The 72,089-nt window shown below is 45.0% G+C and overlaps 1 protein-coding gene across 3 annotated transcripts; it reads left to right on the plus strand.

Annotated features, from left to right (window-relative positions):
• Positions 1 to 9,788: 9,788 nt before the first annotated feature.
• On the plus strand, positions 9,789 to 38,430 carry LOC101168166 (rab11 family-interacting protein 5). 3 transcript variants are annotated; one of them, XM_023951555.1, is made up of 6 exons: positions 9,789 to 10,543; positions 20,256 to 20,767; positions 27,386 to 27,935; positions 30,162 to 31,925; positions 35,932 to 36,073; positions 36,189 to 38,430. In XM_023951555.1, the coding sequence occupies exons 1-6, from the start codon at positions 10,197 to 10,199 to the stop codon at positions 36,444 to 36,446; spliced, it is 3,573 nt and encodes a 1,190-aa protein (XP_023807323.1). In that variant the 5' UTR covers positions 9,789 to 10,196; the 3' UTR covers positions 36,447 to 38,430. The 3 variants fall into 3 exon arrangements, with proteins under 3 accessions (XP_023807323.1, XP_023807324.1, XP_023807325.1); XM_023951556.1 differs by having other exon boundaries at positions 30,420 to 31,925; XM_023951557.1 differs by lacking the exon at positions 30,162 to 31,925.
• The last annotated feature ends 33,659 nt before the right edge of the window (positions 38,431 to 72,089 follow it).

The raw sequence follows: 72,089 nt of genomic DNA on the forward strand, positions 1-72,089 counted from the left end.
TGTCGGTACGTTTTATAAAACAAACCAATGTCGGATAAAAAATAATATAAGTACGCGTTCTTTGAAGATGCTTCAGGCAGACGGTAACTGCATTCAGGCAGGCCTGTCTCTATGGTGATGGATACTCCAAGGGATGTAGATCACCAAATCTTTACGATCTATCAACTTTTGCCAAATGAGATTCTGGAGAGTATTCTGCACAAAGTTCAAATCATCAAAAATGATCCTCAGATTGATTTGTGGATTTTTCTCTGCTCCCATAAAGATGTACAAATTCCATCAGGAGGAAAACATGCCTATGTTTACATTCCAAGGGTGGAACCAGCTCAGACCTTATCCAAAATTTCTTCTTGAAACTCAGGTTATCAAACTATGTCAGAGTAAGTCCATAGACACCAGCACCACAGAAAGACCAGTAAAACATTTGATCGACACCTCCCTAGACTTGGCCCGGTGGAATCTTTTGTCTCTTTTTGTTGGTCCTTGATACACCAGGATCACATCGGACTGGATTGTGGACACACCAGGATAACAGTAAGACTGGGACCATGTTAGACCAGGATTTCACCCAGTGGGACCATGTGAAATCCAGACCACATCATACAAGCCACGGAACCATAGAAAGACCAGGACTATGTACGACCAGGCCCATAAAAAAACTCACCAAAGACGCATCAGGTCCACAGAAAGTTTGGGATTCTAGGCAGACCAGGATCAAATCAGACAGCAATACAGACCAGGACAACAGAAAGACTAAATCAGCAAAATTACAATAGAGAAAGACTCTGGTTGGACTCAGAACATGGGAAGACCAAAATTATGTCAGATTTTGACCAGACCCACATAAGAGCACAATCATGTCCGACCAAGAGTGCACCAGACTAGGATAATGTCAGATCAGGACCGTGGCAAGACCAGCACCACAGAAAGACTGGGACCACATCTTACATGGGCGTCAGTTCATCTCAGGCAATAGAGCAGGTCGTCCAACAACCGAAGGGTTGGCGGATCGATCCCCGCTCTTCCCAGCCAGCTGTCACCCCCCGAGCGCGGCTAATCTGCAGCTCACCACTCCCCCCAGGGGATGGTACAAAATGCGGAGAACAATTTCCCCATTGTGGGATAAATAAAGTATAAATTATTATTATTATTATCGCCAGGACCATGTTAGAGATGGACAACATATGGACTGGGATCAAAGAAAAAACAAAAACAAAAATATGGACAAATTTCCAATATGTCAGACTTGGACCATTGATGGACCGGAACCACAGAAAGACTTCAATAATGTCAGACCAGGATTGCACAAGACTGAGATCACATCAGACCAGGACTTTGGCAGAACCAGTACCACAGAAAGACTGGGCCACATCACACCAGGCCCTGGAAAACAGATGGACCAGGACCACAAGAAAGACTCAACTGTAGCATCAAGTCAGACCAGGATTGCACCAGATTGAAATCGTGTCAGGCAATGACCAGTGGTCAGATCTTTGCCAAGGATGGACAAGGACCAACACAACAGACAGCTCATGCAGCTGTTGTGAGCCCCCGTCCATGTCTTCCAGAGGGGGGAGGTCAATTACAGGACAGGAGCCTCTCCTCCAGAGTGAGAAAGTGAGCTCTGATTAAGTTTCTAATTGCTTCGTTTAAACTCTAATAGGCCATTTGCAGTCTGGAGCTTGAACAGGATCTATGTCAGTGCTGGTTTGTCAGTGTGTGTGTATGTGTGTGTGTAGCAGCTGCCCCCCTCCGCCTCCCCATGTGTGTCTACATTCAGCCCGCAGTTGGATTATCTGCTGGTCTGTCCCAGCTGTCGTGTCCGAAACAAGGATGAATGTGGGAGCTTGTTGATTATATGATTGACAGCTCAACCCCCAGAATAGATTAAGCAGTTCTCTTTGAAGGGGGGGCCTGGGCTCAAGGCTCGTCTGTCTGTGGAAATCTCTCTGCCGTCTTCATGATCGCAGAGATAACATCCTAACTAGACAGATTAGTTTGTCATAAATGTCACTAAACATGTCAGAGCCTGGTCAAAAAGCCTGTTGGACCTTCAGGACCCCCATTAACTGTCAGTGGGAGACTGTGAAACTGGAATGAATCCTCATAGAGCACAACTGAGGATTTGATGCTGCTCTTCCAGGAAAGTGGACAAAGTTCACATACTTTACTTGTCTTTTCTCTGAGAAAATACACCCCCAGGTACACATTTTTTAGGATTACTTTAGTGTTGAGAATTAAAGCTAAAACATGAACAGTTTTGCTCCAAAAGCCTCTTCATGAATAACAACAATGTAACACCTACAGACTGTAAGCAAGAACTGGACTGTATGATGTCACCCATAGAAAATGACTTGTTTCCAGTTCCAACCAAATTAAGAAGAAAATGAAGTTGTGTCCCATGCACACCGCCTCCCCAAACACACACACACATCCACAGTGCACAGACCCCTTAAACACTACATTACACGAAGGATGGCGGATGGGTCACATCAGAGCCTGCGCACAATCCCCACAGCTCCAGTGCATGCTTCCAGACTCTGCAACAAGTCCCGACGCCAGCTGGCTACACCCACGGTGCTCACCGGTGATAGCTAACGCGTGTCCATCATGGGAAAACTTCGGACTCTGGTGGGATCTGGTGAGTCAGAGAGACGAGTGAAGAGGCACGATTGGGTGGCTCCAAAGTCCTAATGGTTGCAAAAACATCAATAAAGAGTATTTCTCCAAATGGTGAAAGGGGACTTTGTGCCTCTCACTAGGTTTTGGTCAGGAACAAACTGAACCAAATGGCTCTTTTAGCTTTAAAAGTTGGAGATCCTTGAGTGAGACGTTTGCTGATAAACTAGTGAATAAGGGCTGGTAGAAATCTGTCTGAAATACAGTCAGGGGAAGTGTAGATGAAGTGCAGGTGTGTCAGGAGTCCCTGCCAGCAAACCATCACTCCTGTGGAGACAAAACAGGAAACAGCAAAAATAAAAATTGTAAGACTTAAGGGGTGCAAAAAGTGGGTGTGCAGTATATGCTATATAGGTTGGGAATATTGTTTATAGTTTTCATATTTTTTAATTTCACAGCTGTATGTGCACATTTATTTACATGATATGATCAGTAACAGAAGCACATCATAAATGATTGGACACCCCCGCCGCAGCCGCTCCTCCTTCACTCGGGTCTTGTACAGAGAGTGTAATCCAGCACGTGTCCGCGAGAACCTGCTGGAGCGGAGTCGCACGCGGAGGCGCACAGTTTGTTGTTTTTATTTGAATTGTGTAATCATCTGATGACAGCGCGCTAAAGATGGGAAGGCAACTAAAAAACAATCTGGGGCTGTGAACAGAAAATGCAAGAGGGACAAAGATGTGGTGTGAATGAAGAAAGGTTTCCCTAAATGGTTGAGAGACAGCAGCTACCTTATAGCCGTGTTAAAAACAGGCTTGTAAACATTCAGGCTAAAGCAACTAGTAAAATGGTCACAAGTGTCTTGCAACTTTACTGAGAGGAATTTACAGTATCACTAATCATGAAGAGAAAAAAGGAGCTTGTCTGTGCGGATTCTGTTTCAGACAGACACTGAAAAGGTTTGATCCTATGACTGTAACAGCACTAAATAATGATTAAAGCTGCTCTTATGGTCAGAAGCAGGGATAAGTATGTGTGATGGTGGGTTAGACTGAAAACATGGCGTAAAAGTGTAAAGTGTCTCAGCAGTCTCTTTAGCAGACAGAAACCCTGGCACAGAGATGAAATGAACCATTTTGGAGAACCTATCAACCGTGGTGAGTATAGTGTCATTACTCACTGAACATGGAAGCCCTGTTACAAAATCTATGGTGACGTGAGACCTGGGTCGCCAAGTTACAGGAAGTGGATGAAGAAGTCCAGCAGGCCGTCGATGTGAGCTACTAGCACAGTCAAGATAAGCAGCGACATAATTTTGTACGTCAGAGAGTAGCGATGGTTACCAGAAGCTCTGTTTGATAACAGCAAGAGTCCCTTTAGGTTCCTGGATGGCACTGAAGTGGGGAAGAGTGGCACCACTGGATGACGCTGGACCACAGAGTTTCTGGAACAAATACCATACTAGCTGGACAGTCACTGGGAACATTAACCTGAGCTTGAGCTTGTCTTAATTAGGCCTCAATGTTACTGGTAAGAATAGCTAAGGGGACAGAAGGTGACAGGATAGTCTCAGGACTGCAATCTGGTGGTGTGGACACCTGTAGTTAGGATAGGGCATCTGGAACCCAGTCTGTAGGACAGTGAAAAACAAAATGAGCAAAAAAACAGTGACCATCTGGCTTGGCGAGAATTAAGTCTCTTAGCTGTCCACAGCTATTCTAAGTTCTTTTGATCAGTAAAGACAATGAATGAGTGTTTAGACCCCTTCAGGCAGTGGCACCACTCCTCCAAGGCGAGCTTGAGGGATGAACCTTGTTGTCTTCACCTCGCAGAGATAGCACTGCCCCCACCTCATAACAGGCATCTACCTCCACGGTGAGTTGCCACTCCTCATCAGGCATCTTGAGGATGGGAGCAAGCGTAAAATATCTCTCCAGATATGAGAAGGCCTCCTCCGCCCATGGGATCAATTCAAAATGTACACTATATAACCAAAAGTGTTCACTCATCCAGCCAAATGATCAGTGATTAGTGTCCTAATCACTTGGCCTGGCCACAGGTGTATAAGATCAAGCTCTCTGGCATGCAGACTATTTTTCTAAACATTTGTGAGAGAATGGGACGATCTCAGGAGCCCAGTGAATTTCAGTGTGGAGGAAGCCACCTGTGCAACAAATCCTTGCTCCTAAATATTTCACTCAGCATTGACACTTCACTTCACTTCATTTTGGTGAAGATGATAGGACCTTGAAGTAATTCAAAAGCTTGGTTAATGAGGGGAAGACAATAATGATTCTTGAAAGTTTTTCACTAGAAGTCAATACATGGTCTTAACCAACAGTAGTCTTGACCGTATTTAACACCTTTTTCAGGTAAAGGTATTCAGAGGCAACCTTTGACAAGTCAGGATACACCTCCTCTATGTAGAACAGGAATGTGGTCGTGTTGCATGGAGCTGAGACAGTTAGCAGGACACCCGGGACCCCAGGCCTTAATCCTGCCGGTACACCAATAAATCTGGGGATTGTGCTTTCTAAACCAAAGCAATCCAAAATTGACAGAGTGCCGGAATATCAATTACATGGAAACATATTTCTTTACAATGGTTCTCTATTTGTATCTTGACAGGTTTAGTGACACGTGAGCTACTTTTAATTCGATGATTGTCAATTGCATGCATGCAAAGAGCAGAGTGAATGAGTCTTGAAGGGTGAAGTTGAAAGCACAGAGCTGATCATGACAATTTTGACCAAAGTAGATAGTCTGTCAGCCGGTTTTCTTGTTTCAATAATTTTTGAAAATGTTTTAATTTATATTAAATGCTTGATGTTGATATTGATTGATTAAAAACCTGTCTTTTATATTTTCTTTATTGTCTGAACATTTTCCACATGTACAGAAGGGCAAGAAATAGTTTTAGTCAAATTCCACAAGTTCTCACAGTTAAAAAGAAGAGTTTGGTCTGTAATGTTTATCATAGAAACACTTTAACTGAGAGATACAGAATGTAAAGATAAAATTATCAAGGAAATCCCATTGTTGAATTTTCTTTCAACTTTTTCTTCAACCAATAAGTTTTCCATTTTCTATTGATTGCTCCAACTGTTGATTAAAGTCCAATTAGCTGCCATGCACCTAAGTCTTTGAAATTTGTTCTTCGCATTTGACCCATCCCCTGAGGGAGCAGTAAGCTGCAGACACAGCTGCGCTTGGGAACCATTTTGTGGTTTAACCCCCCAATCTAACCCCTTAAAGACCCACTCCAATGAAAAATGTGTTTTTAACATGATGTTGTAGAATTTTTCTCATGATGGTGGATATGTATAAAAGAATTTAATATTAAACTGCATTTCTGAGTATTTCTTTATTCAAAAAGTAATGGATCAGGAGCAAATGAAAATCCAGTTTGAAAAAGCTCGGGTTTGTGCCGCAGAAACTGCAATGGACGGACCAAAGTCTTCCTGTTTTGCTTCAGTTTTAATAGATCCACTTGTAAACAAAAAGATGCATTAACGTCTTTGTGTTCCTGTTCGAATGGTTAGTATCAATATTGCTTGCTGTTTACTTTTGCTACGTTAATATTAGCTTGAGGTTGTGAGGGGCTGTCAGCTAGCAGAAGAGAGTGTAAACTAAGGAGTGCTGGGATATAAACGTAATAATAATAATAATGGATTAGATTTATCTGCACTTTTTCTTGTTGCTCAAAGCGCTTACAATGTTAAAGTCCTGTTATCTGTGACACACCTAGGTGTGTGACATTTGTTCTCTGCATTTGACCCCTCCCCTGGGGAAGCAGTGAGCTGCAGACACAGCCGCGCTCGGGAACCATTTGGGGGTTTAACCTCCCAATCCAACCCCTTAATGCTGAGTGCCAGAAGGGAGGCATTAGGACCCATTTTTAGAGTTTTTGGTATTACTTGACCTGGATTTGAACTCACGGCCTTCCAGTCATAGGGTGGACACTCTACCACAAGGCGACAGCAGCGCTGCAGAAACTAGGTCTTAAAAAGGACAGTCTTTCTGATTTTGGCTAAAAACTGCAAAATCATAACTAAAAGACCACTGGGAACGATTTTTAAAAAAGATAAAAAATATAGTTGGAGTGGGACTTTAATGATGAGTGTCAAGCAGGGAGGCATAGGGTCCAATTTTTAGTCTTTGGCATGACTTGGTCAAGGATTTGACCTTACGGCCTTCGAGTCTACCAAAAGTCTACTGAATTGGCACAATTTATTCTCATCGAGCTGTTGTTTATTTTAGATTGGTTCATTCCAGTCTATTTCAGGTCAGCAATCTTGTCCTTGGTGTTAATATAATAAGATAAAATACCTATGCTAAACACACACACAGGCAAGAAGATGTTAACTATAATCACACCACCACCATCGAGTTTTCCATCTCAGAGTAAACAAAATGTTTTTTCTTTTTTCAAAACTTGCAAAAAAATGACCCTAATAAATACAACAAACTGATTTGATTTATCAGAGCCAAACATGATCAATATCTTTTCAGCATAGCAGAAAAATTCATTTCCAGTTGGCTCATCTGTGCTCCTGTCGTTGGCCGTGGACCTCATCTCCCGTCCCCAGCAGATAATATGACAGATATAGATATGACATATGCAGATAATAACGTTGCAGACACGGTGGATTCATGTTTATTATTATATTTAGAGAAAAACAGTTTTTTGATGGTCTTGTCATTTTATTTTACTTTATTTATCCACCACACCTTAACAGTCTGATGTGGCTGAAGTTGGCATTAGGTTATTAGCATCCACTTTAAAGTCTTCATCTTCATCACCAAGTCTTGATGTTTTAGTATAGATTTAAATAGACTTCTTTCTACTAAAGGTCTAAAAAAAACACAAGACTAAAACACCTATTAGAAACCCTGTAGATGGATGGAGGAGAACGGTATCTGCATTCGTGTCCTTTTGGCGTGATGGAGAAATCCAGAGCCACTTTATCTTTTGTGCATAACGGGCACGTTTATTCACAACAGAACGATCCTCAGATCAAGGAGTCAGCCATACATGTTAAACATTGCCCATGCGCAGCTCAGCTGCAGAACCAAAGACATCCCTGTCAACAGCTTACCGTAAAACAGCGTGTCTGAACACATCCTAAAACATACGCTTTAACCTTGCCATAACACATTGAGTAGGGGCGCACTTCAATTTTTACATCTTAATACCCCCACTCAAACTTAGCTCACTGTGTTACATAATACTTTACTTATCAGTTTCACAATAACACATTAAACACCAAACAAATTCTGGGAAAACCTTTATAATTTCAGTTTAGTCATCACATCAGCAGTCATTTTTAGCAGTTGTCACGATCTCTCTGATGAAATGGTATTTGATGTCAATGTGTTTGCAGTGAGCTTTTCTTACTCAGACTCACACAGCACCCTGAAACATTGCACCTATCCCTTTCCTTGGATGCCCAGTCAGTAACACAATAAACCTTGAGGCCTAGCATACCTGAAGGGTTTTTGTTAAAACATAACTCCTTTTCCTGAGTACCTTTAAGGTACCTGAGAACATGTGCAACACTGTTCAAGTGTTCTTCTGTAGGATGTCCAAAGAGCTGAGAGAGTTTGCTCACGATAAACTCAGGTCCAGCCTAGTATGAGTTAACAAATAGATTAGACTTCCTACTGCTACTCTGTACTTTCTTACGTTTGCCATCTTCTTTCCGTTGTCAGAATAGACCAGTTTCTGTTCACAAGGGGTCTCTCTTGGTTTGCAGTCTTCCAATCCAAACCTTTCTAAGATCTTATTCACATATCATTTTGACTTGGTTTTTGCTTTGATGGAAAACAATACCCCAAAAATGCTTCAGTCCTCCCAAGTCCTTGGGAGTCCATTTGTTTTACATCACTTAGAGCCTGTTCGCTGCTTCCAGCTAGAATAAGGTCATCAACCCAAATCACAATGATCAGTTTCTCCTCCTGCCTTTCCCCAGAACACAGAAAGTGATCAGCGGGATTCTGTTCAAAACCATTTTCAGTCAAATGCTTGTGTAGCAAGAAGTTCAAGTTTCAACCTTCTTTTAGCCCATAAAGTGACATTTGTACCTTACACACTAGTTTTTGACCTGATTTTATCTTTTTGTTCGAAACCTTGTGGTTGTTTCACAAATATTTCACAGACCATTGGAGCATGCAAACAGTTCTGTCTTGACATCCATTTGGTGTAGGATGAAACCTTCCTGTCCTGCTTTTTGCATCACTACTCTCACAGTTGCCATGTCTGCAGTGGGTGAAAAAGTCTCACTGAAATCTGTCCCTTCTTTCTGGTTATAGCCTTCAGCTACAAACCTTGGTTTATATTTATCAGCTCGGTCAGTTTTAACAGTATGGACCCACCTTCCCTCTACTGTTTTCCTGCCTGTAGACCTCCAGATTTGGAGGTCGTCATTACATTCAGTGTCACAGTCTTGGAGATAAGCCGGTTTCTTTTTGGTTCAAGTTGGACACTTTCTTTGAGCTGTCTCCCGGGGTTTCCCAGCACAGGATTGCTCTGTCACTTCCGGGAGAGTTTCAGGAACCTCACAGTCAGAGTCAACGTATTTACTTGTTTCTTTTTCCATCTCTGCTGGATCATCATTTTTTGTTTCTCTAGGAAACATTCCATCAACACATTCCAAATATGGCTCTGGTGTTTTGTTTTTTTTCCACATGTAGCCCTATTAATGAACTTTACCAGCTGTTGTTTCTGGACTTTACTCTCATTCGGGTAGTAGACTAGGTAAGCTGGGCCATCCTCCATGCAAAAACTCCTTCATTACATCTTGACTAAAACCTTCCTTTCTGTTGTTTGTAAGCCAAACATGTGGAGCCAAATGTATGCATGTTTGCGATATTTGGTTGCTTTCCTGTTAGCATCTTATACCTGTTTTCTTTGCTCTAACTAACACCTGTTCCTGATATAAGCAGCTGTCTTCATCAGGTAGTTATTATTTTACATCTATTATTTTTACATCTCAACAAAACTTATAATGAAAGGGTTTGGGTCAACAAATAATAGCAGGAAATTTAGAAGTTTTTTTAAGTAAAATTTTGCAATTGAATTTTATAAGAAGTTTGAAAATCATACATAAAAAAAGATCTACTTTAAAGTAAAATCGAATGATTCAACTACTAAATTTTTTGTTTTTCAAGTACAAGTTGATTTTTTATTGATGAACTGATACATTTTCTCTAAATTAAGGTCTCTTTTGGCTGTAACTTGCGTTTGTAGGCGTTTTCCTTTCACAAACCTGATTTTTTCAGGAGGGGAGGAGCTCGTGCTTAATGAGCGGGAACAGCTGCGTGCGCGCGCATCCATTTGTTCAGGCGGTACCACTTCCTCGTTCTGCGGCGGGCGGGGGTGGAGGGGGGGTTCCCGTGACGTCCTACCTCGAGCCGGGCCCAGACGCTGCCGCAGAGCCGTCCCTGCTGACAGGAAGCGAGCGCCGGACACATCCGGGCCCGGCCGTTATGCGGCAGCGCTCGGAGCTGATGTGAGCTGCAGGCAGCGGCGCCATCACCATCCCGACGTCTGGAGGTGGGGCGCGGGGGGGGACATGTCCTCGCTAATGGTGGAGGGGGAGCAGCAGTGGGTACCGACACACGTCCTGGTGACGGTGCTGAGGGGCAGAGGCTTGCAGGGCAAGAGCAAGCACGGCACCAGCGACGCCTACGCCATCATCCAGCTGGGGAAGGAGAAGTACTCCACCGGCGTGGCGGAGAAGACCACCGAGCCGGAGTGGGGAGAGGAGTGCACCTTCGAGCTGCAGCCCGACGCGCTGGAGAGCGGGCGGCTGGTGCTGACTGTGATGCACCGGGGGCTGGTGGTCCAGGACGTGTTCCTCGGGCAGGCGGTGATCCAGCTGGGCGAGGTGTTCCACCAGAGCAGATGCCTGAAAAACCAGTAAGTTCTAAAACCTGCGTCCTCTCCCTCCCTCTGATGCTCGTCACCCTACCTCTTCTCCAGGGTTAGGGTTCTGGAGCTGCACCTTTCTTTCTGGGTCTGTGCTGCTGCATCAGGCCCTCCTCAGTCACTCAGCCAGGATCAAAACCCCTGAACTTCTAGAAAGTTCATGTCCTCTTCTGGGCTGCTTCAGTCGGAGGGACGTACAGATGTCACATGTGATAAGATGAAGCATCAGTTGATCTACAGGAAGGTCTGTTTAACAGGACGTGACATCGGGAGAAGATTTTAGCATCCTTCTGGGTTTTTATGGGCTTTTTTAAAAATAGGAACCTCGATTGATCTGAAGTAGATCCTTAAAAGTAGGTGTGATGGTTTGTTCCGGCCCGCTGCTGCTTGAAAAGAACATCTGCCTGAACGGGATTCCTCAAAGACAGATGTTTGGCTTCACCCGACACGTTTGTCCCGTGGAGTACTTGCTGCTGCGCACATGGTGGGGTGGAAAAGGATGACAGAGGTAAAACCTTTGTCACAGATGCCCTTACGGGTAGATATGGGCAAACCTGTATGACATTTCAAGATCGTAGACTACTCTGCGAGCCCATTGGGCGAAAATGTTGATGCACATTTTTTCTAGGAGAATGCTGCCAGCAACAGGTCGTAGCGAACACTTAAGCAACAGGTAAGGGTTAATTAGGAGAGACGCTGGCACATCGTACAGTTTTTTATTATTTTTTTAAACCTAAGCCAGGTAGCCTGCAAGTGAAAGGTGTGCATCCTGGGTCAACCCCCATAGGGTTGCTTGTGACGAAGGCATGAGCACTATCCTAACCCAACTGGACTGGACCAGGCTGGACTGGACCGGGCTTTCACTGAGGAGTGTCAAGTTGTCAGCTGCTCAATTGCCTGTTATAGGACGGTCCCATGATTCCTGGTGGACCCGAGACGGTCTTCCTCCTAAAACGCCAACAGATGCAGGTGCTGGTGTGAGGTGTGAGTTGTAGCAGTTTTAGCCATTAAAAGAACACACCCAGGTGGAATGGAGGTCCTCTTCTCTTGGGAACAGAGGCATTCTGGGATCTGTTAAAAAGTTGGTCACCTGAGCCGGGCAGTGATGTGCGGGGCTGGTGCTTGAAGTTCCATTCTGGATCATGTTCATAAAACCCAACGGAGTTGATGGCAAACGGTGCTCCTGTCAGTTTGCTTGGAATGAGCCGTCACATGACCATCTGTCGTCAAAGATGTCTGCTTCTAACTTTGAAGTGTTGACTCATCAGCCCCTCCTTGAGGTCCGGTTGACCTGACTGGTCTCTGCAGTGGTTTGTTTTTAGGAAAATGAGTCTTACCAAAGCTTCAGTGGATCAGCAGAGGCAGACCAGGATCTGCTCACCTTGGCTGTGGGCTTGAGTTTCATTCAGTGAAGTTTAGATCTGGACTGTGAGATTTCATGTTTCCCAGCAGAAATTTGGTCTATTTTCTTTAAATCTGCAGTTTTATACAAAATACAAACAAAAAACTTAAACTGTATTTGGATAGAAATGACTAAGCACTGCTATTGGCACATGATGAATAAGCACCAGTCAAAGGCTGTATTTGGTATTATGTTCAATGATCTGTAGGTTTAGTCTTGATCGATTAAAAACTTGACAAAAGATGTATGGAAAAGTAATAATCCAGCTTCTCACGACAGTCAGTTCAATGTCATGAGAAGCACTGTGGATTAGAGATGCAACCATTAGGTTTAAACGTCGATTTTTGGGTAATGGTTCTGTTTGGGTTTGATTTCAGATCTATAGACGGTACTTTATTGTCACTGTTACAAAAAAATGGAAAAGTGCTCTTTGGTCATTGCATCACTCAATCATGAAAATAATAATCCACTGTGATACAATTTACGACCTATTGTGGAGGCCATTTACAAAATAACAAGTGCATTAGTAAAAACAGGAAGATACAGCCAATTAATTTTCAACTAGAAAAAGTGCATTTGTTGTGCTAGTTGCTAAAACAAGGATAAAATTAATAAAAATGTTAAAAGGATCTGATTTCATTTGTTTTATTGCAAAACAACAATAAAATACAAAAAATTCTGGAAAATTGCTATTTGTTAATAAGCTACTACCGTTGAATAAAAACCTTTCAGTTTGCTTATGCTAAACCTGGTTCGATCCAAATCCAATAAATTATTCTTAAGTTTAGCACAATGTGTGTTTGAACCATAAGACTTTTACGTTAACCTCATGGTAAACAGTAGTTATGCAACGAGACACGTTCGATTCGACCACAATTCATTTCAATGGTGTAACGTACGATTTAGTTTTAAAGCGAGAATCCCTGTAGAGTCTTCAGCCATGTGACCTGCTGTGTCTGCGAGGCTAAATAATGAACTTTAGGACATAAATGCACAATCCCCTCTGTTTGAGATCATTTTTGTTTCCATCAGCTCTTAAAAAAGACAAAAATCAGAGGTATTAGGAAAAAAAATGTCAGTTCGTTGACCACTTTCTAGAAGCTGTAGAACTTTTCCAGAGCAGGAGATTTTAGTGGGATTTAAATCTAGCTGGTAGTACGGTGGCCCTAGAGTCCAAAACACAAAAGCATTTGTCTAGAAGTGACTTCCTAGGTTCTTCTATTATCGGACATAGTTGTGTTTTTTCACATACCTGATGTGTTTTGACGTCAAAACACATCAGGTATGTGAAAAAACACAACCATGTTTGATAATAGAAGAACCTAAGAAGTTAGTTAACACATACAGACCCTATGAACTGTATTGAACTAACAATCTAGAAGAAGCAATTTAGTCATATTTTAGAAAGCAAAACAAAAATTCCATAAACCAAAAAGTAATTCCTTAAAAAAAAAAACACAATTCCAAAAAAAAATGAAACAAAATAAAAAGGGAACATTTCAGGAATCCAAAGTATTTTCCAAGTGTAATGTGGTTTTTTGGTTTTGGATTTTGGGTGTTGTTGTGATCTTTAATGTTTTTGCTTTGACTGATTCGTTGATGTGATTTTCACTTCACCGTCTAGAAGCTGCAGAACTTTTTCCAGAGCAGCACATTTAGTCATCTAGCTGGTGGAGAAGCCCTCACACCACCAAGAAACTGAAAGTACAAAAGTTCAGACAGTTACTTTTGCCTCTGACTCCAGCGTAGAACAGGACAGAAAATGCTCGCCTGCATGAAATCGTTCCGATTTCTAAAAGCCTGCAGCGCTTGCTTTCCTGTACACTGTGTGAACGTTTGTTGTCCTCCTTCCACCCCTCAGTCCTATTTATCAATAGAAGATCCATATATAAGGGAAATTGAACGTTTCTGAGTAGCTGTGGTCAGCCAAGCAGGAAACGGATCAAGAAGACGTCCGTGAGAAACAGTTTGAGTTTGAGGCGCTGCTGATGGTTGTGGAGTCTCAGTTACTGCAGGTCAGCGTTCCTGTGAAGCGTCGGAACTAACAAGTTCAGATCCACAGCAGGAACATCTGCAGGAGCATTCAGGCTCAGAAGAAGTGGTTTCTGTGCAACGTGTTGACGAAAATGAAGGATGTCGTCATTCATTGGTTGCTGCTCTTTTCTGGGCATCTTCTGGATCAACAGTTCCTTGTAATGAGATTCACAATGAGCTTATTGTTGGAAGGTAACTGTAACCCATTATTCTGAGTGTCAGTGATCACTCTGGTTTTTGTGATGTTTAGTTATGTACCATAGATATAGTTAAATTCATTGGGGGGGTTGGCAGTACGTCAGATGGAGTGAAACAGGAGCAGGTGGAGGTATTGAAGTGTTGGAGACTTCGGCATGGTCATGGAGGAGGAAGATCTGCATCTGTCTTTAGCATTTTAACTGTAACGCCTGTCTTCATGTGGAGTCATGGCAACTGGACCTTATTGAAATGTTTCCTCACTTGTGCGAGTGGTTTCATCAGTCGGAGGGGTGCAGGATTCAGTCCACACTTGTATCCTCCAGGTGGGCCGCTCATGTCTGTGACTGCAGATGTTTTATTTCTGACTGTAAAGGTTTAGGGCTTTATACCAACAGCTTTGTGCCTTCTTCTGCTTTATCAAAGGAGCAGGGTTACTCTGATTGACTAATAGCAGGTAATGCAGGATGCTGCAAGGAGCTGAAGTTGTCAAATATTTCATTCCAGGCTGCTTGTAAGCAGAAGAGGGTTTAAGAGGGGTGAGGTTTAACTTCAACACCAGAGCTTTAACTCCAGTGTTGACAGTTTTTGTGTTACTATGGCTACGATATGAGGAAAACTCAAATGCGACACTAGTGATCTATGTTGCGATGACGATATTGCTTGCGATATATGAACAAATAGCAAAACGACCAAAAACACAATTTCCATTTCACTGCAGTTTAATTCAGAGAGAGTCAACATGCCTTAAATAATACTCCAAATGAAACTAGTCTACATGGGAGGCGAGCATCTAACATAAGAAGGCTTCTTCCAGTTGGACAATGGCATAAATGGGTTTATTTGATTTTTTGCGATAGACATACCGCATAGCTTGATATTGCGCTAAGTCTGGTTGTTACTAACGTTAAGTGTGCAAAGCCGATAAGCAAATCTGCTTTTCTCCTCATCAGAATCCGCTGATTTACGGTGATCGGGTTAACAGTTGAAGAGTAACCCTACGTCGTAGGGCATGTGCTACAGTCTCTGCTTCTAAAGGGTTATGTGCTCTGTGATTGGCTGGTGGCACATGTCAAATAGACTGAGCAGAAATTATTGGTAGATGGGGTGTACTTGTGTAGCGCTTTTCTACCTTGCTTCAAGACCCAAAGCAGATTTTTAATCTTAATTTTCCTCACATATGTCTCCCATCATCAGAAGAAATGCTACAAGAACATGTTAAAAACACCAGGAGGGGCCTTTTATTGGATGTTTGCATCAGTGCTTGAATACGTCATTACAGGGGAAACCGTTCATTGCAGCATTTTCCACATTTTTAACCCACGTGGCTGTTGGATGCTTTGCACCAGGAGAGGTGGATGGACTGATTTTTGGGCCCTGTTGTCCAAAACAAAGCGGACTAAGCGTCTGCGGATCCTCATTGCACCACATTTACCCAGCAGACATTTCCAAATTGTTTGCTTGCTTCTCTAGTTTCAGGCTGTAGCTACCCCCCACCCCTAACAAATGGAGCTTACAGCTATTCCTCCCTCTCGTTCCCCTGCTTTTAAATGCAAAGGAACTTTTTCTGTTGTTCCTTTTCTCAGATTTCTCCAAGTTCTTCTGCTGGTTCCTGCTCATCGTTTTTCCTTAACGTCCTCCTTGACTTCTCGCTCTGGGCTTATCTCTGGTTCTTCTTCAGGTTTCTGCTCGGCTTCTTGATCTTCCCTGTAAGCTCCTGACTTCATTGTTTGGAAAAATATAGATTCAAGCCCTAAATACCATCATGTTAGAGGTTTTCTAAGCTGATAGGTCCTCTGCTCGACCAATGCCTTGTCCAGACTAGTCGTCCGTGTCCTGAGGTAAATGGGCTTTTCTTGTGCATGTCAGAAGCAGGGGAAGTAATGCTGGGACAGGGTGGAGGTCAATGGTTTCCTGTTTTGTGCAGATGTGGAATGGTTGTTTATGAAAATTGGAATCTCTGAATTCCTCAGAAGCAGGAAGACATCACAATCAACCGAGCTCAGGGGAGGAGTTTGCATATCTGTGCCCCTGCAGGGGGTTGTTGGTGTTAGTTCTCTGCTGCATTTCTGTAATGTCGTCCCTGGCCTTTGGGCACTTTGGTTTTTGGGTTTTCTCAGCTCTCATGAAGCAGCTTTTGCCTCAGTCTTTCAAACCGACCTCAGCACTGAGGCGTGGAGCTTCAGCCTTCCTGAGAGTCCTGTGTGAAAGCGGAGACCCGCCCTGGCTAACAGGACCTGTGTGGGAGTATTGGCGCTTGCGTTTTGGGGTGTGTTCCTCACATTAACGGGTCCTTCTACGGTAGTTTAGCAATTGATCAGTTGAACAGCAAGCTCCGGCTCCCTCTGTACTCACAGTTGGATGTTTTGCTATGAGAAGTTGCTGTCCCTCCCTGTTACGTCTGTGGGACACCACGCTTGTGTTTTCTCTGGGATTCTTCTGGGTGTTGGTCCACAGTCATGGGCTCACAGACATGTTTGGGCTCAGCCTGAGGTCTGCAGAGGGAGGATCCGATTTGAGGCTGTGCAGTGGGACGTGTTTTCAGCTTCAACAGGAACTCCCCTTTGTGGGGAGGGGCAGGAAGGGTGCGGGTGGATGACTTAATTTGCCCCTTATTATTGCTGCTCTTTAGGTATCAGAAGGAGACTTTAAGTCTTAGACAAAAGATTCAGATTTGTTGTAAAGAAATTCCTCACCATTGAACCGCCTGAGAGAAAGATTAAGAAATTATTTCTTTTTTTATTCTTGAGATTCCAGTGTTTAGTCGGCCACCAATTGTGCAAGTGGACCAATTTAAAAAGATGAGAGAGGCCTCATCATAGGTACCATATTTATCGGAGTCTAAGTTTTGCATAGCTTTGCATGGGGTGCCATTAATACTCAAATGTTACTTTTGTGTGTTATTTTTTTAAATATAAATAGCAACAACTGGTAGGGGGCGCTGCAGGTGTATGCATCAATATCTGCTACACTACAGAAGAAGAAGCACCACTCAATCTTACGCCGGGCTTTGCAAAACTGTTCAAAGCAACATCGAAGATGAAAAATTCAACGCATTTGGTGATTTGAAGTAATAAAGAGTTCTTAATGCTGTGGTTATCTGAACAGTTATTCATTTTTACACTAATATACCAGAGTGCTGCTATGTTTTATGAAGCCAAATAAGCATCAATCTGTTACAGGAGTGAAGCATAGTATAGTATAGTACAGTATAAAGACAACTGTCCACAACCTCAGTCACACTCCAAACTTCACAGCTGTCAAAGGTCACCAGAAACAAGATCCAGGCTGGGAAGACTGAATCTGGAATCGGTTAGCAGCTTGGTGGGAATTTATCAACTGTTGGAGCAATTAGAAGAAAATTGAAGACATACAAGACCACTGATGATCTCCCTCCATCCAGGATTCCTTGCAAGAACGGTGAGCAAAATTCCCAGAACCACACAGGGGACCTAGTGAACGACCTGCAGGGAGGTGGGATTAAAGTAACCAAGGTTACCAACAGTAACATTTCACTACCAGCACAATACTATCAGCCAGTCAAATTCCTGAAGTGCCAGACAGATTTTGAATGGAAACCTCCTTCCAACAGCAAATGAAATTTGGTCGAGGTTTTCAGGTTGGCAATAATCAGTACCAGGCAACAAAGGAGTGGCTTTGTAAGAAGAATGCCAAGGTCCTGGAGTAGCCTAGCCAGTCTCCAGATCCAAATCTTTGGGGGGAGGTGAAGGTCTGTTTTCTAGCAACGACCCCAAAAAAATTACAGTTCTTGAGAAGATCTGCATGGAGGAATGGACCAAAATAGCAGATACAGTGTGTGGATATAGGAAGACCTACAGAAAACGTTTGACCTGTGACACTGTCAATGAAGGGTACATAAAAAAAGCACAGAGATTAACTGTTGTTTCTGACCAAATACCTGTTTTTCTCCGTGAATTGCAAATAAAATCAGACAATTTGCTTTTCTGGATGTGTTTTTTTCTCATGTTGCCATCAAGTCAGTTGAAGTTTATCTATAATGAACATTACAGGCTTCTCCTATCTTATTAAGTTTTGGATTTGGATTTAGTTGATGTCACGCAATCAAAGCAACAACAAAAAAACACAACACAAACCACAGAAGTTTATTTCAAAAAAAAAAAAAAAAAATATATATATATATATATATATATATATATATATATATATATTCTTTTTTACATGTTTTTTACAGTTGATCACATGTTTTGCAGACCACATGTTTCTTACACTTTCACAGCTGTATTTATTTAATATTTATTTATTTATTTAATAAGAATCTAATTTTTGATAATATTTTCATAATAATTTTAATAATAATTTTATTAAATACTTTTTTGCTCAACGGTGTGTATGATATTTTGCAGATTTCACAACTTTTATCATCAATAGGGCCCTCAAAAATATTTGCCAGGAGAAATTGTTGGCTTGAAAGGTTTCAGTAAACCTTTCAGATCACATGATTGTTTGACTGGTTTTTACTTGATGTGAAATAAATGTGAGACAAATGCGACACGTCAGTGACAAAAAAGTTCAGTGTAATGTAAATATTTCCACATGACTGAACTTTCTAAACAAGATAAAAAAGAAAAAGTGTCAGATATTGTTCTGCAGGTTCACTAACTTGCTCAAAAGTGTCATTCTGGTTCATCTCACGGCTTTTCTTTCCTGCTCTAGCGTTTGGGCGCCTTTGTGGTTTTAGATTGTGATGCGCTGACATTTGTGCTGACTCATGTTTGTGAAGGAAGATTTAAGCCAAACATCATAGTGTCTGCCTTTGATGTTAGTCAGGTGGAGGTTCTAAGACCTGGTTTGGGTTGAGTGCTTTTGGGTAACACTCTATGCATCGTTGCATCGTCGTTCCACCATGACCCCACTGAGTTGGACTGTTCCGCGTGTGGCATGCTGTGAAAGCAGCACAGGAAGTGACATGTTCAAAACAAATTCTGCTTTCTCCTGGGGCTCAGGACTTCCTGCTGCTTCATGGGGGGTTGACGGTTATTTCGTGTCTTCGTTTCCAAGCTGTGGTCTCACAAATAGTCTGAGGCTGCAACTGATGACTATTTTGACTGTTTATAGTTTTGCTGATGAGCATCTATTTCTGCTTTCATAGGTTTGAACATAGGGTGGGGGACTTTGTCACATTAAACTTTTTGAAAATGTAAATTCTAGTTAGTGTTTACGTTATTGCCTAGAGGCTAATGTGAAGTTATTGGAATCTGAGAAACATAAGCAAAACCAAGTTTGTAGAACACCCTTCCTGACTGTCTGAGGAGACGGGTTGCTCCAAAACTCCCCTTTGTGTGGGCCGGCCTCGCGTCCTTCAATGAGACGTTTAAATGACATTCAGAGCCAGATGAGAGCATCCCATGTCTTTCTGTATTTTCTTTTTAACTCCTTAAAACCGAAGCTGTAGCTCCAGTGTTGGCGTTCTTTCTACTACTGTAACTCTTCAATAGTTAACACAATTAGCGTAATTCCAGAACATTCTGCAGCGGAGAAAAGCGCCGAAAAGCAGCTTTGCGTTGTTACGCAACTTTACAGTAGTTATGTCTTGCATATCAGTGCAAAGGCGATATGAAAAGTTGCTTTTCCCTGCATCATAATTGGCTGATTCATGTTGATGGCCTAAACAGTTACATCATGTGAGGGTGGGTGGGTGGAGTCTCATGACTGGCCCTGCACTCTTAAAGCGCTGGTGCTGTGAACTGAGGTAGTTGGACATGAAATTTTTCTGCTATTAACCCTTTAACACCGCAGCGGTAACCTGCGACTCCTAACTAACTCGCTCTCTTTGACCATTTATGTGATCAACGTCAATCAGCTGATTCTGACGCAGAGAGAAGCATCTTTTCCGGAAAGCCATATTGCAACACTTTACAAACATAAAGCTGCATTTCTCCACTTTAGAATCTGCTTGATCTCCGATAATTACGTAAACGGTTGAAAAGTTACAACAGTCAAAGGAATGTAAACACTGGAGCTAAAGGATTTCCAGTAGGAGCTTCTGGACTCTATTCGAAGGCCTTTCTGATCCGAGTCTTTCTTTTCCAGCTGGTACAGGCTCCAGTCCAAATCAGGGAAGAAGGAGAAGGAGCGGGGGGACATCCAGGTCACCATCCAGTTCACCCGCAACAACCTGACCGCCAGCATGTACGACCTGCTCATGAAGGAGAAAGGAGCGTCCCCCTTCACTAAGCTGAAGGAGCGCATCAAGGGAAAGAGGAGGTCCAGCCAGGATGACGCATCATCTGCCGTCCTACCTGGGGGGTATGCCTCTCTGTACCGCCTGCGCCAAAGAATGCCAAGCGACGGAGGTGGGGAGGAGGACTATGAAGATGATGAGGGGGGTGAGGTCCGGAGAAGCAAGATGAGAACATTCTTCTTCAGGGGGAAGCTGCGGAAAACGTCAGACACTCGCTCCAGCACGTCTGTGGGCTCTGAGAGCAGTGAGTCTTCGTCACGAGGGGGGAGCCTCAGTCCTACGGCCGGCATCAGCGTGGTGGTGTCGGACCTCTCCAACTCACCCAGCAACAGCAGCAACCTGACTGCAGACAACAGTCCAGGTGAGTCCTCCCCTCTCCCTACAGAGGAATGCACAGATCTGAACACACAGGTCTGTCCCTGGTGGATCAAATGTCTCTGTGGAGGACACCTGGACGTTCACTTCTCTATTTCAGGACCACCGACTCACAAACACGCCTAAGGGACAATTTGAAGTCACCCTATGAAGCAGGTTTTTGGACTCCGTGAGGAAATGCGTGAATTAAAATGTAAGCTCTCACAGGGAGAACATGCTAATGCAGAAGAAACCCAGCTGGGATTTGAACCAGAACCTGTGCCGCTAGTGCTAAACACCTCCCATTAGCTCCCATCTCTCCCCAGAAATTTCACCCATATTTTAGAGTTATAATAATAATGGTACTTACATTTATGACAGTGGCACCTTTGTTTAAAGCCTTCTTCACATGCTACCTGGTTTTTGGATGGTCCAGGCCTGTGGAGGGTCACAGAGAGGAGCACAGTTGTTGGTTTGTTGGGGGTTTGCTGTTAACCGCGACACGGCGACTCTTGCTGCTTGATCAACAATCCCACACAGTCACAGCTCAACGATGTGCTTGCGTCTCACCTGCTTACCCCCCTTACTTGCCTTCCAGGTGTTCACTACAACCTGTTGTCCGGAGAATACCCACCTAAAAAAAATATGCATGAACATTTTCGCTTTACGGGTTCACCAAGCGGTGTACAACCTTGATATTTCCTGCGGGCCACCTATGTGCCTCATACAGGTATGCCCATTTATCACCCATAAGGGCATTCGTGACTAAGGTTTAAGGTGAAATCGGCACTTATGTGAAAACAAGTTTTTGAACCAAACAAAGATTAAAATCTGAAATTTGTAGCAGATGTGCAGGAGAAAACAAATACAGGACTCCATTAATCTGATTTTGTTCATGAACAAGCCTTTACAAGTCATTAAAGAATAATTACTCCCCCACTATTAAAGAGTCACTCAATGCTGACCGCTGAGGTTTTCTTGACTGAATATCACTAAACCCTTTCTGAGCGTTTACTCTGTGAGGCTGATGGTCGTTGTGATTTTTCCTAGTAGGTCAAACCGTCTTATCTCAAAGGTGCTTTCAATGAAACGGCGGTAAAACTGATGGTCTGAGTCAGGCTCATCAAAGCCTTGAAAACAGGGTGAAGGGTAGGGGCAAATGAGAAATATTTAACATGCAACTTCATCTCCATTAACTTGCAAAGTCAGATTAATTCTCTAACATCATTTAATGAACTATTACAAACTGGTATTCCGTGAGCATCTAAATAAAAATGATTATCATTTAAATAATGAGAACTAAACTACACCTGCTAAACTGCCAGGCTTGTGGAGAGACCTGATGCCTTCAGTGTGTCCTGTGTCTTCATCCCCTCCATGGGACGTGGCGGGAGTACTACCCCGAGAAGGCAGCAGTGGGTCTACTGCAATCTTCTCCCAGGTGATGGCGCTGTCTCTTAACTCAGCCATCCCAGGGACAAACAGACATTTTTATGAGGTCTTGAGCAGAAAGTGACCAGAAAATATCTAGGTCCAGAATCTTAGAATAAATGGGCTACATTTCTTTTTTCACTTCCACAGCCACTGCATTACTGCAGCTGCTTCATCTATCCACCTATCAATTTCACGCTCCAGCTTTCCCTTACTCATGACCCCAAGACCCTCAAACATCTCATCCAGGAGCAGAAGCTCTTTACCCGTCCATGCAGGACAAATCCCTTATTTCTTGTTGAGAACCATGGCCTCCGACTTGGAGGTGCTGGTGCTAGTTCCCGTTCCAGCTGTTTCACACTCAACTGCGAACCACCACATTGCTTTGGTTTAATGAAGCAAACAGAGGAACATCATCTGCAAAATGTAGGGATGAAATCCTACACTCCCCAAAATAAACTCCCACTGGTTGCTCCTAGAAATGCTCTTCTTAAAATGTTTTAGGGCAGGGGTGTCAAACTCATTTTGGTTCGGGGGCCACACTCGGCCCGTCTGATCTCAAGTGGGCCGGACCATAACATAAAAGCAAAATAACAGCTTTTTTTTTAGTTTTTACTCAGTTGGAAAAAATGCTTCAACCAACATAGTAGCCTAATCACTTGAGGCCAATGGATCTCACATAAAATTAATTTCAATTTAAAAAAAGTTGGTCTATTCAAATTAATACAGACTGAATATTTTACATCTGACACTGAACCAATCCAGAAACTTTTTTTTATGGTAAGTCTCTTAGTGGTGCTGGATGTCCTATTCTTTGAGCACTGCAATGTTGATGACATACAAAGCATTTGGGTTTTGCATTCAGCATTCAGCTTCGTGAAAGAAAGAAAAAACTATATCCATTTTTCCTGGAAAGCTCTTCACTCCACTTCACTTTATTTGACAACATTTTGGTCATTAGGGTGTCGCTAATGATCATCCTTATAGCAAGAAAACAGCGGTACCCAGAGAGGACTAGAAACTTGCTTTCTTTTTTAATCATCCTTACGATTTTTACTCTTCATGTGTGGGCCGGAGTAAACCACCTGACGGGCCGGATACAGCCCGCTGGCCGTATGTTTGACACCCCTGTTTTAGGGCATCCCTTCTAGAGTCTTAAACCTTAAGGCCCGTACACACCGGGACGATTTGGCGTGCGATATTCGCCGACGTTTAACGCCTCGTGACTAAACAAAGGGCACCAATGTGAGTGTGCACACCGACGCGAAAAACGCCACGCGTAAAAGCGTCATTTTTAAAAAAACGCCTCGGGTTTGTTTTTTTGGTTTGACGCGCCGCGTCAAAAACTATACGACCAATGAGAATGGCGCTTTTGCACACGTGTCTGGAGCTTCTGAAGTTACTGTAAAACACAACTTGGGGCGCTCAAACATCAAACTGTCTTGCTGAGCACACATACGTCACGGCAAAGAAGATCTACGCCAAGTAGCGTCTACACTGCCGCGAAGAAATAAGACGAAGAAGATGCACTCACTGACGGACTTTCTAAAATATCCCCGAAAACGCTCATGATACATTTTCAGCTCTTGTACCAGTCGATAAAACTCCCCATGTTCTTCTCTTCTTGTATCTATGGGATGTACCCAAATTGACGTCTTTTCCGGCGTCTGTCATCATTCAACAGAACAATAATTTCTTCATCGCTGGAACTGGAGCTGGAGCAGTGACGTGCAATCAGGAGAGGCAGGTGAGGCTGTGCCTCACCTGTCATTATGGGAAGAAAAGAGAAAAAATAAATTCAATTATTATATTTAATCAGTAATTTGTGCTTTGCAGTCATTTTCCATTTAAATTTACCATTTTTGGGTGTTTTTTTCTTTCAAAATCGCTGAATTTCCGCATTTGCCGTTCAGATACTAAGTGACGTGCGATGAGGCACCAGCCCCCTGAGCCTCACCTTGGATTGCGCAATACCTATGCAGTCAGACGGTACTGCTGTCTCTCTGTTTGTCAGTTCAATCACTTGTACTATATGAGCTGAGTTTACATAATTTAGCAGATGTATATGATGTAAAGTGTTTGTTTTTATAAATAACTGTATGTGAGGGACGTGTTTCTTGTGCTGAGTGCTAAACGCCGGCGAAAAAGCCGCTTGGGTGAGGCCAGTAGTTCTCGTGGCTCATGTTAGGGGGCGCCGGTGAGCCCTGAGATTATGACGCAAAAAAAAAAATAGAATAAGTGATGGCAAGCGGCAAGTCATTTTCTTCAGAAGAAGCGGCGTATAGGGTTGTGCCGATGGACGATATCATCGTCCATCGTGATGGGTGACTGACATCCCGATGGAGAGACCACCATCGTGATGCCACGCCCCCGCCACGTTGCGCGTCGACACCATAAGCCGCGGTTAAATGTACAAAATATCTTGATGGGATCAATGGTCGGATTAGAATCCAACCGTGTAGATGGGCCCAGAAAAATGTTTTCAGAATATAAAAACGTTCACTAAGGTCACACTTTCGGTCGGAATAAATCATTCGCACATGCGCAGTAGGGTTTGAAAAACGGAAGGATATAAACTCCGCCGAGCGGCTTTTTTTCTTCAAACTTTATTGTATGTAACAATTCAATACAAAACATTGTTAAACAGCGCCGAGCGGCTATATATATTGACATGTCAGCTCGGTAAAATACGAGATGATCTTCTAAACGTGCTTTTAATAATGTTACGGTTATTATGAAACACCTGTTCGCTCATCATTTGAATTTTAATCCGTGTGGTCAGTGCTTTTTCTGAACGAAGCCAGGATTAGCAGTATGCTAACACGGGCTAACAACATTAGCTTTGGGTGGCGCTGCACGTAAACGTGTAAGAATAACCTCAGCCTTTATTTAGTCGGGACACGACTGGAAACACAAATCCGCGTGATTGTTTGAATGTTTTCTAAGGACTGAGCGACATTTCTGCTTTGAAGCTCAAACCGCTGTGTGTGCTGACGATCCGAGCTGTGCTCAGACACACACTTTTAGACCCGGTTCTGAGTTCGGTTGCTTGTACCCCTAGAGCTGCGGGACGGATCGCAGTCTTAAATCTCCCGCACATAGCGGCTCATGTACCATCAAAGACAAAGCTGTAAGTCCGCACTCCCCCGGAAGTGCGGGAGCGGACTACTTCTTTTCTATTTTGTTTGTTACTTTTTCTGTTAAAGTCACTTCCCTCAGTTTATACTGGATCATCGCGGATTAGTCATTAGTTGGGAAATAAAATGAAAAAAGCAAAAAAACGAATAGCAGTTATATAAGAACGAAAAATGTAAAAATACCCCCCCCCCCCCGACGATGTCATCGTCCATCCCGATGGTTGACAGCAAACATCGTCAACGGCCAATTTAAGGGACATCGCCCAACCCTAGCGGCGTATGGACTTTATTTACAAGTAAAGGTAAGACGATAATAACGTTTGTGCTTTTTTCTATGCTGCAGTTTGTATATGAAAAAAAACCATGTTGAAATTATATTTTAAACAAAACACATTAACTGTTGTCAATCAAATGGTGAATAAGTTACTCAGTATGGTTCATATGTTTGTAAATCTGACTGATGACGTCAGTGCCTCACCAGCCATTAACCTCACCGCACGTCACTGAGCTAGAGCTACTGGTGCTTGAAATATTCATGTTTTCTTTGTATGATTCTGACAAGCGCATAAATACTTGCTCTCTTCTTCTGAGTGAAAAGCGACTTTAAGAAGCGTAAAGTTGCGCAGCGCCACCTTGTGTACAGGAGTATTTCTGTTATACATTAAGCGCCATCTAATGTCAGGGAATGAAATTGCATGTTCACTTGGACCCATCGTAAGCGAAAATTGCCTGGGTGTGAACACAAAAAACGCTGGCGAATAACGCCTGGCGAATATTTGTCCCGGTGTGTACGGGCCTTTAGTCCAGGTTTTTGGGTTGTCCGGGCCTGTGGAGGGTCGGAGACCGGATTGGCGTCATTTTAAGAGGAGCACAGGAGTGTTTTGTAGGTACCTTAAAGCTCTTATGGCAACCTCAAGAAACATCATAAAAAATTTACTGTATGATTGTCGTGCGTGTGGTAAGTGTATCATGAAGTATTAAGAAGAATGACATACAAGTGATGCTGTCGTACGGTCGTACCCTTACGCTTAGTCACTAGTACCGTAAGAGTAATGGCTCATTACTGACCACGTGCAAATGCCGGATACATGGGGTGTACAGGTGATGCAAAAGTGCCCGTAGGATGCTCACAAAAACTAACCGATTGTCTAATGTCCTCATTTCTAACCGTCAGGCTGAAGGCAAAGAACACAGACTTATCATCTGAACAGCACTAATGTTAGGCCTGCACAGTAAATTGAAAATGTATTGTCATCGCGATATAAGCATACGCAATATGCGTTATTGCAAAAGACATGAATGGTTTTTCAAAATGGTAACCTTGAATATTTACACACAAGCATAGACAGAGAATCATTATGCTTTTAAAAAGCCCAACAATGTTCTTATTAATGGTCTTTATTTGTTTTGGCAAATACTACCAGAAAAGTAGATCATTTTTCCTTGGTGTTGAGTTGAAATGGAAACAATGTATTGCGATGTATTGTTTTTTTTTTTGTTCTGCTATGTGTTCATTTAGTCGTTATGATATTGAGCATTAATATTACAAGTTTTCCCATATCGTGCAACCCCAACTATTTGCCCATACTTACCTTTACATGCTGTTTACGTGTTCACTGTGACCTGTCACCCCCTGCATTCCCATAGAAAATAGCATGCATGAACATTTTCACTCTATAGGCTCACTTAGCCATCTATGTCCTTGATATTTTGGGTAGACCATGTGTGTCTCCCGTACAGGTTTGCCCATTTTTCGCCCGTATACACCCGTAAGGTTGGTTGTGACCAATGCATAACGTGCACTGGGAAGAGGTTCAACTTGCCTCTGAGAATCCTGAGGGTGGTGCGTAGGGTAGAAATGATGGCCTCTCTATTTAGCTTTGTTTTAGTGACGCCTCAAACATAAACCTGTTGTTTTACTCAGAAATATTTAGGGAGGAATCTCTGAAAGTCCTTCTCCCACTACACCAACCCATGGCTTGTGAAGCGGTTCCTGTTCGTTTAGGGGGTGTTCTACATAAACGGCACTCAAAATGTATTTCCTTTTTTTCTGACAGAGCATACGGCCAACACGTCTCCAGACTCAACCTCCCTCAAGCCCGAGTTCGGTGATGAGACCGGTGAGATCAGCATCGCTGTGCCGCAGCAGTTTGTTTTTGCAAATGGAAGCCACGCCCCCCTCATCCAGCCCCAGGACCCTGGCCTTGGAAAACCGGCGTGTGGCGGGGGTCTGCTGCAGAAGTCTCTGCCTGTGTCCGTGTCTCTGCAGAACCTCAGCACGCGGGCGTCCATGGACCTTCCCAAAGGTCCTGCAGGGGACGGGCGCCGCTGGTCGTTTGACAGAGCCAGCACGGAAGAGAAAGCTGCCATGGCAGCGGCTCTGGAGGGAGGCGGGCCTATGCGGGTCAAGGACACGCCAGAAGCTGCCAACACTTTCTCTGAGGTGGAGTCAGACTGTAAGGGAAAACAACAGAGGAGGGACCTGATCACGCCAGGGCGGAGTGAGCCTGGGAGGGGTCAGACATCGTCTAGGAACGAGCCTGAGCAGGTTTCTTCTGGCGCTGGGGAGAAGGTCAGGAGCTGGTTTGGATCAAAGGACAAACCAAGGTGAGAGGGAGTGTGGTGAAGGTTATTGCACCTGAATCACATCTTTGTTGACCATCTACTTTTTTATTTTCAATTTAGTTTGATCTTTCCTGTCCTGTAGACATACTTCACCCCCAGCTCCGTGTATTTGTGTCTTTAGCTGAAACCGGTTGATGGAAATGTTTGACCTTTAGTCAGAGTCGCCGCCTGCAAACACTCTGGATCTTCCTGTCTCGCTCTTTATCATGTTGAGTTTTGTTTTGGGGGGAAATCCCCACGTCGAAGCGCTGAAGATGCCTCCAGCTCTGCGTGCTCTGGTCTCTGGTTACAGCAGGGATCTGCAATGCAGATGGAGGAGGGGGAGGGGGGGTTAACCCTGTGCGGTTCAGTAAAGACTGTCTCTTCAGTCACCTGCGATACCATGGCTTTTTTAAATCTGATGGGTGGGGCCAAGATGAGGGGAGGTTGGGGTGGAGACGTCGCTCTGAAAGTTGAGCTGAAGCGGTACGATCCCACCTTCCTCCTGGAGTTTGTGTTGGAGACGTTTTGCAGACTTCTGTTTTAGCAGTTAAGCTTTTAAATGTTTTCTCTCTTTACAACAACATCACCAACGCAGCAAAGTGCATTTCAGACCCACTCTAACCGGAGTTCACGAGTACCAGGGTCATCTTTGGGATGTTCTTCACTATTTTACTCTCAACTGCAGCTCAGACTGGGATCATTCATCTTCCTGTTTGGGGTTTGACCTGGGCTGATGGATGGATTAGGTGGTAGTCTGCAGTTCACAGTTGCAGAGCTAATGTTCAACCAGATTATTCTCTGATTCTGAGGTTTGATTCTCCTGCTGTGTACATTGATGTTTGAATTGGATTCTAATGCTAGCCGTGACTCTTGGTTAGTCGGATTTGTGCAGGTGCTGCTGTGACATTTGCGGCAGATTATAATCCCAGACTTTCTTTGCTGCATTCAGACGCTGTATCAAAATTTGCGGCAGATTAAAACGGCATATTCAGAGTTTCTGTTTGTATGCAGATGTAGTATCAGAGTTTAACCCGTTAACACCAGAGTTTTAGCTCCAGCAGCGTTTACATTTGCACAATTAAGATCATTCCGGCAGAACCTGAAGCAGAGAAAAGCAGCCGTGCACTAATATGCAACTCTTTACGGTAGTGAAGTGCTCACACGATTAACGTGAATCAGATGATTCCATCAGGGAGAAAAGGAACTCTGTCTATCTCTTATTATCATTGAAGGCGAGAATGATGTCCAGGCTTCAGATTTATTTATGTTGAGGATTTCTCCAAAAGCGTCGGTACATTGGGTCCAGGTTCATGCGACCATTCAGAGACTCTCCCAGTACGGTGAGCTTCATCATCTACTACAGGAGCTGTATCTGAATGACGGCGCTTTCAGCTCTACTTCCTTCTCTCTGCGGCCCAGTTTGACGACTTACACCCCCCAGACTAGTAAGAGGAGGGAAAAAATACAAATAAAATTAGAGAACCTCTTTATTATTGTCTCCATGCAAATTAGAAAAATATGTCAAAGTTCAGGAGTGGTACAATCAGATTCTCCTTCATGTTGGTTTTTGACTCCACCCGCTGATTACGCCATCAACACGCCACAGGCCAAAGTTCAGTCCTTGATTGGTTGACGCAGCATCAAAGTTTGTCAAAGTTCAGATTTTTGAACTCTGGACGTGACCTGACACCTGGAATGCATAGCTGCCAGAGCAGCACGCCGTGGCTTACGCTCAGATGCACTGCCAGACAGCTGATGGCGTTTTTACGTTGACTTAACATTGAAACTGGACACCCCTGAAGTGCTAATCTCGTGCGGTGTGAGTGCAGTTTAAGCAATGGCTACAACCGGTTGTCCCCAGCATGCCTGTAGGAAAAAATGTGCATGAACATTTTTGCTCTACATGTTGGTCGGGTGGTTTCCAATCCTAAAATGCGATTTGCGCCGCCTGCGTGGCCCGTACAGGTTTTTGTCTTGCAGACAGCCCGTATCCTCTGGTGACTAAGGCACGAGCTTGCTTTCTGCCGATTCATGTTTAAACTTTGAACAGAACAGTAGGTTCAGAGCGAAGTTCCTGTGTGCAGCGTCTGAAGTGCAGCATAGAAACAAATGCAAAGGTTGGTAAGAGCCGCTTGGAAAAAACAACAATTGTAAATGATGAACTTTAGTTTGGTCTCTGTCAAAGGAATCTAAACTAATCCAGAGGACCGTGTCCTTCTTTCACAGCCTGGGGGTGTCGCACATACTAAAGCCCAGCACTGACCCACACCCACCCCTTTTTCTACCTAACCCACCCCCCGGGGGTGTTTCTGTAGATGGTAGCTCTGTGTTTCCCCCCCTGCAGCACGCTAACCCTTTCCCCCACGCTGATCTCTCTTCCTGCAACCCGTTCCATTCTGTCCTGCAGCACAACCCTTTCTATGAAGACATTCTTTCTACCAGGGCCTCAACCCCCCCGCTGCCTCCTTTGCCCTATCTTTCCAGCTCCTGCCCCCCCATGACCCACCTTATGCCCCAGCCAAGTAGCTCTAACCCCACCTTGGCGCATGACTCCCCAACCATGGAGGACCCCTTCGCTGATGCACAGACGGAGGGGATGACCACAGCTACCAGAGGACCTCCTCCACCCAGTGCAGCACCTCCTCCCAGGAACTCATCGAACCCTTTCAGGAGGGCTGACCGACCACAGGATGATGTGGAGTCACAGTGGGACCAATCTTTTGAAGCATTTGCAGCAGGAAGGCTGCAGTCTCCGGTGGGCCCAGACTTAAGAACGCAGGAAAGCGTCGTGGGAACCTCCTGGTTCTCCAGAGGAGAGCCCGGAGCCTTCAGGAGCGATGACCGAGCTTTGAATCCTGCTAACTCTCATGCTCTGTCTGCATGCACTGAAACTAAACGCAACAGCAGCACTAACACCAGCGCAGCCCCCTCCCACAGTGCTGGCACACCGTTCAGCGGGAGCTCCTCCGGACCTGGTGTTTTGGCAGACGGTGGTCTTTTCTGGTTCTCCCAGCCTGACAGATCCTCCTCAAAGAAACCTGAAACACCCTGTGAGTTGGGGTCTGCTTACTCCAAGGACGCCACCACTTATGGGTCGCATGGAAAGACTCAGACAGACCCAGAGGAACCACAACTGGACCAAGAAAACCGGGCTAGGAGCATGGAGGTCCCGGATGGGTCCACTTGGGATTCTCCTGTGAACAACAGCACAGGAGTCCAGATTTTGGGTTCAAACGATGACCCGTCTTTTTTCCTGCCGTCCTACATCTTCACCTCCTCGCCTCATGCCCAGCAGGGTCTGTTGGACCACCGCCATGGGGGACTAAGAGAGCAGGGATCAGACCTCCACTCAGGTTTGACACATTTTCCTGGTTTCACTTCCACCCCAGACTCTCAGCAGGGTTTTACTGATGCACAGACTTTGGATCATAGCGGCACCAGCTTGTTTCCAAGTCTGTACGTAAGCGCAGAGTCCCAAGATTACCAAACCTGCCGTTCTCCACCATCCTTGAACCCATCCGGCCCCTCAGAGCCAAACCAAACCGTCTCCAAAAACTCTCTGCTCTGGGGTGAAGGAGGTGACTTTCACACAACCGCCGATGAAACTTTGGCTTTGGAGACCAGCATCACAGAGAGGCACAAATCACAACATTCCTTCATCAGCTCCGGTCTGAAGAGTCCTCCTGAAGGAGGTGGGGAGGTGCAGCACGCTGATTCAACGGACCCACGGTCACAAAAGCTGAAGCTGCAGCGCTCTCGATCAGAGGGCACTCTGGCTCCTCCCACACCCTCTTTTGAGAGTGATGCTGTTTCTAGGAGACGGTCCTCTTTGGCTCCTGAGGGCAGCCGCCTCCTCTCTCTAACCCCCCCTGCTCCTCAAAGCATTAGCTTCCCTGTAGCCCTCCCTCCCTGTGCAAACCTTTCAGTGCGAGACGCCTCAAACCCGAGTCCGGAGGGGGCAGAGCAGCAGGCGGTCGTCCAGCGGGACAGGTGAGGCCGCACATGCTCGGCGCCGGAGCCACAGGTGGAGGGATTTCTCATCTTCCAGTCTTTTCTCTTCTGGGCCCTTTTCCTGTGTAGTGGGGGCTGTTTTTTCACACACACCCCAACACTACATACACACATGTTCTCAGACCGACACGCTCTCTGCAGGTTCCTCCCTGTGTGTCTCTATTGGGGTAACAGCGGGGGGGCTGTAAAGCCTCATGACAATTAGCAGGTTTTTTTCCTCCCTGATCACTAACACCCCTCCCCCTTACACTCACAAAAAGGTGCGATTGATTCTTCTTGACCTCACACCTACGCACACCTGACTCCCTGTTCTTCGCTGGCGTCTTTGCATGAGCCCTGCCCTCCTCTACCTCCGTCCCTGAGGCGTGTTAGGGGCTTAAATGTTGTTTCATCTCTGCTGTTGCCTTAGAGAACGAGTCTGAAGACTCTGAAGCTGCTGCTTCAGCCTGGATGTTCTCCCTGAAGCATGCTAACAAAAATTGTAACTAGGGATGTCCTGATCACGTGAACGGTAATTGGTCCAATCACGTAATTTCAAACTCGATTGAAATCAGATGTTGCCTCCCGATCAGGGATTTGGTTTTTATTTTATTCAGATTTTTATGATCAACGCTATATATTTTAAGTCTATTATTACAGATAAATGCTCTACCTGAAGTCTGCATATTATGAGCAGATCATGACATTTCCTGCCTTAAATTCAGCAGCAGGAGGCGCTGAGCTTCGCAACTCCAACGAAATGAAGTCAATTCAGTGGCCGTTTTTTTCAGGATATGGGTCCATCATGTTGGAGCCAGAAATAGTCCGTAAGCAATGAATAGTCCAAGTCAGTCAGTCGTTTCTATGACGACCACTTTCACCAATCAGGAGTGAGCTTCTTGGAAGTCCACACCCCTACCACTTGGAAGCAGGTTACAGGAAATCTGTCAAACTCTTTGAATGTTGGATTAGAGACCACATACTTTTATTGAGGCCTCTAATTGGTCAGTTTATATCTAGAAGTAAAGAAAACATATGGGGGGGGGGGGGGGGGGGGGGATTATCAAGAACATGTTAAACATAACGGTAGTAACAGTTACAGCTTCTCTATAGAAGTCTATAGGATTTTGGCTTCTTGGAACCAGCAGGTACTTCCTGTTTGGAAAACCAGAGGGTACAGGGTAACTTAGTCCAGTCCTCTTATTTTTGTCAATAAGTGGTGTACAAAAACAGTTCGGTTAAATATACACAAATTCGGACTTCCAGGCTCAACAACACTTGTAGTAAATGTTTAAAACTGACATCAAGTGATTTGTCTTTATCCGAATAATGACCTTCAAAAAAGAAGATTTTTACTTCATGAGACTAAAATGGATAGACGGCAGTGAGCCAACTGCCAAGGGACTGCAAGCGGCCCAAATGAATGGATATACAGTGGGGCAAAAAGTATTTAGTCAGCCACCAATTGTGCAAGTTCTCCCACTCAAAAAGATGAGAGAGGCCTGTAATTTTCATCATACGTTTACCTCAACTATGAGAGACAACATGAGAGAACAAAATCCAGAAAATCACATTTTCTGATTTTTAAAGAATTTATTTATAAATTATGTTAGAGAATAACTATTTGGTCAATAACAAAAGTTCAACTGAATACTTTGTTATATACCCTTTGTTGGCAATGACAGCAGTCAAACGCTTCCTGTTCGTTTTCACAAGGTTTTCACACTGTTGCTGGTATTTTGGTCCATTCCTCCATGCAGATCTCCTCTAGAGCAGTGATGTTTTGGTCCATTCCTCCATGCAGATCTCCTCTAGAGCAGTTATGTTTTGGGGCTGTCGCTGGGCAACACAGACTTTCAACTCCCTCCAAAGATTTTCTATGGGGTTGAGATCTGGAGACTGGCTAAGCCACTCCAGAACCTTGAAATGCTTCTAACAAAGCCAGTCCTTCATTACCCATACAGTGTGTTTAGGATGGTTGTCCTGCTGAAAGACCTAGCCACGTTTCATCTCTAATGCCTTTGCTGATGGAAGGAGGTTTACACTCAGAATCTGATGATTCATGGCCCCATTCATTCTGTACTTTACACGGATCAGTCGTGCTGCTCCCTTTGCTGAAAAACAGCCACAAAGCATGATGTTTCCACCCCCATGCTTTACAGTAGGTTTGGTGTTCTTTGGATGCAGCTCAGCATTCTTTCGCCTCCAAACACGACGAGTAGAAAAAAGTTCTATTTTGGTTTCACCTGACCATAGGACATTCTCCCAACCCCCTTCTGGACCATCCAAATGCTCTCTAGCAAACTTAAGACCGGTCTGCATATGTACTGGCTTTAGCAGGGAGACACGTCTGCTCTGCAGGATTTGATTCCCAGGTGTTTTATGAAATAATTTTTTGCAGGTTCGAGGGAGGTAGGCACTGAGCAGAAACAAATGACTCAAAGACTGCAAGCTAGAATAAAATGTGTCTTTTTATTCCCCGCTTCAAAACAGTCACACAACATAACACAGGAGTTTAAGCCATGCAGTTTCAACAGAAAACATTTCATCTGCCCCTACCGTGACACACGGACTGGAGAGCCAACAGTCCCGATAGAGTGGCTTGAAACAAAACTCCGGCTGGGCGTTCGTACGTAACCCACAGCAGACTCTGAATAAAGTTGGGCTTCCTTATCTTTTATATTCTTTGATGAGCGTGAGGAAAAGGAGGGCCGGTCCCTTCCCGCAGGCTCACCCTGCACGTAGACTCATCCTATACCATCATAAACATGTCAGAATATCTTCTACAGAGCACTCCTTTTACGGGTCAGTAACAGGATAAAATTCTAAACATTGTCAGGATATGCTCTACAGAGTCCTCCCTTAACAGGATAAAACTTTATATTAAACATTCCTTTTGGGGGTCAGTCATAGAAACATCATAAACATATCAAGACATTCTCCTTTTTTGGTTATTAGCAACATAGAACCTTATATAAGAGTACATAAGAGTTTACATAAGTATTCCTTTTTTGGATGGTCAGCCACAGAACATTATCTTTAATGCAGGGCAGAAGGCTCCCCCCCTGCCTACAGTGCATTGTCCATCTCACCAGGCGTCATAATGTGTTACTGATGGTAGTAACCTTTGTTACTTTGGTCCTAGATCGTTCACTAGATCCCCCGTGGGGTTCTGGGATTTTGCTCCCCCTTGCTCCCCCTGGATAGGGATCAGTAACCCTGGATAGGGATCCGTAACCCTGGATAGGGATCCGTAACCCTGGATAGGGATCAGTAACCCTGGATAGGGATCAATAAACCTGGATAGGGATCCGTAACCCTGGATAGGGATCAGTAACCCTGGATAGGGATCAGTAACCCTGGATAGGGATCAATAAACCTGGATAGGGATCCGTAACCCTGGATAGGGATCCGTAACCCTGGATAGGGATCAATAAACCTGGATAGGGATCCGTAACCCTGGATAGGGATCAATAAACCTGGATAGGGATCCGTAACCCTGGATAGGGATCAGTAACCCTGGATAGGGATCTGTAACCCTGGATAGGGATCAGTAACCCTGGATAGGGATCAGTAACCCTGGATAGGGATCTGTAACCCTGGATAGGGATCTGTAACCCTGGATAGGGATCAGTAACCCTGGATAGGGATCTGTAACCCTGGATAGGGATCAGTAACCCTGGATAGGGATCAGTAACCCTGGATAGGGATCAGTAACCCTGGATAGGGATCAGTAACCCTGGATAGGGATCAGTAACCCTGGATAGGGATCCGTAACCCTGGATAGGGATCAGTAACCCTGGATAGGGATCAGTAACCCTGGATAGGGATCAGTAACCCTGGATAGGGCATCCCTAGTTTTCACACCTTACATGTTTAAATTGTTTGTCAGAAGATCTCAAATCGTTGACCTCCAGAATGGCACCCAGATGAGGATGAGCGTGTCCTGCTGGGGTGGTTGATGGTTGAAGGTCTCTTTCTATTCCTGTCTTGTTTTCGTCCACAGCCCCCACCCGGTGAAGCCGTTGACGGCCACTGCCCCCCCAGAGGAGGAGCGCTCAAAGCTGGCCAGCGGCCTAGAGAAGCTCAAGTCCACAATCCACCCGGGGAGGGGAAGCCACCTGACAGAGCAGGAGGACAAGAAGAAGGTATGAAACCCCCCCACCCCCCATTGGTTTGTGACAGAAATGTGAAGAACTGATTTCTACAGTCAGATTTTTGTGTTTGAATGCGTCCTAAACTCCTGCGGTCATGTGCTCCCAGATTCTCACAGGAGGGGCGGGCTCGTACTACCACCTGACCCACAGCCAGCTGGTGGCTCTGCTGGTCCAGCGGGAGGCGGAGCTTCAGAGGCATCAGGAGGAGTTTAAGAATCAGAAACTGCTGTTGGCCAAACGGGAGGCGGAGCTTAAGAAGCTGAAGCCACAGGTCAGAGACCTGGAGGACTACATCGACACGCTGCTGGTGCGCATCATGGAGCAGAAACCCACCCTCCTGCAAGTGCGCTCCAAGCTCAAGTGACAGGGGTGGGGGCAGAGTGCGCCCCCGCCCACTGGAACAGCTCTTAGGCTTCTCACTGCTCTGCGGTCATACATAGTGTTGATACACGGACACAGAAGATGCGACGTTTTCCAGCTTGGCCCCGCCCCCCACTTTAGGACGGTCTGAGGGGTTTGAATGTAGCTCCGCCTCAGGTTGTTTCCAGATTTAACAAGCCACGTTGGGGGGGGCACGTGCCCCCCTCTTTTGTTTCAACAGGGAAGTTTGGGTTTGGAACCGAACATGCAGACAGATTCTGGCTGAGGGGAGGGGGGGTCTGCCTTTTTTAAAAACTGTACACAACTGGATCACACAACTGACACACAATAGTTATACAACATTCCCACAATACACATGCAACCAAAACACAACTGTCACAGATTATTCACACAAGTTACACAACAGTCACGCTATCAAAACAACAGCCACACACAATTAAAACAACCATCACACAAGTCACACAACAGTCACACCTTCAAAACACAACAGTCACGGCATTCACACAACAGTTACTCCTTGAACACACAACTAAAACAGGACTGTTACACAACAGGCACGCAGCCGTAATGCAACAAACACACAACCATCACACACCTTAGACACCCAAAGAAAACACATCCCTCCCTCACACAACTATTATACAACAGTCACTCAGCAGCCGCACAACCAAAACACAGCTGTCACATTGCTGTCACACAACAGACGCACAGAAGATAGGCAACTGTTGCACGACACACAAACTTTTACACAAGAGTAACACAACTTGCAGAAAAAACGATCACACAACTTACAAAAACCTCACAAATGAAGGCAGTAAATCTTTGTAAAGTTGAGGTTTGAATTCCAGTGAAGGGGTCCCCATGAAGTTATTGTGCGTTCACGTGCACAGATGTCTGCGTTTGTGCGTTCTTGCATTTTTATAGATGTTTTTCCAGGCAACACAGAAGTGAAAGTAAAACAAGCCAAATTAGCGGAGGTAAAACGTTCCTCACCACGTGGACGGCGCCGGAACAGATTGTAGCTTCTGAATGTTCAAAGTGTTCTTAGACAACTGTTTGCTTTCTTCTGCTCTTTCTGGGTCTTTTTGTACACACATCCACACTCTTGTGTGTGCTTGCTGAGCTGGCGGGCTGCGGTCACGGCATTTTCAGGTAAAGAGGGCGTCACTCCTGTTAGAGGCTGGAGCTTCTCTGGTCTTCCTCCCTCCTCCTCTTCCTCCTCCTCACACGTGCCTCCTCCACAAGACTCCTGCACGATGAGGAGATGCCTGCAACATGCTGGTGCCTGACCCCCCCCCCTCCCTCCCCCAGTGTGCGCATCACATCTGCTTCTGCTCCAGGTGTCATAAAGGGAATCATCTTTAATGTCATAGTGAAATGCCAAATGCTGCCTTATTTCCGCTGTGTTTGGACGCTGCTCCAGAATGAATTTTCCTGTCTGGGCAGGTTGGAAAAGGAAAAGCCATCTGTTCTCCGAAGGCTTTATTTTTCTGCTTCTTTGTTCTTTAGATTAATGCACAGAATAAAGTGTCTGCATACCCATAGGAAAAGAGTGCTTTTACTGTGAAATGCCAAAAACAAAAGCGAAAACAGTGTTCAGGTCATTATGCCTCCGTTAGCATTCATGGATGTTCTTGCACTGAACTGTCAGAAGCAAAGCAGTACGTTTGTTAGTCTAACAGCACTTAGTTATCTTATACAGCACTTCCGACTGACGCCTGGCCTCCGCCTCTGCTGCTGAGCGGCGCTTCCAGAAGCAGCCGGCAGCAGGCGCTGATCCGACGTCCGCTGTCTTCCACGGGGAAGCATTCAGACGTCAGCCTGAACTGTTTGCTCCCCCAACTGTGTGAACGGGCTCCAGCTGTGGGGCAGGATTGGAACGTTTACACTCTGTGATGCAAATGTTTCACAATTTTTGTATATTTAATAAAGAATATTTTGTGGTTTATGCTCACAATATGTTAAAACGCTTTCTTTTTTTTAAATTCAGTGTTTCATTCTTTAAATTTGATCAATTCTGACCCTTTTCTTTGCTTAATTTCTGTATTTCTAAGAACAAATGAGGCAGCTGAAGGGCAAACTTAAGTTAAAGGTCAACATTATTTGAAATTGATTTGATGCCTCTTCACTGGCATCAGTTAGCAGCTCATGCAGAAACAATCAAACACATCAACGGTAATTTTCATCCATGTTTTTATATCTGAGCTCGTCTGTGGAGAAAGTCACCACCAGGAGGCTCTATTTTCCCCATTTGGATATGGAAGTGGTTTATTTCATGCAATAAAAACAAAAATAAAACTAATGAAGACAACACAAATATGTGAATCTTAACAGAGATATATCAAACTTAGGATAATTGGTGATGGAATGATTGGAAAATATATACATGTACATACATCCATATACACCAGTAAACTGGATGAACTTTATCCTGTTTAATTTATCAGGTATATCCTTTAATCAGGATATTTACTGTAAAACCCACTACAAGAACCTCCTGGTTGGTGTAGTCCAGGTTCAGAAGGAAACGGAAGTCTTGGGGGGGGGGGGCTTTCATTTTCTACCAGTTTACTATCATTTGGGATGATGCGTGTTGTAAAGCGCGCGTAAAAAGGTGCTATTTTAAAGAGTTACTTGCTTTAAACCCATTTTCACTCAAACTTCCTGGTGGACCTCAGCTGGTCCAACAGAACAGAAGCATAGTTTTCAGAACCCACTGAATCCATTTCAGGGTTGTGGGGTTGCTGGAGCCTATCCCAGCTATCCAGGGGCACACCCTGAACAGGTCACCAGTCTGCTGCAGGGACACACACTCACATGCGCACCTAGAGGCAATTTAGAGACATCAATGAACCCATCAAACATCATTTTTGGACTGTGGGAGGAAACCAGAGTTCTTGGAGAAACACCACACATGCACGAAGAGAACATGTGCAAGCAACCAAGAAAGGACCCAGGTGGGAACTAGGGCATTTACACTGTGAGGTGAGTGCTAACCACTTCACCACTGTGCAGCCCAGAACAGTAGCACTGACTAAATGTTTGTTTTTTCCAAAATAAAAGTGGTCCTTCGTGTTACTGAACATGGAGTCTGATGGATGAAACAAATGAAATTCATCCTTCAGTTTAGAGAGCCTGAAATGCTGGAGAAGTTTTTTCCCCTCTAATAAGAAGAGATCTTAGTAATTCGAATAAAAAAAAAAATTATTCGTGATACAAAAGATGTGCGTGAAACAAGTTCATAGTCGTTGGCGGTTGGGCTCTGGGCTGCTGATGTCCAGGATGCTGGTGGAACGTGCTGAGACCATATGAATGAACCCCAGAGGTTAGACGCTGATGGTGGTTGAGGGCCAGTCCATAATACAGCATTGGTGCAGGTGGAGGAAGTGGTGGAGGAGAGCTGGCAAAACCATCTAGAGATGGACAACTCCAGGCCTCAAATTCTGCATTCCTGCATGTTTTCCAACATACGGTACCTGCTCTGGCATGTTCTAATTGGCTGAACCAGGTAATCAGTCGTGAGTATGGCTTAGATCTCTCGAAATTATGCAGACACATCGGCCCTTAAGGCCTGGAGTTGCCCATCCCTGGTCTAGGATGTCTAAAGACATATAAGTCCATGAATGTAATCCTTGTGCTATCCTGGCACTTTAACATTGGCAACTGGGTCATCTAGATCAATGTTTTTCAACCTTTTCTGAGCCACGGCACACTTTAACCTTGTCTAAAATCCTGCGGCACACCAGCATCCAAAAATGATAAAAAAGGAAAAGCTCATAGTATGTATTGATCTACAGTCCCTCCACAATCTCACATGCATTTTTGTGATAATTGTGGCAGAAAAAGCTGGAAGTTGCAGCTGTTTTTTCTAAAAGATGTAATAAAAGTTAAGTTAAAAGATTCAAAAGCTGTCTGATATGTGTTTGTTGTTGTTTTAAGACGTTAAGAGGAGAGACTCATTGTGCGCTGAGACGCTGTCACTTTAACCCAATGCATCATGGGAGATGTAGTGATATCAGACAGACTCTTCTCTGAGCTTCATTGTTTTGTTCACTTGTTCCACGGTCTGACACCGGATTCCGTGGAAAGCTACACCGCTAAAGACGAGTTTTAGCTGGTGTTTTTGGTGGAACTGACAGACTTATGAGCAGAATCAGAACAAGGAAGTGAAGACTTTAACCACTTGTGATTGGTCAGACTGATGACATGTGATTAAGACTCCAAGAATGATTGGTGGAGACAGTTAAAGGGGCGGGACTTTTCAGAAAACAGCTGAAGCTGAGGCTAAATCGCGGTACCGTCATTCTTATCAAAATCTCTTTAATTTAATCAAATAAACACAAAGAAAAAAGTATTTTATGATCTTTCATATTCCTAACTACTCAGTATTTTATCAGGGCCTGTTTGGATGAACACAGAGCTGATATCCTGGAGATGGAAAATGTTTTTAGATCAGTTAATGAGGGCAATTTCCCACGGCACACTAGTGTGCCGCGGCGCACTGGTTGAAAAACACTGATCTAGACCAGTGTTTTTCAACCAGTGAAAAAACACTGAGTAGTTAGGAATATAAAAGATCTTAAAATTACTTTTTCTTTGTGTTTATTTAATTCTATTAAAGACATTTTGATAAGAATGACAGTACCGCGATTTAGCTGCAGCTATAACTGTGTAAGGAAAAGTCCCGCCCCTTTAACTGTCTCCGCCAATCATTCTTGAAGGCTTGATCACATGTCATCAGTCTGACCAATCAGAAGTGCTTAAAGTCTTCACTTCCTTGTTCTTAATTCTGCTGATAAAGTCGCTCAGTTCTAACATAAATACCAGCTATAGCTCGTCTTTAGCGGTGTAGCTTTCCAAAGAGTCCGGTGTCAGACCGTGAAACAAGTGAACAACACAATGAAGCTCAGAGACGCGAGTCTTTCTGTCCTTTTTCGGCAGTTTTCACACTACATCTCCCATGATGCATTGGCTTAAAGAAACAGCGCACAATGAGTCGTCCTTGTGAAACGTCTTGAAACCACAACAAACAAACAGTTTCTAAATTTTTCTAATTTAACTTTTATTTCATCTCCTAGAAAAAAACAGCCGCAACTTCCTGCTTTTTCTGCCACAAGTACCACAGAAATCCACGTGAGATTGCGGCGGGGGGGGGGGGGGGGGGGTGCTGTCGATCAATACAGACCATGAATTTCGGCTTTTTTTTTTTTTTGGATGCTGGTGTGCCGCACGATTTTTGTCAAGGTTAAAGTGTGCCGTGGCTCAAAAAGGTTGAAAAACATTGATCTATACCCACTAGACAGTGCTCTGAACCTTTTTACATCAATGATTTGTGAACCTCTCTGGTGTTAATGGATTACATGAAATCTTTCCACCTTTATCATGGTAGGGAGAACACGTCAATGTAAGGGTGGGGTCATCTAAGATAGCACAAGGGTTAAAAGCAAAAATATGTTTGTGATTGGCTGAGAAGAAAAGGTGGGGAATTTATCAACTTTTTTAGAGTAAAGGCTTAATTGATGAGTGGCGTGCAGAGCGAGTGATGTAAGAACCCAGCTTACCTTGATGTGATGTGACGTAGATTTTCAATATGGAAATTGAAACAGAAAATGTTGCATAAAAAAGAGGAGGTTTGTGAGGTAGAAAATATGCTGGGCGGGCCACAACCTCCCTGCTTTGCTCCAATCTGATGCATCCACTTGTGGGAGACCAGATCTGTCTACCTCTTTGTTTTCCTCGTCAGAGCAGGAATCTGGCTCAAAACTGCAAGGCTAGATAGCTCCAATATTGCTCAGCATTTTTGTTGCACTGGGAATGTTGGGTTGGAGGGGTGGGGGTAAGTGGGAAAACATGTAAACCAGAGGTGTTGCACTCCATGTTTCGAGGGCTGGCATCCAGCTGGTTTTTCAGAAATCCGGCCCATCTTGCTGTTGATTACCTGGATCAGGTAATCTTCTTCTCTTAACTTGATTAACTTTCTTCTCTTGAGAGAATTTTTTTAGGTCCTTAGGCGGTTTCTCCTCCAAGCTCAGGTCCTCTACCAGAGAGAGGCACAGGACCTTGAGGGTCCTGTATTTTTGCTGGTCTTCCTGTTTCCCTTTTCTGGACTGAGATGTCTGAGGTCTTTTCACGAATTGGCTGTAGATCAATTTAGAGGTTACTGCCCCGGGTGGTCCAATTACCACGATCAACACTTTCACCTTCCATGCCCTTTTTTAGTTCTTCCCGAGTCCATGGTATTTTTCCAGTTTCTCATGTTCCTTCTTCTTGTTGCCATCACCTGGTTTTGCCACATTCACCACCAAGGCTTTCCTCTATTCTTTATCCACCACTGCAATGTGTGGTTGTTTTGTCATTACCATCCTGGAATATACATACACACTAACCTGCCACTTTTTTAGGTACATCTTGCAAGTACTGAGTTGGACCCTCTTTTGCCTTCAGAGCTCCCCTAATCCATGGTGGCAGAGATTCAACAAGGTAGTGGAAACATTCCTCAGAGAGTTTGGTGACATGACAGCATCACAATTGCTGCAGATTTGTCGGCTGTACATCCATGATGCCAATTTCCTGTTCCACCACATCCCAAAGGTGATCTATTTGGTTGAGATCTGGTTACTGCGAACTCATTGTCATGTTCAAGAAACCAGTCGGAGCTGATTCCAGCTTTTTGTTTATTTTATTTTTTTAAGTAAGACAAAACACACTGGACAGACAGATCTGACAAACGCAAAAAAAAGGGCGAAGAAGGAAAAAGTGTGGGGGAGAGAGAATGACAGCAAGAGAGAGAGAGAGATAATTCAATTCTATTACATACTTGCAATCTTGAACTGACAATCATGCATTCTGATAATTATACATATCTAGGGATGCAATAATAGAGATTCATGTAGATGGATAGGAAAGGCTATAGAAATATATGACTATACATTCATTATATCCTTAATAATAGAGAAGTCAAAAGCAGTAACCACACCCCATTACTGAAAAGCATACAGGACGATCTAACACGCTGGACCAACCTGCCTTTGTCCCTTATGGGCAAGGTAGCCACGGTTAAAATGAAAATCTTACCCAAGGTTAATTATCTCTTCTCAATGATTCCCACACAACCGCCATTAAAATGGTTCAAAACATTAGACTCATCCATATCAAGCTTTCTATGGAACAACAAACCTGCAAGAATTAGTCTAAAAACTTTAAAATCTGCAGAAAACTGTGGAGGATTAGAATTACCTAACTTCCACAAATACTTTCTTGCAAATAGATTACAATACATCTTAAAATGGTTAAAAAATAATCCAGAAACCAACTCATGGTTAGACTTGGAACAGGCGTTATGTGGAAAGATCAACCTGTCACAGCTACCATTTATTAGCCAAACAGTTAAAAAACAGGATTGTTTCAAAAGCATTAATATAAATGCCACCTTAACAGCCTGGTGGGAATTTCTCAAAATATCAAAATCATCAATTCAACCGTGCAAAATGACACCCATCTGGAACAACCCGGACATCCTTATTAACAAAAAAATGATTCACTTCCCAGCTTGGCAAGCAGGGGGCATAAAACAACTAGAGCACGTAATTATTGATAGAAGATTCATAACCCCCCAGGAACTTCAAGACAAACATGGAATAAATAACTTCTTGGAATATCAGCAACTTAAATCAAGTATTACTAAAAAGTATAAAATTAAAGACGACGATTTAAAGCTACCAGATGTAGTTACCACTCTGATTAATTTTTCAATGAATAGAACTCTCTCCAAAATATACAAACTTTTATGTAATTTAGATAACAATATTGCCCTTCCAACAAAAAAATGGGATGCAGATTTGAGCATCAGCACAGATGAAAGCTTCTGGTCAGAACTTTGTCTAAACACCTTTAAACTGACAAAAAGTCCAAATCTGCAGCTAATCCATCTCAAAACTCTTCACAGAATTTACTACACTGGACAGAGGATGTTCAAGATGGGTCTCAGTAACTCAGACATTTGCGAGCACTGTGATAATAATCTACCCGACAGCTACATGCACGCACTGTGGTTCTGCACTCCTGTCCAGGCTCTCTGGCAGCAGGTATGTGCCGATTTATCAGTCTGGCTTAAGGTTTCAATCACTGCCTCACCGTCACTTTGTGTGCTTGGTGACATGAGTGCCATCGATATAGAAGAAGGATTAGCATCTATCATTTTCATAACTCTTTGTATTGCCAAAAAAACTATTTTAATAAATTGGAAAAACAAGAAAAATATAAACATAAGTCAACACAGAAATCTGCTGTTTGATCATATCAGCTTGGAAAAAATGTCAGCCCAAAGCTCAAGTAACTTTGAAAGAATTCAGTCTCTCTGGTCTCCTGTGGTTGACTCCATGACTTAGGGGGTGGAGGGCTTGGTCGTCGCTGCTCCTTGCCCTTCTGCCGTGGTTTGGGGTGGGGGTCGGGGCTTCCGGTGCCTGGCGGGGGCGGTGGGGGGCTCCGTTGGTCGGGGGGTCGGGTCCGGTGCCTGGGTGGGGCGGGCTGGGGCGCTGCGTGGTCCTCTGGGCTTGGGTGTGGGGGTGCGTGGTGGGGGGTGGGGTGGTGGTCTGGCTTGGCTTGGGGGGGTGGTCCCTTTGCCTGTGCTGGGGGGGGTTGGCGGGGGGCCCTGCTCGGGTGGGGGGGGCCCAGCGGCGCCGGATGGGCTGCCCATCTGCACCTGGGGCTGGGATCGGCCCTTCCCTGGCTCTGGGACGGGACGGGACAACCCTCTCGGGGCCCCCGGTCGCTCTGGGTGTCACCCGCTTCGGCTGCGGGGTCTGGGGTGGGGTGGGGGGCTTGTCGGCCCTGTCCTGTGGGGGGGCATTCTGGGGGGGAGGGGGGGCCATTATTAGTACGGGTCGGGGGGGCTAGCGGGTCGGGGTCTCCGCTGAGGCAATCAGTGGTTGCCTCGGCCGGTTGGCCTCTTCGGTCCCGTCGAGGCCTGACCAGAGCTCTTCTAGGGCCGGCGTCTGGGGGTGGGGGCCTGGGCTTGCTCCGGGGGGGGGCGACGCTTTCTGGCTCCTCTCTCTCTGTGTGGGGTGGGTGGTGCCGGGCCTGGGGTGTCGGCGCCTCCGGGGGTGGGCCCCTGGGCTGGGTGGCCTTGGCCCCTTTGCTGGGGGTGGGCTGGGGGACGGCTGTTTGACCACCGGGGGACAGTCTACCAGCTGTCCCTAACTTACCCCCTTCCTTATATAACCTCATATTAGGGTGAGGGGGTGGGGGGTCTAGCCTGCGATGCGCCTTGGGGGGGGGCTACTTGGGAGTGGCCCCCCTCCTATGGTTGCCGTATGGAGTGGGCCCCCCCTCTTTCGGTTTTATTTGCACCTTAGACATGTAGGGTCCTTGGTAGGGGGGTTGCTTGGACATCACTGCAAGCAAGCAGCAGATGTCCTCCTGGCACCCTACCCGCCAATTTTAACCGCACCTTAGACATTTAGGGCCCCTTGGTGTGGAGGGTGAGGGGACATCACTGTGAGTAATCAGGAGATGTCCCCTTAGTGCCCTACTCGCCAATTTTAACTGCACCCCCCTTAGTACACACACCCCTCCCCCTTCAATATATACATTCAAACATAAACACACACACATGCACACAAACACCCTCTCAAACACCCATACACGCACACACATTTTACAAGGAAGGTGGGACCTGGGTCCATCTGTCCCCTACCCCTTCCCTGGTGGGGGGTGCGGGCCCCTTGGCGATGGCGGCCGTGTCCCTTGGGTGCCGGCTCCCTGGGCCCGGCGGTGCCCTCTCCGCACGGTGGGGGGGTTCATATTACACCTGAGCCGGGGGTGTTCGTGTCCCTGGGGGGTGGGTCCTGGTCCTTGCCCCTGGGCGCTGGGCCCCGCCAAACTTCCAACATGGCCGAGCCTGGTCGGGCCATATTTATAACATCCCTTGTGGGACGCCCTTTTTTCCCCGGGGTTCCCCCCTCCTGGGCGGGGGCGGCGGGCCCCTGCCTTGCTCCTACCTGGACCAACCGTGGGCCGGGTGGGTGGCTGCCTGGAGTGCGGAGCGGGTCTCCCTTGGGGGGTCCTGGCTCGTACCTGGGGTCGGGGCGGGGGGATGCCCGGAACTCCTGGGTGGTGGTGGGGTGCTCGTCTGGGGCTGTGGGCGTCCCTCTCCGGTGGGGCCCTGCGTTGGGCTCTTCCGGCGCAGCGGGGGGCTGCTTTCCTGGCTGGGCTGGGGCGGCGCTCTCTTTCCCTCTGCGCCTCCCTGCTCTCTGGCTCTGGGGGCCTCGCGGCGGTCCTGCTGGCCCTGGCCTGGGTGGCGGTCTTGGTCGCCCGGGGGGCGGTTGTTCCCTGCCTGTTCCCGTGTGGCATTGGGGGAATTCCGGCTGCCGCTGCTGCTGCGGCGGGGGTATGGGTGTGGGGGTGGCTGGGCGCTCCTCCTCCTTCTTTTCACATTCCACCATCCATTTTAGAAGAACATAAACACTCACCTGAGCACAGGTGTTAGCTCACCTTTGCACTAATAGTTTGCATGATTGAATGAATGAAAGATTTCACACTAGTTGGTTTAAAGGCATAGGTATGCGTTCGTGAACACTATCTGTTTTGTGTGCATGTTGACATGTGGACATTTTTGCGGCTAGCAGGTGTGTTGATAATATTTGAGTGTGTGTGAACAGGCCCCGCCCTTTTTGTACTACATTTGAACCGTACCGTAACGATAAACAACCAGTAAACCTGTCTGCTCTATGCTGCTTCATGGTCTTATCCCCCTTCCCCTCCTATTATCACCCTCCTACCCCCCCCTCTCTCTAACGTCCCTCTCTCTTCTTCCCCTCTTTCCTTTTCCGTCCGGTCCGTAAAAAATAAAAAAAATAAAAAAAAAAGGAAAAAAAAAAAAAAAAAAAAAAAAAAAAGCAGTAACCAACATAAAACCAGAAATAGAATTAAAACTCATCTTGTCATTACTTCAAAAAATATTGAGAGTAGTCCCCCCCAACCATCAGTCGCCAGCAGATGAGAGGAATGGGGGGGGGGGGGGGGGGGGCAAAGTCAACACATCCAATACCAGAGAGTGGAACCTGGAACCGGCATAGGAATGACTATGGACAGGAGGGCACGGCCCGCACCAAAGGACAGCGCCGGGGCGGCAGCACGGAATCCCCACCACATGCCTAGATGTGCTCACCACCAAGAAACCAAAACAACACGCCACCCTAACGACCCCTTACGACCGTCCCAGGTACTCAATCCAGCGGCAGAGGCACATCCGAATCGCACAGGGGCCCGCATCTCCCCAGCTTTATTACATGGTGCCTTATCCTGCTGGAAGTAGCCATAAGAAGATGGTACATTGTGGTCATAAATGGATGGACATGGTCAGCAACAATGCTCAGGTAGACTGTGGCATTGTAACCAACCTCATTTGGTACTAAGGGGCCCAAAGTGTGCCAAGAAAATATCCCCCACGCCATTACATAACCACCACCAGCCTGAACTATAGATAAAAATCATGAATCTATATATGTATATATATATATATATATGAATCTATGCTTTCATGTTGTTGACCCCAAATTCTGACTCTACCATTCGAATGTCACATCAAAAATGGACTCTCATCAGACCAGACAACACTTTTTTTAATCTTCTGTTGTCCAATTTTGGTAAGCCTGTGTGAAATGTAGCCTCAGTTTCATGTTCTTAGCTGACAGAAATGGCACATGGTCTTCTGCTGCTGTAGTCCAGCTGCCCCATGGTTGGACGTGTTGTGTCACATTCAAATTCTTCCTCATTCTGATGCTCAATTTGAACTGCAGCAGATCGTCTTGACCATGTCTACCTGCCTAAATGCACTGAGTTGCTGCCATGTGATTGAACGATTAGAAATTTGCGTTAACGCTCAGTTGGAAAGGTGTACCTATTAAAGTGCCAAATGAGTGTACATGTACTTTGCAATTATGAACATTATGAACATAAAACTTCAAAAAATTATATTGCTATGAACTGTCATTTTTGCTGCAAGGACACATAAAAACATACATTCATCAACCCTAATGCTTCTCATAAAGTATTTCAAACATGATTCCACAGAAAAACCATATGGTCACTGTGTGGGAAACTGGTCATACTGGGAGTAGAGGTCATCACAAAACAAAGAAAGCGATGATCTCCAGTGTAACTCTCATCCAGAAAGTGGCAGTGAATACATTTTCTTGAGTACAGTAAATCCCCAAAGAAGAAACATAAAGAGCCGAGAAGCTACCTTCTGTTTTTCATGAGCAGTCAGCACTAAAATAATTTGGTGAGCACTAAAATAATTTTAGATAAATGAATGAGAGCATGTGTTGTCTTGACCCAGTTCATCTTAGGGTCCTGGACCAGACAGATTTATTCAAACAGCACATAGGAAAACTGAACTCGTCAGGTTTAACCCCCATCCCCAGCACCATGTTTTCAGCATCCAACCATATGCTCAGCAAGGGATGTGTGGCAGCAATGCTTCGGAGAGCAGATTTCCATCCAAATTGGCAGTTGGCATAATTAAACGTGAGCTCTAAACGATCCCTTCTGCCCCATTCTAAATAAACAGATAAAATAATAAATGTGCATTAAATGTGTTCTGTGAGTGTGGATTTGGACTGTTACAGAAACAGATAGGAAATAGTGCAGAGGCATTAATGAGACTTTAGCGACTGTGAGAAACAGCTGGAAAAGCATCGTCCTGTGGAGTCACAGCTGCTGCCGCTCCGCTGCTTCAGATCAATGATGTTCTGAAACAACTTGTGCCATCTGGGTAGTAGAATGTTAGATTTATCGAATGATCTTTGAAAGTTTACCAAGACTGCGAAATGGGCTCAAAGTGAATCTAAGAACTTAGTGTCACTGTGGTTTAGGGGAAAAAAAGTTCTGTAGGGGAATAAAGGTTGTTTGTAGAAGTATCCAGCTCATAACAGTCCAGTTTGAACCTGTTCAAATTAGATCAGTCCAGACCAATTCAGAATAGTTACATTCAGACCAGCCCCGTGCACAATCAAGTTCAGACCAGTCTAGTTTAGACGAATACAGTCATTTCAACTTTGGTTTAGTAAGAATGGTAAATGGCATATACATTTATAGCGTTTTACTACCTTCTTCAAGGGCCAAGAGTGATTTACAGTCCCAGTCCCATTCACACACATTCATACACTGATGACGGCTCTGCTGCCAAACACCTAAAACCAGGAGCAACTTTGGGTTCAGTGTCTTACCCAAGAACACTTTGACCCATGAGCGTGCAAGGCGGGAACCAAACCTGCAATCCTCCAATCAGATTTACCACTCAACCTCATACAACCCCATGGCCACTAGTAGTGGTACCAGCTACGTTAGACAATTCTAGTTCACGCTCTAAACATTCAAACTCAGATCCGTGTGGCTTAGTTCTCGACTAGTCCAGTACAAAGCAACCCAATTCAGTTTTGAAGGATACCAGCAATTTCAGATACAATCCTTTCAGTTCTGCTTTTTCTAGGCCAGTTCACTACAGTGTAGTCCAGAACAGTCCAGTTTTGAAATATCTATATTCCTTTTTGATCTCTCCAGCTCAAAACCATCTAGTTTAGTCTAGTCCACTTTAGAATATTCTATCTCAGTATGGTCCAGTATGGTCCATCCAGTTCAGCCCATTAAAATTCACTTAAGACTTCTGACTGTATATGAGAACTGGAGGAAGTGAGTGTGACATCACCCATAAAAATTGCTTACTTCTAGCTCCAAACAAATAGTCAATTCAGTCGCCATTTTTCGTAATAAAGATGCAACCATGTTGGAGCAAAAGGACATCAGTAGGCAGTGATTGGTCTTTCTTGGCCAATGTTTCTATGGTAACCACTCTCGCTAATTAGGATGAAGCTTGTTGGAAGTCCACACCCCTACCACTTGAAAGTGGCTTACACAAAATCTGTCTATCAAATGTTTTAAATGTTCACCATGAGACCACATGCTTTTACTGAGGCATCTGATTGGACAATGTGTAACTTGAATAACTTTCACAACAGAAAAAATATCATGAAAAAAATGGGGTTAGCAAGAACATGATAAAAAAGGTATTAAGCAAGAATGGTTATTCTGACCCATAGAATGACTGAGTAACAGCTCTTTATTTCTCTATAGAAGTCTATGGGATTTTGGCTTCTTGGAAGCAGCAGGTACTTCCTATTTGGAACGGCAGTGGTGAAAATTCACTCTGTCTATTTTTTATATACAGTCATTCCTTCAGACTAATTCCGTTCATAAAATTCCAGTTTAGTTAAGAACCATCCCTGCCAGTTTAGAACAGCAATGTCAGATGTGGTTCATGGCAGACACAAAACAATTTCTTCCAGTATTTTTTAGTGCAGGTAGATTTACAAGCTGTTGCATCGTAACCCTTGTGCTATCCTAGGCACTTTAACATTGGGAGCTGGGTCATCTAGACCCACTAGACAGTGCGCTGAACCTCTATTCATCAATGATTTGTGATCTTCACTGGTGTCCATGGATTACATGAAATCTTTCCACCTTTATTCACCTTTGTCATGGTAGGGAGAACGCGTCAATGCAAGGGTGGGGTCATAGGATAGCACAAGGGTAAAAGTTGGCCATGGGCTTTTATTTTGACCTTTGGCACCGGTAACTTCACTCATGATAAATATATACATTCAAAAACTTGCTGCCTGTTTTTGTCTCAAGTAATTTGAACAACTACATAGTGAAGAACAGGGTTGGTAGGAAAGCAACAACAACTGTTCCCTATAACGATCATCCTTGTCTGCAGCCTGGTGTGTGTCATCACTGTGATGTGTCTCACTGCTTTTTGTGTAATAAAAGAGACATACGTTTGCATTAACCCTCTTTCCTACACCATTCTAATTGGGTGAAAAAGCTTGTCTCCACTCATTATGTTCTAATTTGAATCCCTGTGCTCTCATTACAGCCCATCATCCACCCAGACACAGGGGAGAAGATCTTCATGGCCTTTCAGATGTCAAGGATAATGGCTGGGTGTGAAAACCTGGCGGGTTGTGGGAAATTGGAGCTTCTTATGTGGTCCAACACAAAGCTTCAATTCACTCTGAAAACTGTCATGACCCAATAGAGCTTTTCAGGTTGTGCAAGACTTCACAAAGGTCATACTCAGCTGGATGCTGATTAAAAGCTCCATAGATGTGGTCACGGTTCAACGAGGCATTCGCAGTCACCATTCTGTGTCATCTCTTGGCTCAGTGAGGCCTTCAGTGCTACGATTTGTCTTTAAGGTCGTATGTGACATATATATATATGCAGATATACTCATACATTTATATATATATATATATATATATATATATATATATATATATATATATATATATATATATATATATATATATATATATATATATATATATATATATATATATATATATATATAAATATATATACATGCAGGACTGGTGCAGGACTGTCATGCAGGAAACCCGGGTTCGATTCCCAGGGCGGAACAAACAATTAATGGTAATGGCAAAAATGGCAATGGAAATGGGGCAATTACCTTCGAAATGGGGCAATTACCATGACAACGACGGGCAATTAACATCACCCAGTGAGGGTGCTTGGGCAAGACCCTTAACGCTAATGCCTACCTCACAACATGAGAGCTAATGAACCACATGTCATGCCGGCTCAGACGTCGCCCGGCCAAACAAGGTCTGCGTCAGGTGCTGAGGGACCATAGCACCGTGATGGAAAGTGGGCTACTGGAACAAGACGGAAATGGACTAGATGTGAGAACAAGGTTCTGTTAGAATGCTACTACTCAAGTAATCCCACCCAGAGGGGCTACATGCAGAGAATGTGGAATGAATGGATGCTTTGAAACCCACAATCAAGACTAACTGCCAAACAACTGGTAGCCCAGTGCTCTAACATACACAAATGGCAACTCCTATCACAACTTGAGATTGAAACGACAAAATACAATGCCACGGGAGAGCCAGAACAGCAGGTCAGAGAGGAGGTTATACCACACTCCCACCTTGAGATTGGGTATACAGCCCCAAAAACCACAATTACGCTGAGTAAGGCAGCAACTGACCTGAAAGACAAGATCATGTCTACAATGAACACTAGACAACCCCGACACCAACTACAACGGTTAAGTGATGTACTACCTGAAAGTCTACTGGAAACTGTGAATGAAGCATTGAGGGCTATTCCTACCACAACCATCACAGAAACCAAAGAACTGGTTTACACTTCAGCAGCAGTAATCCTTGAGATGCTTGGCTACAAGAGCAACCATGGTAGAAAATAATACCCACCATGGAAGAAACGGTTGGAGGCCAAAATCAAGGCAACTCGGAAGGATGTGAGTAAGCTGACAGAGGCTCAAAGAGGTACAATGAGAAAGCAAGTACCTAAGAAATACAGCCAGATGCCCATACCTGAAGCACTGGAAACTGCCAAACAAAGGCTCCTAGCCTTGAGTGATAATAATCTACCCGACAGCTACATGCATGCACTGTGGTTCTGCACTCCTGTCCAGGCTCTCTGGCAGCAGGTATGTGCCGATTTATCAGTCTGGCTTAAGGTTTCAATCACTGCCTCACCGTCACTTTGTGTGCTTGGTGACATGAGTGCCATCGATATAGAAGAAGGATTAGCATCTATCATTTTCATAACTCTTTGTATTGCCAAAAAAACTATTTTAATAAATTGGAAAAACAAGAAAAATATAAACATAAGTCAACACAGAAATCTGCTGTTTGATCATATCAGCTTGGAAAAAATGTCAGCCCAAAGCTCAAGTAACTTTGAAAGAATTCAGTCTCTCTGGTCTCCTGTGGTTGACTCCATGACTTAGGGGGTGGGGGGCTTGGTTGTCGCTGCTCCTTGCCCCTCTGCTGTGGTTTGGGGTGGGGGTCTGGGCTTCCGGTGCCTGGCGGGGGCGGTGGGGGGCTCCGTTGGTCGGGGGGTCGGGTCCGGTGCCTGGGTGGGGCGGGCTGGGGCGCTGCGTGGTCCTCTGGGCTTGGGTGTGGGGGTGCGTGGTGGGGGGGTGGGGTGGTGGTCTGGCTTGGCTTGGGGGGGTGGTCCCTTTGCCTGTGCTTGGGGGGTTAGCGGGGGGCCCTGCTCGGGGGGGGGGCCCAGCGGCGCCGGATGGGCTGCCCATCTGCACTTGGGGCTGGGATCGGCCCTTCCCTGGCTCTGGGACGGGACAACCCTCTCGGGGCCCCCGGTCGCTCTGGGTGTCACCCACTTCGGCTGCGGGGTCTGGGGTGGGGTGGGGTGGGGGGCTTGTCGGCCCTGTCCTGTGGGGGGCGTTCTGGGGGGGGAGGGGGGGCCATTATTGGTACGGGTCGGGGGGGCTAACGGGTCGGGGTCTCCGCTGAGGCAATCGGTGGTTGCCTCGGCCGGTTGGCCTCCTCGGTCCCGTCGAGGCCTGACCAGAGCTCCTCTAGGGCCGGCGTCTGGGGGTGGGGGCCTGGGCTTGCTCCGGGGGGGGCGACGCTTTCTGGCTCCTCTCTCTCTGTGTGGGGTGGGTGGTGCCGGGCCTGGGGTGTCGGCGCCTCCGGGGGTGGGGCCCCTGGGCTGGGTGGCCCTGGCCCCTTTGCTGGGGGGGGGCTGGGGGACGGCTGTTTGACCACCAGGGGACAGTCTACCAGCTGTCCCCAACTTACCCCCTTCCTCATATAACCTCATATTAGGGTGAGGGGGTGGGGGTCCTAGCCTGCGATGCGCCTTGGGGGGGGGCTACTTGGCAGTGGCCCCCCTCCTATGGTTGCCATACGGAGTAGGCCCCCCCTCTTTCGGTTTTATTTGCACCTTAGACATGTAGGGTCCTTGGTAGGGGGGTTGCTTGGACATCACTGCAAGCAAGCAGCAGATGTCCTCCTGGCACCCTACCCGCCAATTTTAACCGCACCTTAGACATTTAGGGCCCCTTGGTGTGGAGGGTGAGGGGGCATCACTGTGAGTAATCAGGAGATGTCCCCTTAGTGCCCTACTCGCCCATTTTAACTGCACCCCCCTTAGTACACACACCCCTCCCCCTTCAATATATACACTCAAACATAAACACACAAATGCACACAAACACCCTCTCAAACACCCATACACGCACACACATTTTACATGGAAGGTGGGACCTGGGTCCATCTGTCCCCTACCCCTTCCCTGGTGGGGGGTGTGGGCCCCTTGGCGATGGCGGCCGTGTCCCTTGGGTGCCGGCTCCCTGGGCCCGGCGGTGCTCTCTCCGCACGGTGGGGGGGTTCATATTACACCTGAGCCGGGGGTGTTCGTGTCCCTGGGGGGTGGGTCCTGGTCCTTGCCCCTGGGCGCTGGGCCCCGCCAAACTTCCAACATGGCCGAGCCTGGTCGGGCCATATTTATAACACCCCTTGTGGGCCACCCTTTTTTCCCCGGGGTTCCCCCCTCCTGGGCGGGGGCGGCGGGCCCCTGCCTTGCTCCTACCTGGACCAACCGTGGGCCGGGTGGGTGGCTGCCTGGGGTGCGGAGCGGGTCTCCCTTGGGGGGTCCTGGCTCGTACCTGGGGTCGGGGCGGGGGGATGCCCGGAACTCCTGGGTGGTGGTGGGGTGCTCGTCTGGGGCTGTGGGCGTGTGGGCTCCGGTGGGGCCCTGCGTTGGGCTCTTCCGGCGCGGCGGGGGGGCTGCTTTCCTGGCTGGGCTGGGGCGGCGCTCCCTTTCCCTCCGCGCCTCCCTGCTCTCTGGCTCTGGGGGCCTCGCGGCGGTCCTGCTGGCCCTGGCCTGGGTGGCGGTCTTGGTCGCCCGGGGGGCGGTTGTTCCCTGCCTGTTCCCGTGTGGCGTTGGGGGAATTCCGGCTGCCGCTGCTGCTGCGGCGGGGGTCTGGGTGTGGGGGTGGCTGGGCGCTCCTCCTCCTTCTTTTAACATTCCACCATCCATTTTAGAAGAACATAAACACTCACTTGAGCGCAGGTGTTAGCTCACCTTTGCACTAATAGTTTGCATGATTGAATGAATGAAAGATTTCACACTAGTTGGTTTAAAGGCATAGTTTTGTGTACATGTTGACATGTGGACATTTTTGCAGCTAGCAGGTGTGTTGATAATATTTGAGTGTGTGTGAACAGGCCCCGCCCTTTTTGTACTACATTTGAACCGTACCGTAATGATAAACAACCATTAAACCTGTCTGCTCTATGCTGCTTCATGGTCTTACCCCCCTTCCCCTCCTATTATCACCCTCCTACCCCCCCTCTCTCTAACGTCCCTCTCTCTTTTTCCCCTCTTTCCTTTTCCGTCCGGTCCAACACCAAAGATTTTCAAACATGATTGAAATTAATAAAGTTTGGCCTCAATTACAACAGGGGTTTATTCAGACATACCTTTGGTTTGTCTGAAGATTAATAACCCCTCTTGTTAAAATAAAATATGTCCAACACAAGAGGCCTTCAGCTCTCATCTGTTTGCCTAGCTGTTGGACAGGACAAGTTTAAAAAAAAAAAAAAAAAAAAAAAAAAAAAAGAAAGCAAGTACCTAAGAAATACAGCCAGATGCCCATACCTGAAGCACTGGAAACTGCCAAACAAAGGCTCCTAGCCTTGAGCAGCCGCCTAAAGAGGTACACAAGAGACAATGAAGCCAGACGAATAAACAGGCTCTTCGCAACTCAACCTGCAAAAGTGTACGCTCAGTGGCAGGGTCAAAACAGCCGAGCAGACCCACCAAGGCTAGAAACTGAACAGTACTGGAAAAGTATATGGGAGAAAGAGACAGCACATAACAGCAATGCCCAGTGGCTGGTCTCTCTGAGAGAAGAACATAGCAACCTCCCTGAACAGAATCCAGTAACCATCACAGTGGCAGACATCCAAGAAAGAGTCTCAGGTATGAAGAACTGGACAGCACCGGGCCCTGACATGATACATGCCTACTGGCTAAAGAAGCTTACCGCACTCCACGAGCGCCTGGCAGCACAAATGAACCAGCTGCAAAGAGATGGGACTCACCCCGAATGGCTAACGGAAGGGCGAACGATCCTGATCCAGAAGGATCCATCAAAGGGTGCAGTCCCATCCAACTACCGGCCAATAACCTGTCTCTCCACAACATGGAAGCTCATGTCAGGCATCATTGCAACCAAGATAAATAGGCACATGGATCAATTCATGAGTAACACACAGAAGGGCATTGGTAGAGACTCCAGAGGAGCCAAACACCAACTCCTGGTCTACAGAACAGTCGCTCAAGACTGCAGGTCACGACACACCAACCTGTGCACAGCCTGGATCGATTACAAGAAAGCCTATGACTCAATGCCACACACATGGATCACTGAATGCTTGGAGCTGTACAACATCAACAGGACTCTAAGAGCCTTCATAGGAAACTCAATGAAGCTGTGGAAAACCACCCTTGAAGCCAATGGGAAGCCATTTACACAAGTGTCCATCAAATGTGGGATATACCAAGGTGATGTTCTGTCCCCACTGCTGTTCTGCATAGGTCTGAACCCCCTCAGCCAAATAATCACCAAGACTGCCTCTGGATACCGACTCAGAAATGGGGCCAACATCAGTCACCTTCTCTACATGGATGACATCAAGCTATATGCTAAGAGCGAGCGTGACATTGACTCCCTGATCCACACCACCAGGATCTACAGTACTGACATTGGGATGTCATTCGGGCTCGAGAAATGCAGCCGGATGGTGACAAAGAGAGGCAAGGTAGTCTACACAGGAGGGGTCTCAGTCCCAGAAGGAACAATAGCAGACATCGAGGACAGTTACAAGTACCTTGGAATTCCACAGGCAAATGGCAACCTGGAGCAGGCAACAAGGAAAGCTGCAACAGCTAAATACCTCCAACGAGTAAGGCAAGTCCTGAGTAGCCAGCTCAATGGCAAAAATAAGACCCGGGCAATAAACAGCTACGCACTGCCAGTTATCAGATACCCTACAGGAATTATAAGATGGCCAAAGGAAGAGATACAGACCACGGATGTTAAAACACAAAAGCTCCTCACCATGCATGGAGGGTTCCATCCCAAATCCAGCACCCTGAGACTGTATGCTAGCCGCAAGGAAGGAGGCCGAGGACTAGTGAGCGTAGAAGCCACTATCCAGAATGAAACATCCAAGATGCATGAGTTCATCAAGCTCAAGGCCCCAACTGACAGTGTGCTCAGTGAATGTCTCAGGCAATGGAGAGCAAAGGATACAGTGCAGGAGGACAGATCCTCATGGGAGGACAAACCCCTGCATGGAATGTACCACCGGATCATACTGAAGATATATATATATAGATATAGATCGTTGGATCTATATCTATATATATATATATAGATATATATAGATATATGTAGATGTGTTTGTGTGTTTAAATATAAATATATATATATACACACACATATAAATATATATATATATAAAAAACAAACAACGCCCCTCTCACCCTCCGCGGGTGGTTTCTCCTCCAAGCTCGGGTCCTCTACCAGAGGCCTGGGAGCTTGAGGGTCCTGCGCAGTATCTTAGCTGTTCCTAGCACTGCGCTTTTCTGGACTGAGAGGTCTGAGGTCTTTCCAGGTATCTGTTGTAGCCACTCCTCCAGCTTGGGGGTTACTGCCCCGAGTGCTCCAATTACCACAGGCACCACTGTCACCTTCACTTTCCAGGCTTTCTCCAGTTCTTCTCTGAGTCCCTGGTATTTCTCCAGTTTCTCATGTTCCTTTTTCCTGATGTTCCCATCGCTTGGCACTGCCACATCCACCACAACGGCTTTCCTCTGTTCTTTATCCACCACTACAATGTCTGGTTGGTTTGCCATTACCATCCTATCAGTCTGGATCTGGAAGTCCCACAGGGTCTTTGCCCTCTCATTCTCTACCACCTTCTGAGGTGTTTCCCATTTTGACCTTGGGGTTTCCAGTTCATATTCTGCACACATGTTCCTGTATATTATTCCAGCCACTTGATTGTGGCGCTCCATGTATGTTTTACCTGCCAGCATCTTACATCCTGCAGTTATGTGCTGGATCGTTTCAGGGGCCTCTTTGCACAGCCTACACCTTGGGTCTTGTCTGGTGTGGTAGATCTGAGCCTCTATCGCTCTGGTGCTCAGGGCTTGTTCCTGAGCTGCCAGGATAAGCGCTTCAGTACTGTCCTGTAGGCCAGCCCTTTCTAGCCATTGGTAGGACTTCTTGATATCTGCCACTTCAGTTATGGTCCGGTGGTACATCCCATGCAGGGGTTTGTCCTCCCATGAAGATCTGTCCTCCAGCACTGTGTCCTCTGCTCTCCATTGCCTGAGACATTCACCGAGCACACTGTCATTTGGGGCCTTGAGCCTGATGTACTCATGCATCTTGGATGTTTCATCCTGGATAGTGGCTTCTACACTCACTAGTCCTCGGCCTCCTTCCTTGCGGCTAGAATACAGTCTCAGTGTGCTGGATTTGGGATGGAACCCTCCATGCATGGTGAGGAGCTTTCGTGTTTTAACATCCGTGGTCTGTATCTCTTCCTTTGGCCATCTTATTATTCCTGCAGGGTATTTGATAACTGGCAGTGCGTAGCTGTTTATTGCCCGGGTCTTATTTTTGCCATTGAGCTGGCTTCTCAGGACTTGCCTTACTCGTTGGAGGTATTTAGCTGTTGCAGCTTTCCTTGTTGCCTGCTCCAGGTTGCCATTTGCCTGGGGAATTCCAAGGTACTTGTAACTGTCCTCGATGTCTGTTATTGTTCCTTCTGGGAGTGAGACCCCTCCTGTGTGGACTACCTTGCCTGTCCCCACTGCTGTTCTGCATATATATATATATATATATATATATATATATATATATATATATATATATATATATATATATATATATATATACACACACATATATATGAACTTGTCACAGAAATTTACAAATAAATTGTTTTAAAAAATCGTACAACGTGATTTCTGAATGTTTCTTCAGATTCTGTCTCTCACTGTGGAATTGCACCTATGATGAAAATTTTAGACCTCTCCATGTTTTCTAAGTGGGAGAACTTGCTAAATCACAGGGTGAACAAATACTTAGTGACTGCACTGTATATATGAGTAAATGTATATATATATATATATATATATATATATATTTATATATATATATATATATATATATATATATATATATATATATATATATATATATATATATATATATATGTATAGATATATATATATGTATAGATATGTATAGATATATATGTATATATATAGATGTGTTTTTATGTATATGTATCTATAGATATAGATTTATATATAAATATATATGTACATATAGATTCATTCATTCATTTACGTGTACGGTATTTAATTACTTTTGAGTATTTTGTCATTTTTATTTTCCTTAACAAAAATAAATGAAATTTTCGAAACATGATTACTGCGTTGTGTTGAAAGTTAGCAAAAATATGTTAAGACTGGTTTTTAATTTCTTTATCTTTAAAGGTGCTCTGGATGAGGCTTTGGATTACATCCATGACTTAGAAGCCAAGTTCCCTTGCTGGAGCCAGGAGACGATGTCATGGCAGACAAAGGGTTCCTCGTTCAAGACCTCCTTACTGACATTGGATCTAAGATCATCATTCCACCTTTTAAGCGTTCAGCTCAATTCAGCAATGGGGAACCGGAACAAACCCAAGCCATTACCCGCCTCAGAATTATGGTGGAAAGAGTGATCAGTAGGATAAAGTCCTTTCACATCTGGGACTCTCCCGTGCCGCTCACACTGATTGGCAGTGTGAATCGGATCTGGCTTAACTGCCGTGTTTTGGCAAATTATCAAGGACTTTTTTGTTTTGAAGAGTGAATTAATGTTTGGTATGTAAATAATGAATAATGTGTAAATAGTCTGGAAAAATTTAGTGTTCCCACATATTCTTAAAATCTAATTAAATATAATTGTTATATTCTTTATATTTTTCTGTTGAAATATGACTTTGACTTCACAAAAAAATTAGATGAACAAATAAAACAATTTTGGTCAAAATTGTGCCTCATTTAATTTCTTGGTATGTGTAACATCAACTGATTAATAACAACTCAAATAACATCAAAAATTTACATTAAAAAAAACATTACAGATCATTAACAGTAAGACAGAAGGCTAAACTGATAAAGACAAGATAAGTGTAATTTAAGGTATGCATTCATGCATTTGCCATAATATATATCCAAGTTCTATTTCATTCCATCTCAGAAACCCCATCCAACACAGCCATGAGAGGTTGGGGCTGCACCTGGCATAATCTGCTTCCAGATGCCATCAGATATGGATCTGGCTGTGGTCCTACAAGAGAAACACAACACACAAAAGTTAGACATGAGTGCATAAGTACATTTAAATTTTATTCTTTATATCTGCAATAACCATAATTTGGTTAGTCATAAGATTAGAAAAAACAACTTAACTTGCTCACAAAGCAACAAAAAGTTAAATTAATCACCTGTATATGCCTTGTACAGTGTGGAGCTCAGACCGTCCCTGCCAACTGTTTTGGGCTTTTGCACCACCAGCTCACTAACCGGTTCAGGATGGATTCCCTTATAAATAAAAGGCAAAAAGCAATTACAATCTATAGTCACTACTGGGGGTGTTTCTATAATAATTTACAGTTGTAATGGATACACATCCGTTCTTAAATCATAATGATAATTTTATCACAAACCCACCTGTGCTCTTGGTCTGTGCCATCTTTGCAAGCCACTCGTGCAGGCCAGGGGGATGGAGCAGCTGTGAATAATGTGTGGTCTGGAACAGGATGGCAACTATGTGATTGCAGAATCCTTTACCAGTCGCACAACTGCAGGAGAAAGCTTTCAGGTTGGCACTTTCTGCATCCAGTGATATCTGGACACAATAAATTAAATAGGTTACAATTAAATAGGACATACTTATGTTGCTACATCAATGTTCATAATAACATGAAACTCTAACTTTCAGTAGGGTGACCAGATTTGAGTTTGTAAAAAAGAGGAGTGAAGTGAGTTTGTGAGATATTTCATCGAGAGTAATTGGTGTGCAGAGCTGCGTACATAAAGCAAATATGATCACATTTCATCTATGTTCAATGTTATTTTATTATATAGGTATCAAAAAAGAGGACATGTCCAGGAAAAAGAGGACGTCTGGTCACCTTTACTTTCAGAAAAAATAATGCTAATAGTAAGTGAAGAAAGTGCCGCAACCGCAGCAAAAAGAATGAACACACAAACGGGCAACTTGAATGTCGGTAACATTTCTTATTTACAGCTTCACCAAATTTTTGGGTGTTATGATGTTAATCTCATGCCTTTTCACTTAAACATACACACAATATATTCACTGCGATGTGTTATACCTTAAATTACAAATTAATAACACCAGGATTTACAGTTGACGTAAACAGACAGAGTTACCGGTGATGCGGCTATGGCTAAAGCTAGCTAAAGCTTACCTTGGTAATGGTGGATAAACTCTTCGTGGAAGAATTTATATCCCTTGTCCAATTTGTTTCCTTTAGTGGACGAATGCATCTCCACACTCTTCACCACATCGGGGCTGGTGAACTTCGGAAGACAACTCAGGGTTTCGAAAACACTAGTCTAGCTTCCATTTCTCCGCCAACAAAGCACAAACCGGAACTGGGTTTACACGTTGATGACGTATTTCCGGTTTTTGCGAAAAAGGTCTGTAACGACGTTTTTTTTCTTCTTCTTTTCATTCATTTCTGTGGACTTGTGCTCCCCGCACACGTGTGTTTCTCTATGTTTCTCTTTTTTCCGTGGAAAATGCAAAGATTGTGATGGTTATTTTTGAGGACATTTCTAGCAGTACATGTACCCTTTACTTTCATTGCATTCATTCATTGTAGACAAGCAGTTTGTGTTCGTTTGTTTCGTTCCACATTTTTTCAAAAGGATCTGAAATCGTAGAATAGCCACGTCTGATCCGTTCATATCATTAAGTTGGGTTACGTGAGTTTTTTTTCCTATGGAAAATCCTATAAAAAATTGATTGCGGTTTAATATTTACTATTTTAAAAACATTTTTAGGGACCCTTGTATGGGTTTCATGTTGAGTGTCGCTGTTGCGGCGATCACTGAGTTCAGTTACGACTCAAGAGTTCTTTTGATTGATTGATTTTGCCATTTATTTATTTACTATTCTTTGGCATTTTAATGCACATGAACGTGAACTCAGCCACGTACTGAAGAAAGACGCGGTGGCGCTCTTGCCTCAGAGGAAGAAGGCCCCGGTTCAAGTCCCGGCTGGGGATAACAGAACACCCTTTTGAGTGGAGCTTGCATGTTCTCACCGTGCATGGCTTCCTCTCACTGTCCTATTTTTGGACAGTGGGAGGAAATTGATATTGGTTACTCTAAATTGTTGTTAGGTGTGAATGGGAGTGTGAATGGGTGTGTGATTTGTGGCCCTATGATGTCCCCTGCCTTTGCCCACAGGTGGCCGGGATAGGCCGAAAAGGACAAAACTGGTTTAGAAGATGAGTGAATATATTAATGTCTTTGAGGTAATCAAGTATGGTATTCATTCATTCATTTTCTTCCGTTTTATCCCCTTCGGGGTCATGGGGCTGCTGGAGCCTATCCCAGCTACTAATGGGTGAAGGCAGGGGACATCCTGGACAGGTTGTCAGTCTGTTGCAGGGCCACAATCACAGACACATTCACACCTAGGGACAATTTAAAGTGACCAATTAACCTATAAAGCATGTTTTTGGACAGTGGGAGGAAGCCGGTGACCCCGGAGTAAATCCACACATGCACGGGGAGAACATGCAAACTCCACACAGAGAGGACCCCCATTGATGTTCTGGTTCAGGTCCCCCAGACAGGACTGGAACCAGGGGCCTTCTTGCTGTGAAGCATGAGTGCTAACCACTGCGCCATCATGCAGCCCAAGTATGGTATTTAGGTTTAATATGGTAGTCTAGTAAAGTAAAAATCTTTGACTTAGTTAAATAAAAAGTTGTCGTTTCAATTTATTTAAAGTGTTTTATTTTATTCAACTCAAACATCCTAAGTTCTGATTAACTAATAATTTTTAGGTAAGGAAAATATTATGTAATCAGTTTCCTCATAAATTTTTAGCTCACTGAACCTATTTAGGTTTACAGTGTGTACTGTTTTTTGAAATACTATAATGTTTATTAAATGTCCATATATTCTATAATGGTTATAATAATTAGCCTCAGTGTATTTAAGGAACTCTGCTGGAGCCTTCAGTGGCTGCTCGTTCTGCTTCCTGACTAGTTTGCTGAGCCCTTGTTCTTTGGTTCTATATGTATAAAGGAAAATCTTTGGACTTTTGCTGCTAATGTGCTTGTAGTTCTTTCCTACATCTGGGTTTGTCCTGTTTGCCAAATCACGACACTGTCATGCTGGACTCTTATTTAGGCACAACTTTTATCCTCATAATTGTATTTTATGTATGTTGAGAGGGTGGAGGTTGAAGGGCGGTGAGGATTTTTGGAAGTGGGGATTTAGGAGGTAGGAGTGGTGTACGATTATCTGGAAAGAATGGAGGGTGGGAATAGTGAAAGGGACCAGCATAAACATAAGTAAAGTAAGTAGTAAGTAAGTGGTAAAAGGGGGGACAGGGGTGGCCATCATGTTGGGGAAAATGTGGGTGTGTGTGATCCTGAGTAAAGGGACCAGGGTGGGAAAAATCTTGCTAAATCTAGGCGGGTGAACCTGATCTGGGAAATAGCTTGACCCTGTGGCATGGCCTGGGTGAGGTGGTGGCTGGTACGATGGTCTTCCTGCAAGAAACTGTGTAAACAGTGTCATCTTTAGTTCGTGGGCGTGCTGGGCAGCTTGCAATTTAAGCTGTAGCTCAGGGTCATCTGCCTGAGACAGGCTTCTTTGATGGTCTTTGAAAATCATCCATTGTGGATTCAAGCTTATTTTTTCGCTTTCTGTGGTAGGTGCACCTGTAAAAAGACAAATGTTTTAGATAATGAGCTATTTTTTTGTTGACTGCTTTATCAATTACTACATTATGAGTGTTGACCAATAACATTATAGCTGTATTGCTATAGTATTTATTTTTGTACAAAAAATAAGTACTTAACACCGTGAATGAAAATAAAATGACCTATTTGTAAAAAATTAAAATTACGGTTATACAAATGATTATTAATGTTACCCGGTGTACTACGTACTATGAAGCACTGGTCTCACTTGAGGTGGTCTGTGGCGTGTCAGGGGGCTCATCTGTTTTGCGAATGTTGACATGTAAAATTCCAAAAAGTGGCTGATATGAACTAAAGATATCAGATATTACTCTTAATAAGTATGACCAACTGTGATCACGTTTGTCTAGTGTCTATGATATCAAAAAACAAATGTAATATAAACAACTGAAGTAATAGCCTATTGCATATAATATAATATTGAAGCATTCATCACATTATAAAGTCATGTTAGCTATCATACTTTGTAATGAATGATGGTAGCTGTAATATCGTAATTGCTAACATATTTTTATAATCTGTCGATTACTGAAACAACTTTAAAATGCTAGACTATATATAAAAAATAAAATAACATATAAAAAAGCAAATGAAAAAACGTTAGTTTGCCTTTACCTGTAAGGTGACTGTTCTCACACTCCGGCTCTTCACAGTCCACTGATGGAGCGACGTCATCTTCTCTAAAGCTATCTAGTAATTCGGGTGGTCGCCCAAAATGCCTTTCATTTGATTGAAGAATGGGAATGTTGCACAGCTATTTCCACTCTTATTGTTGTGGTCTTTTACCGCTTTGTATTTGCTTTTTAAGCTTTTCGCTTGTCTTCAAACACAGATTTATTTCGATAACAACCCAGCATTTTTGCCTGCACTGTCTTTTCGCCCCAAAGACTTAAGGCATGAAACCTCTGCATTGCTCCACTGTGTGTAGCCTTCGTCCTCCATCGCGCTTGTAATAAGTCATGTGGTCTCAGGTGGTGGTGTCCACCTGAGAGAACGTCACTGACGTAGGACTCGCTTTTACTGAGGAATATCCAATTTGTCTGCTTAAATGGCACGCGCAAATGCGCGTATCTGATTCGTATCCGATTTATTTCCACATATGAATGAGGCCGGAATCCGATCTGAGAAAATCAGATTCCATGTGCCTTTGTCCTGCTCACACGTTCACCGGTCATATCCGATCTGTGCCGCATGAGAGGAAAAAAATCGGATTTGGGTCACCTGAACCATGCAGTGGAAATGGAGCCTACATGACTGTACAGGGGCATTGCAAGGCCTGATCATTTCTGTAACGTTTCATTGGCTCTGTGAGGCCCCTTAGTAGGTCCCTTACAGATGTTGACATGTACAGGTAGTGCAGGTTTTTGGGTTGTCCAGGCCCGTTGTACAGAGGAGTGGCTCTTAGAGTTGTGTCTTGCAGGTCCCTTTAGGCTCGTATGGCCACCCTAAAGGATGTAATGAAAATGGAACGTACCATTGTTGTGTGTGTGGTAAGTGTATTGTGAAGCATTTGTAGGAATAATGTGAGTTTCACACACTTATGATTTACAAGTGATGCTGTTTTACGGTGTCTATACGCCACATGCTATAGTCATTACTAAGATATGAGTACTTGCTTAGGTTGGTAAGGTGAGAAGCTGCCATGCAGGAATCCAGGGTTCGATTCCTGGAGGGGAATGAGCAATGGTACTGGGGCAATTACCATATCAATGGCGTGCAATTAACATCACTCAGTGAGGGTTCTTAGGCAAGACCCTTAACGCTACTGCCTCCCGAGCGCAGTTCAGCTGCAGCTCACCGCTCCCCCAGGGGATGGGTCAAATGCGGAGAGGAATTTCCCCATTGATACATACATGCCTGTAGGATGTTCACACAAACTACACTCTGATTATCTTATTTCCTACTTTCTAATGCTACATTCAGATCGGGCATCTGTCGCGCGTTTAAGAACGAGCTGAATCCCGGTTCTTAAACGCACTTGACACATGGTGTTCACACCGCACATGTGCCACTGATTATTAGCATACATATCTGCCACCTACAGTTGGAAGAGGCTTGGTGCAAAATGTCAAATCTTGTGAATCTTGCTCAAGGGTTTTTCTTTCACAGTTCTATTCCAACCTATGAAAGACTTGGAGTCATAATATTTAGGGCAGAAAACCTAAATTATTCATTTCTCCTTCATGATCAGTTTTTACATGATTGCCACTTCCGTGAATGAAAAGGGACGTCATCCATTCCTTTCGACCAAATCTGAGGCCCTGATTGGTCAAAGTTCCACCGATTGAACTTTCAGCATTTTGTACATAGAGTCTGAAAATGTGGAAAACTCCTAGCAATGTGTGACGGTGACAGTTTTGGAAACGGAAGCCCCAAACTTGCATTTACTTGTGTTTACATTGGCTTTCTTCGAAAGTGGTCACTTGAGTGCGTGCGGCTGAGAGCGATGTGAATGTAGTCAAGGCTGCAAGCAAGGAGCATGTACTTATTACTAGAACACTAACAGGCTCCTTGCACAGTGCACAGGGTTCGGGGGGGGGGGTTAAGAAGATGAAAAATGTATACGATGTGCCGGTGTCTTATGTACTTCACCATTACTTACCCCTGTGTGTTGTTTGCTAAGACCTCTCGCCTGCAGCATGCCTGTAGAAAAAATATGCATGAACATTTTTGCTCAGTAGGCGGTCCATGAACTTGATATGTTGTGAGGAAGAAAGGTGAGGAGAAAAGAGGATGAACATTTTTACACAGATGTTGAGAATTGTGTTTAGAAATGCAGAACTTTGATTTTCACTTGCTACTTGTGTTTATGTGACGTTAAAACTGAACCGACTAACCTGAAAATTGTTAAAGGTTTTATGTTTCTGGGTGTAGCTACTCACAGTTTTCAGCAGGATTTGATGAGATCAGAATATCTCCGTCAGCTAAAGCAGAACCCATCTATCTAAACTTCAGAGATAAAACAAAGCCATTTTTGCTCTCTCATGAAATAGTCAGTGTCCTCTCTAAACCATTCTTCCTGTACATGAGTCTCATGTCTGGAGGAACCAGTTTGAAAATGCTGTAGTTTGAGTAAATTCCCTGACAGCATCATCGGTCTCTCTGAACATCCTCAAACATCCAAAGAGGAGGATTTAGGTTCAAATGCCCTGAGGAGTCAAAACAGGGCAATTACTCCTCCTGCTGGGCATCATCCGGCTGAAAATCGGAGCTCTCACAATGACAACAAGAGCGCGAATAGCAGGGAATCTGGCAGCGAGCTGGAGGAGGGCAAGGAGCTCTCCAATTAAGCCCCTGCCCTATGTTGAGGACCCCAGGCTGCAGAGAGGTGAGAGCTGAAGTGGTAAGTCTGAATGCAATCCTCCGCCATTGAGATTGTCTTTGTTTATATTCTTCTGTTTTCAGTTTTTGTCTGTCAGATGTTCTTGGTTTGGGTCTTTTTTTTGTCCTGTTCTACTTGGTTCAGATGCTTTATGTTCGATTAGTTAATTTGACTTCACCCTGGCAGCAAAGCATCCCGCCCCCTGATTCATTGGTCCACCCGTTCCCTGCAATATAAACAGGTTGGGCTTCACTAACATCACTAAACTCTGACCCTGGTGGACATGAAGGTAAATTGCACATTTTCACAATTGGATTAAGCATTTCCCCACAGTCTGAACCCAGGCTGAGTGAGCTTTGGTGTCCATCGGCGAGCTTTCTGGTTAAAAGCCTCTTCTTGACTCATAATCGTGCAGAAGAGAGCGGGACGCCCCCTTTTTCTCTCTGCAGAGTTCAAAGTAGCTGCTTCGTCAGCCGTCTGCAGTCTCAGAGCTCATCTTCACAAACACCATCACACCCAGGGGTATGGACCTGTGTCCCACCATGCCCCAGGCTGCTGGCTTGTAATTAAATTGTTTGCCTGCCTCTGCTCCTCGCCCCCTACCCTCCATCCCAGCGTTTCTAATTAAATCAACAGGTTTCTGCATAGCCTTTGCCTGGTAATTGGCTGCAGCTTAGACCTCTGCTGCTGCAGACTAATTGGATAATTAGCCCTGAGGTGCCATATGTGTATATCTGTGTGTGTGTGTGTGTGTGTGTGTGCCTGTGTGTGTGTGTGTGAGAGAGAGAGAGAGGCTCAAGGGGTAGACATCTACATGACTGCAGTTTTGTGCTTTGTTGTTGCTGTCCTGTTTTTAGGGCCTGAAATAAAAGGTAATTAAAAGCACTAATTGAAGCTGGGGAAAGCAAAGTGCTGTTGGAGTTTTCACCTGTTTGATTCTGTTTGATACCTGAAGGCAGCATTTATTTGTAATCACCCCATCAAGCAGCTGCCTGTCCTTCCATTCAGTCTGTAACCTAAGGGACAAATTAGTATGGCCAATTAGTTTTCTTTAGAAAGATATTATTATAAATGATTATTATTACATATAATATAATATTTGTATATGTATTTTTATAATATTCAAGAAGCAGTGTTGGGCAAGTTACTTCAAAACTGTAAACATATTTAAAAGTTATTCTAAGTGTTTTTAACATGTTTTTCTAGCATGTGTCTGATGATGGAAGACACGTATGAAAAAAATTCAGGTTAAAATTGCATTTCTGAGTATTTCTGTTTTCCAATCATAGTGAGTTATGAGCAGATGAAAAAATGCTGTTTGAAAAGATCTTATTCCCTGCTCCGCTCCATTCTGATGGATCCACTTCTAGATGACTAGATCGTCTTTGTTTTCCTGGTCTGAGCCGTCTGGCTCAAAACTGTATGGGGGACAACTCCAGTATTGCTCGTCATTTTTATTGCACCAGTATTGTTATGTTGGGGATGTGAGGGGCTGTAAGCTAGCCAGGGAGATCAAGTAAACAGAGAGCTGGGGAATGGGGAAGGGAAGGGGGGCGGGTTTGCTCAGCGCCAACAGTCCCACCCACAACTCAGAGTTGAATAATGAACTACTGTCGCTCTGCAGAAACTATGTCATAGAACAGGGGTCAGCAACCACTACCACTCGGTCGCGGGGTCCCGCCGGGAATAATGCAGAGGCACCAAGGTGAGTGGGTTCTTTCTTTATTCAAGAACAGATGAGCACTACGATTGCTCCACGCAGGGCCACATCAACACATGACACCTCCCTCACTCATACATTTTCACTTCCTGTGACACTTCCTTATAACCCCTACGCCCCTCCTACGGGGCGGTGCTCTCCATTAGGCCACAGGAAGGTCACAGGAAACACGTTTAAACATAAAATATACACACGGTGTGGGCCCCCTCACGATCTGACGGTGCCACACCGTCACATCATCCCCCTCCTCTGAGGGATCGACGATGTGCGGCGACCCAGTTCAGCAGTCCGTCGCCGCGCAAGCCCCACGCTGATCTCCACCCGACAGTTCCGCAGGACTCTACGTTGGGCCTCTTCCAACGTAGAGGCCCTGCAGTCCAACAGCCAGGCATCAGCGGGGCCTTCCTCTGGCTCGTGCTCCTCCACCCACGTCCCAATGTCAGATGGATGCACTCGCTGCAGCTGCTCCATGATGGCGATCCTCCCGCTCTGCTACTCGGTGCACCGCTCCGGTTGGACCCAGCCCTTCAAACGGCAACAGCCCCCGCTGGTCTCTCCCCGGATGGCACCTTGGCAGACCGGAACCGCCGCTCGTGGACGCCGAACCGGACGCCAAATTGTCTGTTTCCGGGCCCCTGGCCAGGCCTGACGCACTGACAATGCCACCCGGAACCACCCCCTCTTCCTCAGAGGATGGAGTCCTCGACGGATCCAAATGGCTCTTTGAGTGTCACACACTCAAAGAGCCATTTGGATCAGTTTCCCACAAAAATGAAAACACAGGGAGCCACAACAGCCTCTGGGAAACCCGGTGTTTCCAGTGAACGGCATCATTTCATTTGTTTTTAAAGTTGGTGTAGAGATTATTTGTAAAAATTTTTGTATCCTCTGTCATTCAACGGGTTCCAATGAGAACTATTTCCCGAGAGGCCTCAAAACTAGCAAAAAGTCGTAATTAACTATCCGCTTCTACAATAGATTTTTGTCAACACACACATTTGTTTCTCTTCTGGATCAGGTTGATTCTGCCAAATGCTGTGTGTTTATTATGGGATGTCTCGCCACATTTGAGACTTTGTTGTTATTACTCATACTGGTGAAGTTGCTGAAAGCAAACAAATCTGCCCAGATGCCATTAGACGTACTGTTTTCGTCGGGAACTTTTCTCAGAATCCTCCATCAATGTCCTACCTGGGTCGAAACATTGTAGGGATTACACGCCAGCGGGAGTCGTGGTGGTGACGACAGTCGATAGTCACAGAGAACTTTACTTTTTTTAAACCTAATACTCAACCCGTTAGCTTTTTTGTTTTGTTGTTTAATTATTTTATGAACCTTTCCTGTTTACTGCTTGCTGACTGTAGTCATCAACATACCACCAGGCGAGCTGCTCGTCCCTGGAGCAGCTCGCCTGGTTCTGACCCGCTCCAGGGACGAGCAGCTCGCCTGGTTCTGACCCGCTCCAGTTTCAAGCAACTCGCCTTTTCTCTATTTGGACCTGGTCCTGGTTCCGGCCTGTTCACAAAAATACAACAGCTGTTCGACAGACGACCCGGAGAGGTTCTGTATGTTGAGGCTTTCATTCACTTCTCATTCAACATGTCCTGTCTTTTTAGAAGAACTTTCCATCCCATTAACAGCCTGTGGTCGGCGTTCACAGCTACAGACACGCCCCCTCCTTGTGTTCACGCTGCTTTCTACCTCCTGCCTGCCCGCACATCCCGACGGTGTTAAATGCGCCACGATGATCTTAACATAATAGTTATTTTACCAAAACTCAGAGAGCTGCAGGATGCAGACTGTCCTAGAAAATGACAGTTTTTTTTTTATTTAGGCTAAAAACTGCATCATCATCATGCGCTGTCAGAAAATTTACGTTATTTCCACAATACTTTCTTTTTAACACCTGTGGAAGTTGAACTCAGTTTCTCTGCGGTGGGGGAGTCCATAACATCTGAGCTGGGGGGCCCATGTTCCCGGGGTTCCCTGCGGCAGAGCACCGGGCTACCCCCCAAAATTTTCCATCATTGCTTATAGCAAGTGGAACCATGTCCTCTTGTTTGCCGACCCTGGGCCCTGTTGGGGGGCCTCCGCTGGTCTTTGGTGTCCGCCCTCCCCCCAGGTGTCCAGTCTTGGGCTCTTCCCCCTGTCGGTCTTGGTGGGGCTGACGGGTGTGCTGTCGGTGATGCAGTGTGGGCTGGTCGTGGGTAGCTGTGACTTGCGCCTGAGGGTGGGGGCAGGAGGGCTCAGGACCACTAGGCAGTGGCGTCCCTCTCCTCTCGGGCGTTCGGGGCTTGGGTGAGTTGGGAGGAGCTGGTGCTCAGAGATCAGGTTTTTAGAGGAAAACTCAGAAATGTATAAACAGATCAAAATACCGCTTTGGGGGTGTTTATTATGAGTAATGAACATTATCATAGACTCAAATCCAAGCCTTGAGGGCCGATGCCCTACGTGGTTTCCAACCATCATTTGGAACGGTTTTTGGAAAACTAGCAGGAAGCCGGCCCTCGAGGCCTGGATTTGGGCACCCCTGACTCAAAACCTTAAAAAATAGATTATGCATGATAAAGGCCCTGTAAGTCCCACTCTGATCATCTTTTGATCTTTTTTCAATGT

This window comes from Oryzias latipes, chromosome 22 (genome assembly GCF_002234675.1).
Source record: "Oryzias latipes chromosome 22, ASM223467v1".
NCBI classification, from domain to species: Eukaryota; Metazoa; Chordata; class Actinopteri; order Beloniformes; family Adrianichthyidae; genus Oryzias; species Oryzias latipes.

Bases quoted from the DNA above. Each gene is read 5' to 3' on its own strand.
- LOC101168166 (XM_023951555.1), top strand. From the start codon at position 10,197: ATGTCCTCGCTAATGGTGGAGGGGGAGCAGCAGTGGGTACCGACACAC. The intron at 27,936-30,161 runs GTGAGAGGGAGT...CTTCTTTCACAG, and splicing joins GGATCAAAGGACAAACCAAG to CCTGGGGGTGTCGCACATAC. The intron at 36,074-36,188 runs GTATGAAACCCC...ATGTGCTCCCAG, and splicing joins AGCAGGAGGACAAGAAGAAG to ATTCTCACAGGAGGGGCGGG.